The sequence below is a fragment of the Panthera onca genome, chromosome D1, assembly GCF_046562875.1.
Source record: "Panthera onca isolate mPanOnc1 chromosome D1, mPanOnc1 haplotype 2, whole genome shotgun sequence".
Taxonomy (NCBI): domain Eukaryota; kingdom Metazoa; phylum Chordata; class Mammalia; order Carnivora; family Felidae; genus Panthera; species Panthera onca.
Window position 1 is genome coordinate 13,703,130 of NC_138348.1, and position 72,089 is coordinate 13,775,218.

At 37.7% G+C, this 72,089-nt stretch overlaps 5 protein-coding genes and 1 pseudogene across 5 annotated transcripts in view; 5 read left to right on the plus strand and 1 right to left on the minus strand.

Moving 5' to 3' along the window:
- Positions 1-9,262: 9,262 nt before the first annotated feature.
- Positions 9,263-10,245, minus strand: LOC132675835 (olfactory receptor 5M5-like; annotated as a pseudogene).
- An 11,132-nt stretch (positions 10,246-21,377) lies between these two features.
- LOC144613118 (olfactory receptor 5M5-like) lies at positions 21,378-22,316 on the plus strand. The gene has a single exon (XM_078434062.2). It carries the CDS (start codon positions 21,378-21,380, stop codon positions 22,314-22,316), a length of 939 nt encoding a protein of 312 aa, XP_078290188.2.
- Positions 22,317-31,874: 9,558 nt separating this feature from the next.
- On the plus strand, positions 31,875-32,813 carry LOC144613117 (olfactory receptor 5M5-like). The gene has a single exon (XM_078434061.2). It carries the CDS (start codon positions 31,875-31,877, stop codon positions 32,811-32,813), a length of 939 nt encoding a protein of 312 aa, XP_078290187.2.
- Positions 32,814-45,345: 12,532 nt separating this feature from the next.
- LOC132662542 (olfactory receptor 5M11) lies at positions 45,346-46,290 on the plus strand. The gene has a single exon (XM_060607997.2). It carries the CDS (start codon positions 45,346-45,348, stop codon positions 46,288-46,290), a length of 945 nt encoding a protein of 314 aa, XP_060463980.1.
- Positions 46,291-59,504: 13,214 nt separating this feature from the next.
- LOC132662540 (olfactory receptor 5M5-like) lies at positions 59,505-60,460 on the plus strand. The gene is given in 2 exon segments (XM_060607995.2): positions 59,505-60,069; positions 60,072-60,460. Coding segments are annotated over 2 exon segments (954 nt in total).
- Positions 60,461-71,356: 10,896 nt separating this feature from the next.
- Positions 71,357-72,089, plus strand: part of LOC132662538 (olfactory receptor 5M8) — a 936-nt gene continuing 203 nt past the window's right edge. Inside the window, exon 1 of the mRNA XM_060607993.3 lies at positions 71,357-72,089. This exon is cut by the window's right edge and continues 203 nt beyond it. Coding sequence (XP_060463976.2) covers positions 71,357-72,089 — 733 coding nt within the window.

The window sequence follows — 72,089 nt, forward strand, 5'->3', positions numbered from 1 at the left end:
TTGGTTCGTAAAAGTGTCTGTGACTCATTATTTGGTGAATAAGGCTGTTACAGTATTTCCCAAAATTTCTATCTTGAAAAGTAATAGTAAAGAAGTTATATGAAGAGGTGCATAATTCAACACGTTAGCACATGAACCTACGTGTTATTAGTCAAGCTGATGGCTGCATATTGAAATGTAGGTTAAATTTTCTAAAAATTATCTTAAATGTCGGTGTTCTAATATTGCGTGCTCGGATATTAACTAAGATGGCAGTAGTAAATGCTTATGTGAAATCAATTCCTATATTTACAGTAATGTATTCAAATGCTTTTCCAGAACAATACTTAAATGACCTGCAGTTTTAGTAAGTTAGGCTCCATTCTTAGGTCTCAGTTGAATGAATAAGGCTGATTCTTTCAACAATGTTTGCCATATACAAATTAAAAAAATAAACTGATGTGAGGCAATGACATTTATTGGTGACATTTCCTACTCCAGTGGGCAACTTCTGTTTGTATTTTATTTTTATTTATTTATTTATTTTTAAATTTTTCTTTAATGTTTATTTATTTTTGAGACAGAGGGAGACAGAGCACGAGTGAGGGAGGAGCAGAATCTGAAACAGGCTCCAGGCTCTGAGCTGTGAACACAGAGCCTGATGCGGGGCTCGAACCCATGAACCGTGAGATCGTGACCTGAGCCGAAGTCGGCTGCTTAACCGACTAAGCCACCCAGGCGCCCCTTCTGTTTGTATTTTATTATATTTTTCTCAATGATTTGATATGCATACATATTCTTATAATTCCTGAGACACAATTGGAATCATTTGCCCTATACAAGTTTGAATCCTAAGTTTTCACTTGATAGTATAATGTTTGTATTTTCATAGAGACTAAATATTTTTAGTGAACACCACTTTTAAAGTATTATACAGAAAATTCGACCATACTTGAAATTAGGTACAAGAATATTGCATATGAATTGTAGAAAAGTAAATTGGAAAATACTAAAGGGTTTTTCAATTTTGGAACAAAATTCAAATTAAATTTTGAAAAAAAAAGCAAAACGTACTTATAATCTCTTATTACAATGAATTTGGTGCACCTTCTTTGCATACAGTTTGTCTTGCAAGCTTCTGTCATATTGTATCCTATTATTGCAAGGATTAACTCATATCTCCATGAACATGCTTGATTGTTTTTTTAGGATGGGGAATTGCTGCATTTAATGCTCTGAATATGGCTTTTGCTATTTTTTAAACTTTTTGTTAATTTTTTTCTGTGGGTAAATTTTTCTCTGGGAGTCATCAACTTAGTCATAAGCACTTATGACTAGTTATTATATTAATTATTAATTAATGTCTATTCATGTCTATTTATTAATTCATGTCTATTTATTCATGTCTGGACATGTCTATTCATGTCTAATTATTAATATTTGGGCATATCATTTAAGATTGTTTGTCTTCTTTGTTGTCTCAACTGCACTCTTAGGAAAGGAATATGTTTTAATTGGAACAGAAGAATAATTAAAACATACTTTTAAGTAATAAAAGACATACATCAGTTTGATGATTGCTGTTCATGTTATTTCTGATGATTCCTCATATGAAGAATATTCACATTTTTATGGGAAAATTTTTTTAAATTTTGTTTTGTGGCCTCTTGCCACCTAAAATTAAATAAGCAAGCATCTCTGTATGTTATTCATTTTTCCTGGCCATATTTTGTAGGAATATGTTGAATTTTTCTAAATAAAATTTTATTGCGCACTGTGATATTATATAACCTTTCCCTTCATATTTTAACCTGTTTCCTCTTTTTTTTTTTAATTAAGAAATTCCTTTGAGTTAAGATACCGTGTAATATTTGTTTCAGGTGTTGAATCTAGTGATCCTTCCCTTACATACAACTCCTAGTGCTCACCACAAGTACTCTCCTTAATACCCATGCTTCATTGAAACCATTCCCCACATACCTCCCCTCCCGTAACCCTCAGTTTGTTGTGCATAATTAATAACCTGTTTTCTGGTTTGCTTCTGTTTCTTCTTTTCCCCTATGTTTATCTGTTTATTTCTTAAGTTCCGCATATGAGTGAAATCATATGGTATTTGTCTTTAACTGACTTATCTGATTTTGCATAATACTCTCTAATCCCATCCATGTCAGTGCAAATGGCAAGATTTCATTCCTTTTTATGGCTGAGGAATATGCCATTATACACACATACACACACACACACACACACACACACACACACACACACACTAACTTCTTTATCTATTTATTAGTTGATGGACATTTGGGTTCTTTCCATAGTTTGGCTATGTTGGTAAGGCTGCCACAAACATTGGGGTGCATCTATCTTTCCAGATCAGTATTTGTATTCTTTGAATGACTACCTGGTAGCACAATTTCTGGATCATAGGGTAGTTCAGTTTTTAACTTTTTGAGGCTACTTCATCCTGGTTTCCAGAGTCCCTGCACCAGTTTGCATTCCCACCAACAGTGCAAGAGGGTTTCTCTTTCTCTGCATCCTCTCCAACATCTGTTGTTTCTTGGGGTGTTAATTTTAGCCATTCTGACAGGTGTGAGGTGGTATCTCGTTGTGGTTTTGGACTTGTATTTCTCTGATGATGAGTGATGTGGAGCATCTTATGTGTCTGTTAGCCATCTGGATGTCTTCTTTGGGCAAGTATTTATTCATGTCTTCTGCCTAGTTCTTAACTGGATTATTTGTTTTTGGGTACTGGGCTTTATAAGTTTTTATATATTTTGGATACTAACCCTTTATCAAATATGTCCTTTGCAAATATCTTCTCACATTCTGTAGGTTGCCTTTTAGTTTCATTGATTGTTTCCTTTGCTGTGCAGAAGCTTTTTAATTTGATGAAGTCCCAATAGTTCATTTTTCCTTCCGTTTCCTTTGCCTCAGGAGACATACCTAGTAACAAGTTGTGGTGGCCAAGGTTAAAGAAGTTGCTGCCTGTGTTCTTGCTAGGATTTTGATGGTTTCCTGTCTCACACTTAGGTCTTTCATCCATTTTGAATTTATTTTTGTGTATGGTGTAAGAAAGTGGTCCAGGTTCATTCTTTATGTTGCTGTCCAATTTTCCCAACATCATTTGTTGAAGAGACTGTCTTTTTTCCATTGGATACTCCTTCCTGCTTTGTTGAAGATTGTTGGCCAGTGTAGTTGTGGGTTCATTTCTGGTTTTTCTGTTCTATTCCATTGATCCATGTGTCTATTTTTCATCACTACAGTTTTGTAATATAACTTGAAGTCTAGGATTGTGATCCCTGCAGGTTTGCTTTTCTTTTTCAAGATTGTTTTGGCTATTGCGTATCTTTTGGGGTTTCACACAAATTTTAGGATCATTTGTTCTAGCTTTGTGCATAATGCTGGTTATGTTTTCACCGACATTGCATTCAATGTGTAGATTACCTTTGGTAGAATAGACATTTGAACAATATTGGTTATTTCAATCTATGAGCCTGGAATATTTTTTCCCATTTTTGTATCACCTCAGTTTCTTTCATCACTGTTTTATAGTTTTCAGAGTACAGACATTTTACCTCTTTGGTTAGGTTTATTCCTAGGTATCTAATTGTTTTGGGTGCAAATGTAAGTGGGACGGATTGATTTCTCTCTCTGCCGCTTCATTATTGGTGTATAGAAATGCAACAGATTTCTGTACATTTATTTTATGTCTTGCAACTTTACTGAATTCATGTATCAATTTTAGCAAATTTTTGCTGGAATCTTTTTAGATTTCTATATAGAGTATCATGTCAATCTTCAAAGAGTGAAAGTTTGACTTCTTCCTTGCTGATTTGTATGCTTTTATTTTTTTTTGTGGTCTGGTTGCTTAGACTAGAACTACCAGTAATATGCTAAATAACAGTGGTGAGGGGTGACATCCCTGTCTTGTTCCTGACCTTAGTGAAAAAGCTCTTATTTTTTTCCTATTGAGGATGATATCAACTGTGGGTTTTTCAAATATGGCCTTGATGATGTTGATGTATGCTCTCTCCATCCCTACTTTGTTGAGGGATTTTATCATGAATGCATGGTGTATTTTGTCAAATGCTTTTTCTGCATCTATTTATAGGATCATATGGTTCTTATCCTTTTTTTTTTATTAATGTGGTTTATCACACTGATTGATTTGTGAATGTTGAACCACCCTGCAGCTCAGGCATAAATCCCACTTGACTGTGGTGAATGATTCTTTTAATGTACTGTTGGATTTGATTTGCTTGTATCTTGAATATATATATATATATATATATATATATTTATGATATGCATCCATGTTCATCAGGGATACTGGCCTGTAGTTCTCCTTTTCCGTGGAGTTTTTGTCTGGTTTTGGAATTGGGATAATGCTGGCCTTCTGGAATGAGTTTGGAAGTTTTCCTTCCATTTTTATTTTTGGAATCGTTTGAGAAGAATAACATTTAACACTGCTTTAAATGTTTGGTAGAATTCCCCTCGGAGGCCATCTGGCACTGGACTTTTGTTTGTTGGGAGATTTTTGATTACTGATTCAATTTCTTTGCTTGTGATTTGTCTGTTCCAATTTGTATTTCTCCCTGTTTCAGTTTTAGTTGTTTGTAGTTTTCTAGGAATTTATCCATTTCTTCCAGATTGCCCAATTTGTCGGCATATAATTTTTCATAATATACTCTTATAATTGCTTGTATTTCTGTGGTGTTGGTTGTTGGTTGCTATTTCTCCTCTCTTATTCGTGATTTTATTTATTTGGGTCCTTTCTCTTTTCTTTTTTATAGGTCTGGCTAGGGGGTTTATCAATTTTATTAATTTTTTCAAAGAAAGCCCCTGGCTTCATTGATCTGTTCTATTGTTTTCTGTTTGTTTGTTAGTTTCTATATGTCATTTATTTCTGCTTTAAACTTTATTGAGCTTCTTATTCTGGCTGCAGGCTTTATTTGTTTTTATTTTTCTAGCTCCTTTAGGTGTAAGGCTAGGTTGTTTATTTGAGATGTTTTTGCTTCCTTGATAGGCCTGTAATGCTACACACTTCCCTCTTATGACAACTTTTGCTGCACCCCCGATTTTGGACTGTCATGTCTTTAGTTTTATTAGTTTCCATGTTTTTTTTTTTTAATGTTTTTTTTTTTTTAATTTCCTGGTTGACCCATTGATTCATTAGTAATATGTTGTCTAATCTCCATATATTCGTGGTCCTTCCAGATTTTTTCCTGTGGTTGACTTCAAGGTTCATGGTGTTGGGGTCAGAAAATGCACATGGTATGATCACAATCTTTTTGTCTTTGCTGAGGCCTGACCTATTTGTGACCTAATCTGTGATCTATGTTGGAGAATATCTCATGTGTACTTGAAAAGAATGTTTATTCTGGGGCACCTGGGTGGCTCAGTCATTTGAGCATCCAGCTTTGGCTCGGGTCACTATCTCACCACTGGTGAACTCAACCCCCGCGTCGGGCTCTGTGCTGACAGCTCAGAGCCTGGAGCCTGCTTCGGATTCTGTGTCTTCCTCTCTCTCTGCCCCTCTCCTGCTCCTGCTATCTCTTTCTCTAAATAAACAGTAAAAATGTTTTTAAAAAATTTAAAAAAAGAAAGAAAAGAATGTTTATTCTGCTGCTTTAGGATGAAATGTTCTTAATGTATCTGTTAAGTTCATCTGGCCCAGTGTGTCATTTAAAGCCATGGCTCCCTTGTTGATTTTTTTGCTTCATCTATCCACTGATGTAAGTGTGGTGTTAAAATCCCCCACTGTTATTGGTTTATTATTAATGAGTTCCGTTATGTTTGTTATTAATTGTTTTATATATTTGGGGGCATAAGTATCTACAAATGTTAGAACTTCTTGTTTGACAGTCCCCTTTATTATAATATTACAATAATATTATAATAATATTACAATAATATTATAATAATCTTATAATATAGAGCCCATCATCTCTTGTTACATTTTTGGTTTAAAATCTAGTTTGTCTGATACAAGTGTTGCTACTTTGGCTTTATTTGATGTCCATTTCCATGATAAATGTTTCTCCATCCCATCACTTTCAATCTGCAGATGTCTTTAGGTCTAAAACAAGTATCTTTTTGGCACATATAGATGTTAACCCATTTCATCATAATATTTTTAAGCAATCCTTTATTATCTCACAAATGTATGATGTTATCTTCATTGTATAATTAGATGAAATACTTCTGTTTATTTCTTATTTGTTCACATCATTTAAAATACATATAGATGTAAATACATCTAACAATAAGTTCTTACAATTAATATAAATATAAAACATGTTCCAATTGCTAGTAAAAATTCCATCTTCATTATTTTTCCTTATAAAAGTTTTTGTAGGAAATGCAAATCAGATGCTTCTAGTTATCCAAGATTTTTAACCTGGCATTTATGCATAAGATGGTTTCATTCATGAAGTACAGGAAAATATATACATAAAATTCAAATATGGCTATGCATACAAGACATATCTGCAGTAAATTATTTGAAGAATGAATAAACATGTCTTGGTATGAATAGGAGTGTTATGGCTTAGTCCTCACGCCTGACTGGGAGATGTATGGAATTATGGCATAGACAGTTCTGCTTAGGATGAAAGGAGATGAGTGAATTAAGACTTTTTTTTTTCCAGAAAGGCAGAGAGATGCTGGTGGCCTATAAATGATGAGCAAGAATGCGGTTTTATCTATAACCATTGTGCATTACTTAACACTTTTATATAAACATTTGAGTTTTGTAACATTGCCAGTGTCCATAATGCCACATATTTTTTTGCAGATATGTAAACACAGAATTTTATCCCTAGCTAAATTTCCCTTTTGCCAACAATTATTCCCCCCCAAAGAACCGACATGCCCACACCGAGCCCTCAGCTGTGAGTCATTCAATCACTGGAAACAAATTCTGTGTTGATTAGAATTATAATAAATCCTGAAAATTTCAACAATCAGAAAAATGTTTCTGAGCTTAATAGTAGTAGGAAAAGTTCGCGACAGAAAGTTAATCTGTTTGACTATAAAATATTTAAAATAAGCAGCACTCCAGGTGCCTCGGTGGCTCAGTTTGCTAAGCATATGACTCCTGGTTTCGGCTCAGGTCACGATTTCACAGCTTTTTGAGTTCGAGGGCCAGGTTTGCCTTTGTGCTGGCAGTGCAGCCTCCCTCTCTCTCCCTCTCTCTGCCCCTCTCCCACTCACATTATCTCTCCCTCTCTCTCAAAATAAATAAATAAATAAAGTTAAAAAATAAATAGGTAGCACTCAATAATTGGGCAAAGATTTTGCCACAAAGAGAATAAAGTGGTAAAAGTGTTAAGGTGTGATAAGTTCCTAGAAATCAGTTGAATCACTAACCCCAACACATAAATAAATGCTACAAGCTGTGAATGGAACTTTGATAAATCTAAACATGCTAAAAATGGATGAGTAGCAAGTTTGGTAATGAAAACATGAACTAAGATACTCATTTGTGGGGGCGTGCCTGGGTGGCTCAGTCAATTAAGCATCCAAATTTGGCTCAGGTCATGATCTCACAGTTCTTGGGTTCAAGCCCTGTTGGGCTCTGTGCTGAGAGCTTGGAGCCTGCAGCCTGCTTCAGATTCTCTGTCTCCCTCTCTCTCTTCGCCTCTCCCCTGCTTGTGCTCTCTGTCTCAAAAACAAAACAAAACAAAACAAAACAAAACAAAAACATTTAAAAAAGGATACTCTTGAATGTCAGTTAAGAGAGTTCTAAAGGGCTAGCACTTCCATATATTGTTAGTGTCAGGAAAAATAACAATTCACAGTGTTTCTGGAAATCAATTTAACGTTAGGTTTTCAGGAGTATTAAAGATGTTTGTCCACTTTTATTCAGCTATTCCAATTGTAAGAATGCGCTGAAGGCCTAAAAAGATATTTTGAGAGAATTTTCATAGTAATGTTTCAAAAGTCTATCAACCCAAAGAAAGTTCCACCAAATGAAGAATTCTTCTTGTGCTGTAACATCATCATCACAACAGCGAGAAGTACCGTGTCATGGAGATGAAGTAAAACAAATTTCGGTTCCAATAAACTGATGCACCAATGTTCTCTGTGATGATTTTATGTCTACTGTATTCACACATACACACAATGAAATGACACTCACAACGCTTTTGAGGAGAAAGGAAAACTTGAGCACCCATTTGGTGGTGGCGACGATACATGTCACTCCGTCCAAAAGGAAAGACAGAAAGAAGTAAGATTAAAACTGTAGAAACTTATCTTCATGTAATAACCGATCAGAAGCTGAAACTTACGTGGAGAAAGATTTTCCTAAAGAGAGAAAAATAAAAACTGCTGAAATGTTAAAAGGAAAAGATGTACTAAATGTGTCATATCAATGGTAAGCTATATTAATTCACTTAAGTAAAGCCCAAGTTCAAAAAGTATCAAGCAATCAGGAATATGGCTGTGCTACGAGTTAGTTGCAAAATACTAAACCTGAATTTCCAAGCTTAGAAGAGCTGCTATTTTAAAAATAGTTTATGGGTAGACAAGAACGGAAGAAAGGTAATATGCAGAGTCACAGAGCAAGTAATTGTCAATAAGGTAGGAACAGAATCATAAAAGCCTTTAATGGAGGCCATGAAATTTCTATATCCAGAATGGGTTTCGCCCATTCCTATAGATATCTGCTTTGATTAAGGAAAACTATTGAAACAAATGTGTTGGTTAATTAAGACGTCAACTATCAGATTCTTTGTGAAAATAATAAAGCACAGATGGTTTTCTACTCTGGATAAGTAGACATAAGAATGTACCAAAAAGGAACGTATTGAAACAAATATGCAGAATTAGAGTTTTCAGCCTTTTTAGAGAAGATAATCAGCTTTCATTAAAGGAAGTTATGTAGTATATCAAGTGAATGTAAATTATTTGCATATTCAGGAAACATACTGCAAAGCCCTGCACTTTGCTAATAAGAATAGCTCAGTGATGGTCAATATTGTGGACCTATGAGCTGAAAGGAAGGACTTCTCTGCAGACTGATCAAGGGGAAGGGAGTTCTTGAGTGAGACTAAACAGGGGACCCTGCTTAATTATAAGCTGCTGACTTCCGCTGTTGTGATTCCCACCTGTCATCATCTCCAAACAACTGTCCTTTTCACGGCTGCCATTAGGATTCTCACCTGGTCAGAAGCTGTGCATATATAATCAATGTTAGTGTTACTCCAGAGAATTGCACTCAGGTACAACCAACAGGGGTTGTTTTTTCATTGTTTTTGGCACGTTTTTGTTTTTTTCATTGGGAGACTGTCAAAATAGACCGTTTCTCCATTGTGCCAAAGTTCCTCCGAAACCCTGTTCTCAAAGCCAGCTTCACATCTTTGTTCCTCAGGCTGTAGATAAATAGATTCAGCATGAGACTCACAAAGATACAAACCGCTGCCACAATTTTCCCTTGTTCAACAGACTGCTCAGGGGCTGGTCTCAGATACATGCAGAATAGGGACCCAAAAAACATGGCGGCAGTGATCAGGTGGGAGCCACGGGTGGAGAAGGCTTTGCACTGGCCTTTGCTGGAAAGGATCTTCATGATGGTGGTGAAAATGAAAATGTAGGAGATAAGGATGATGAGTAGGATATAAGGATGGAACGGTGAGGTTAATCTCCACACACAAACAGAGCCGTCTGCTTTCTGTAAGTGTCTGATCCTGTCAGCATCAGGAGGGGTGGGGCAGCACATAGAAATGGTTGATGATGTTGTGTCCATAAAAGGATAAGCGAGAGGTTAATAGTACCTGCATTGTGCCCACCATAGTACCCAGAGGTAGGGGGCAGTGACAAGGCAAATGCAAAGGGGCCTGGACATTCTGCTGTTGTAGTGTAGGGGATGGCAGAGGGCCACGTACCTGTCAGAGGCCATGGTACCCAGCATGTGATACTCCATAAGGAGCAGAATCACAAAAACAAAACATTGGGCCAGACACCCCATGCAGGAAATGGTTTTCTTCTCTGATAGAAAATTACCAAGCATCTGAGGTGAGACGTTAGTAGAATACAAAATATCCACGCATGTAAATGGGTGAGGAAAAAGCACATGGTGTTTTGCAGCCGTGGAGTGAACCTGATTAATGCAATGAATCCGACGTTCTCTGTCAGAGAGCTGAGGCAAATCAGGAGAAACACCACAAAAAGGATGGGCTGCAGCCCTGGTTGGCTTGTGAGTCCTAGCAGGATGAACTCAGTTGCCTCAGTGCCATTTTGTTGGGGAAGTTTGTCCATCATCATATTCTCTGATAAGAGAATAATTTTTCAGATATAAATCCAGAAATAAACTGCATTCATTTCAAGACTAAACAAAGTAAATGGGCACTAAAACAAAGTCAGGTTTGGAAAGAGAGGTGTAAATAGGTTGTTATTTACCCCAGTGATAGAAGAGTTGCAGCAGGTGCCTTGAGGTGGTTGGTGGTGAAATGGACAATATATTTGAAGTCCATGCACCTGCCATGCTGACTGCTTTGCCACTCTCACCTCACAGCTAGCACATGCAGAATTCGACTTAGCTCATTGGTGTCCCTGATTAGGCTGTGGTATCACAACCACTGGTGCTCCAACATGGCTACTGCCATTGTCTGATCACGACATAAAGCTTCATCAGGAAATCAGGAGACGGGGTGATGCTCTGTAGACTGGTTGTATTGTTGTCAACAAGGGCCAAACTTCTGTAATTGGAGTAGAATATACTCTTGAGAGCCTGTTGTGTATGTATCGATGTTCAGTTTCTTCCTCATTTCTTCCTTATTCTCTTACAGCAACGTAGGTTTCTTGGTGTCTTTTCCATCTCAACTCCTTTCAAACCAGCCACTCAGAGTCTGGGTTGTTTCCTCACCTAATATCCCTTTTGATCTCATGGTCTCTTTTTATCTCATAATATCCCAATATCCATGATTACTTTATATTATATATGTCATGTTCATATTTCATTTTATCTCATGCCTTTGATTTCATACCTTATATCTAAACTATCAGGAAGTCTTATCTGCTATACCTTCCAAAGATTATGCATGGAATCTTAAAACAGCTTGTCAGCATTTTCTCTGCTGTCAGTTAGGTCTAAGATAAAATTCTCTCTCTAGTCCTTTTTCTTTTGCCACATTGTCCTTCTACTGTTTTTTTTTTTTTTTTTTAAACATCTTGAGCACAATCGTATCTCAGGACCTTTGCATATGCTCATCCCTCTGCCTTGAAATTTCTTCTACCAGGCCTTTGAGTCACTCATGGCATCACCTCATTTAGATCTCTCAAGTTAAGTTCTGCTCCAAATAGCTCTTTAATCATGGACCATGATCTATTTTTCCTCATTTACCACTTCTGAAATGATTATTTATTTACATAAATAATTATTACATAGTTTTTAATCTGTCCTCTATTAAAATGTTAGCCACAGGAGGGCAAGAACTTTATTTTTTGCCACATCCCTAGAACCTGGGCCAATACCTACATCGTTTGATACAATAACCATTAGTTGAACAAACGGATGAATCAATGAGGTAAGTTTGCCAACTCACATCTGCTGATTTTTCATGATGTGTAGATGTCTCACCTCTGTGATGTACCAGTGTAGACTGAGGTGCTACAAAAATTCTAGCTACCATATCTGATTAGTTTTTATAACACAAACTAGTGATAATGGCATCTGACCCAAAACCTTTTTAATTGATGATTAAAATTTGCAGGTTGGACTGTTAGAAAGAGTTGGAAGTTTACTCAGGACAGAAAACATAAATTGCCTTTAATTTTTAAAGCCAGGAGGATATTAAAAGCTTATACATTTTAAAGAATAACTCTATTGCTTATAACAATGATATTCACAAATATAACACTTCAATCAGTGATGATCAACTCTGGCTTCATGTTATATTCAGATGGGGAATATTTGAGAGCATTGATACTGGGATCACAGCTCAGCTCAGGTGAGGTATACACATTGGCATACTTTTTAATAAACTTTCCACATGATTTTAATGTACAGCTAGGGTTAAAGCACTGAGTGAGACAGTTGTTATGATCTGTTTAAACTAAATAAAAGAGGTTTTATCACATGTTTTTACCCTCTGCTAGTTTATACTTTCTCTTAGAGAAGATCCTGATGTATCACCACAAAGTTTCCCTAAGTATAGAACTTGCCATCATCATGCACACAAAAATTTTCCCCATTAGTTTGAAGAAGGAAACACCCCTTCCTCTGACTTTAGCTCTAGTAGTATTCTGTTGGTTTTTTAGAACCTTGAAAAGAGATTATCTTACCAAGAGTCTCCATGATCCCAACTCAAGTTTTCTTGCATTCATAAATAGAAGGAAAAAGAGGTAAGCCTTATTATTAATGATCACACCATTCTGTTATTTACTGCATAAGGTCCAGGGTTTTCTTTCTTGGATACACGTGGAGAAACACTTACTGTGGAAGTAAATTTGGTATAGTTATAATCCAAATTATAAGCTGAAGTGAAGGAGTAGAAGAGAACTCATGTGTTCATATTCTCACTTAAGTGTTCAGTGTTCAAAAAATGCAAGCACAGATTTTGTTGAATGGCATCTAAGACTTTTTCAGTCACACGTCACATAGCATAGCCCACAATGCCATGGGCCTCTGCCAGATGGGTGCATTCCACGTTGTTAAGAGACCCTTCTTCCTCTGTCATTCAGTGCTCTCATTCCAATAGAAAGATTAGTGAGAAAGTGAGAGGAATGAGAGTAATCCAAAAGAAGAGAATAACTAAATGTATAAAATCATTACAGTTCAAATAACAGATTTGCCAAAAAGAACCACAATTATGCTTAGCTTAGGTAGGAATTAAAGGTCTATGAACAATATGGGGACGGGGGACAAACAAACAAAAAAACCCTTCAATCCCTAATGAATCTTTTCTGATAACTTTGGTTAAATGGGATCCTTTAGCTCAAAAGTCAATAAAATCCATTGCAGTGTTGGAAAAGGACAGAAACACAGTAAAGAAGGAATTCCTGTATGACTCAGTTGGTAGAGCATGTGACTCTTGATCTCGGGGTCATGAGTTCCAGCCCCATGTTGGGCATAGAGTTCACTTAATAACATGTGTTATATATATATAACACAGTAAAGAAAAGTATATTCCCCTTGAACAAAACAATTTAAATCTGTTTTGATCATTCTGGTCGCAACAATGCCATCATATTTCAGTGCAAGCTTGAATTGAGTAAATCTATGAGAAGCTCCTTCAAATGAATAAGGGGAGGTGTTCACATTTATGTTTTTCTTTCTCACCCTTAACCTTACACTCATTTACCTAAATCCTTTAAAATATTTCTCTTAATAAAAAGTATAGGAAATCATTACACTTGTATGGAGTGAAAGTACATTTTCTTGTGCGAATGTCTAAGTCTCTAGTCTTGGAGGAGGAAAGGTTAAGAGGGAAGGGTGAGGTACGGACTTTTTGAATTCCAAGAACTGGCTGAAGCTCGGTGTGTAAGTCTATTCTAAATCTTAGCTGTATTATGAAATGGATCTGTAACCAATTTCGAGATGGTTGCAAGGCCTGTCCTCTTAACACATTACCAGTCACCTGCTGTCTTTGTCAGAAAGAGTTGGAGTCTGCCTGCCTATGGTTTTGTCTTAATGTGTCAATTTTTATAATCCCTGCTAGTTCCATTTTATGTTCAAAAGAGGAGATACTAAGATATCAAACAATATTAGGAGTTCTTGATTTTCAGACTTGCCTGTGGAGGGATAGTGATTTCCTAGCCTCCTGGAAGGTCCCCAAGGTAGGAGGATTCGTACTTGGATGACTAACTCTGGATGACTCCTCTCTGAAGCATTCATCAGGAAATCACCTAGGGGACATCATTAGGATTCCCTCTGGAGGTCTTTACAAAAGTCACTTCTCAGTGGATCAGATCCTCATTTATGGGTTAATCATTAAATGAATGCGGTATCTTTCATTAAATGCAAGAACACATGGTACCAATTTTGATACTGAGATTTCTCCTAGGGTAGGTAATAAGGTATTGCATCCTTTGTAACGAAAAGGTCTTTGTCGTGACTCTGCTCATCGTATCCTCAGCTGGAATAGTTGTTTCCCCTTGTGAATGCCACTGGTGGTTTTCCCTATCTCTCTTGTTGTACTTACTACTTTTGTAACCTTTCTATTTCTTTTACAAGATTGTCAGTGCTCTGAGGACAGAATGAATGTCAATTTCAGTTGACATCTCCGGAACAGATCCATACAATATTTTGGGTGCACAGTTGATGTTTAATGGAGAGGTACTGAATGAATACCTAAGCAGTGATGCTAGGAGGAGCGTTGTGACTTAGTGGTGTTCCATGTAAACAGCAGCTTGTCTCATTTTCACTAGGATCAACCTAAGATCATTTCTTCCTGTGAATTAAATGGCAAGTTTCAGGGAGTGAGTTTTTAGACTCTCAGATCTAATTGAAAGGTTAGTTTGAATGAAACTAGTTCAAGTAGACTTGTTGGCATGGACTGCTTATACAACGGTAGGTTTAGTTTATGATTCCTGCTCATACAATATTTCTTCTTTGAATTTTATTTACATTATAATTTGAAATCAGAGTAAATTCCTAGTACTTCTGAGCCAGGTTCATAATAATACCATTACAAATAAGAAAAAAATAATAGCATTTTATCTTTTATATGATTGAGCCAAATTTTCCTCATCTGAAGTCCATCTACCATTAGTGCTTGACATAAAAATGTAGATTATGACAGAGAGAAAGTAAAGAGCCCAAAGCCTGGTACTTTGGCATAGGCATACTAATGAGTGAATAAAAAAAAAAGAAAAAGATGATTTAAGGCCTTAGGAAATAACTCTGAGACTGGCTCTCCTTGCTGTGGGCTTTGACCTTGAATCAACTTGTCAGGCAGCCAAGGCAAAGTAGACTGTGGGCCCACCTAACGTAAATAGTGCTCCTTGGACTTGACTTAATGTTCCAACAGTTTCTTTGGTTTCCATGGGGGTATGGACTATCTCCAAATTTCTAAATTTCCTTCATCTCCTTGTAGGGGAATGTGAAAATATCACACAAAGGTGGGAACCTGAGATGTGTTGCATCAGCGAGGCTGAGTACTACACAGGAGCGTTCCCAGGTCATGTCTACAAGAGTCTAAGGGGCAGATTTAAGTTACAGGAGGGGCTATAGTCCCCTGAAGAGCCAAGGTACAGCTGGGTCAGTAGGGAAGATTAGCAGGCTGTGTCCAGCCAAGAGAAATTAAGGACTACAAGATGCACTTGTCCTGGTAGAGGACAGCAGAGCAACCATGTAGATCGGAAGCCAAAGAAGGCCAAAGAGAAGCACAAACATAACGGATGCAGATCAAACCCTCTTTTCACCAGTGATAAGAGGACTCATAAGTCACAAAACGGGGGAAATCATTAAAATATGAAGGACTTGGCCTTTCCCTAAAGAGAAAGAGCAACCAAAGAGTTACTAACATTTTGATGGCTCTAAGTCCAAAGTTGCTTTTTAAAAGAAAATCATACTTCACAAGTCTACATGCTATGGAATTATATCCTGACACAAGGATTCAGGTAACATGACAACTAAAGATAGATATTTTGTCATTAAATTTTCTTCTGAAAATATAAGAGAGAAACACGCAAAATATTTATTTACCAGTTGCCATGAACATGTGAAGAGTAAATAAAAGAACTTTACTCGTCAGGTGGGTCAAAAATCTTGCTAGGTGAAAAAAAATAAGCAACAACAAACCCTATATATACTCCTTGTCATTCTGAAAGTGCTTTTCTGCCTAATTGATCTGTTGAGATGGGTCAAACTTGAATATATTATAATTATCCCTTATACTTTATAACACAGTATTAAATCCATGCTACCATCAAATCCTTCATGAAATATGCTAGTAGAAAGAAATTATGTTTTCATGTTTAGTTAAGATATTGTTTTTCCTCCCTTAAGGTGATACATTGTATTTATTGTGGAAATTTGAATTGCTTACCAATCAACTGACCTATTGTTGAGACCTTGAATATGTTTTGACCGTCAACTTCCACATTATACACTCTGTATACATGCTTTGATCGTTGAAATTATCTCTGCATTTTCTTAAATTCATCTGGGCAGATATAATGAACTGGTTTTATAGCAGATTCACCATGAAAAACACACTGTATCTTGTTTTCCCCCATCCCTGCTTAATGTAATTGTCTCCAGAGGAAGAGGTAGACAATTACAGGGAATTATTAAAGCTACATTTTCACATTTACTTTACGTTATCTGCACCTACAACACATTTGAGACTCAGATAGTGTGGAAGATACTCTCATCTCTTGAGTATTTATGAGGAATACAAGTCACTAGTGTGCTAAGCATTTTAAAATAAATATCCATCTTCATTACCACAAACAGGCAAAGAACATTTGACATTTACAATATTTCTGTGATGCAGATATAATTTATTTCTTAAGCTGAAAGTCCTGACACTCAGAAAAATTGAATATTTTTTTCCTATGAACACAGAGCTAGGATTCAGGTAAAATATTATTTGCTTAGATATTTCTCTGAGAACATTTCAGCCCATACGGACTTGTTAAGGCTAATAATGAATGTTTATGGGTAATTATGCTTCAGACATTCTTGAAAATTATAAATACACACACACACACACACACACACACACACACACACACACACACACACAGGTTTCTTATGGAGAAGACTGAACTATGAGGAGCACCAAAAACCTTTATAGTTTCCAGGCAAAAGGATTGGGTCCAGTACTAGATTGATAGTGTTTAATGGGATCAAAAAGTGGTCAGAGCCATGACTTGCTTTTTTCTGTCGTGCACTTCCCATTCATAGCATTTGTCCAAATTTGAAATTTTTTATTAAAGAAATTAATTTTAATATTACATATTATTTTAAGAAAAAGCGTCTCCAAATAGTTTTAAAGCAACTTTGCAAACCTCTGTGAAGTTTCTTTGAATGCCTACGATTCCGATTGTTTTTCCCTTCTTTTTCTCCTCCTTCCCCTTCTTCTCAATTTAGGAAAGTTTGACTCAGGGTATTTCAAAGTCAAGGATATAATAATATTCAGAGGGAATGGGGATGAGAACATGTAATCATTGATAACAGAGGCTTCTGAATTGCATGAAGAGATGAAAGGGTGTGCCAATTATGGTAACAAGGGATGAGGCAGAAGTTTCTAAGTGACTCTGGGGGACAAGGTTTTAAAGGACATTTTGGATTCCATTCACTACATCCCCCACATGCTTATCAAGTAGGGTGAGTACAGATTAGTGGGATTATGGAAAAAGATTCTTGCTGTTGCCTGGCCAACAATATGAGACATCCAATTCTCTATGTGGTTCATGAATATGTCTCATCTCAGTCAGACATGCTGACTGGCCACGGCTCTGGAAAGGGAAGGAGAGCACCAGGGCTATGCCTATGTGTCTGGGGGACTTAAATTCAGAGGAAAGGAACAGAAAAGCAAGTCTAAGCCACATTTTCAAATCCAAGTCGATCTGCAATAATGTTAGTAATGATAATATCTGACTCATGTGCATAGTCCTCAGTTGAGTCATGATACACAAAGAGAGCCCGTTTAAGCGCCAGGCCAGAATCTTCTAAACCTAGCTATAGCCCAAATCTTTAACAAAATGAATAATCATTATTACTGCTATTACTTCCACTGCCACATTATTGAATAACTACTGTGTGCGGCTCTGACCTGGATTAGGGACATCGCATAAAACAACATTTCACTCAGATTGTTTGCCTGAAGGGAATTTAAAGAAAAGACACAGAATACAGGCAAAGTTATGGAAATTGATCAAAGAAGTTGAATCATCTGGAGGCTAACTTCAGAAAGGCGTGTCCACTCCTTGTTCTAAAGCGACCAGGCAATGACTACAACCACCAGACCTGAGGGGATCTAGAAGCAGGAAGCAAATCCCTACCAGTTTCTTTCCCAATACACAGCTCAGCAGGAGTTTAGCTTGGAAGGATGCAGCCACTCGAGCACCTTTGTTGTGAATCGGGGAGAGAAGGAGAAATAAATTGAGTTACTTTTCTCTTTCTCCCTCTTTTCCCTCCACTGGTTCCTCCCAGTGGCCAAACTCAGCTGACACTGGACACCAAAGGATCTCTACGGATGTGATCCATCAGGGTTCAACTCCAGAGGGACAAAGGAAGGTAGAGAAGAAAAGGCAGTGGGTCAGGGTGGGAGAGGGTGACAAAGGGAGAACCCCAGCACGTCTATATCATGTGTATATCCATAACATTCCCACAGTACATAATAGCTATGGAGTATTAATCCTAGTAACATGATAAAGCACAAGGCTCGGAATGAGTAAATAATGAGTCCAAGATCAACCTAAGTTGATTGATCTTCCAATGACATTCCAGACTCCAAAACTTTTTGTGTACACCAGGCACCATTCTACCTGACAGGTTGTAGACAAGAGAACCTATTATTCCCCCAGTCAAGAAATAGTAAGACATTCAAGCATAATTTAAAATAAATGAGGAATCCCCTTGCTTTATGATTCTCAAGAGATTTGATTCCCTGTTGATATTGGGGCATGGGCCAAAATCAGGTCCTCAATGAGCTTGGTTAGGATTTGCAAAAGCATAAGTTAGTGACTGCACATTATCTGAATGATTTGCTACTGGAGATAATTAAACCATAGGGATTTGGTGCCTGTATGACAATTCTGTTATAAACTCTTCAGGCTAGAAGAACCCAAACAGTTTATAAACCTATAACAGTTTATAACCTCCTATCTGTGCTGTCCTTGGGAAATCACTCTTCTTTCACAGGTAGGATTTGGCGTTGTCAAAATATATTTTGGAATGTAGAGATAAGTATTTTAGTCAACAAAAAATCAAGTTATGGGCTGAAACATATGCTGACGAGTTAGCAAAACTGTTGTTATCGAGTTAACGATTTTCTAAGAGTACAAATATTTATACGTGTACAACAAAGTAATAGTTACTAGACCGGAGAGAACATCCATTCCATATATAATGATTGATTGGTTCCATTTGGGAAAGCACTGTTCCAGGTGCCACTGAGGATCTAGCTAGAGATTAGATAAACTCTTGTCCCTGAAAGTCACACTTGAAGTTGAGTCTTATGTTAGACCAGACCTGGATTTTTCACCTCATACAACAGTAGCTACAACTTCTTAAGTGTTTTCTCCATGTGAGACATATTTTAAAAGCTTTGCACTAATTTAAATCCCTCATATGAGGGAGTTGCTCCTTGAACCTAATTTTACACATGAGGAAATTAGACACAGAAAGATGAGGAACTTGGTCGTGCCCCATGGCTAGGAATTGGGGGATGTGGCTTTCCTGCCAGGTGGTCTGCAGGCTCCTAGGATCTGTTCATTTTGATGACTTTCAAAATCTAACCCAGTATACTGTCTCTTACTTAATGAAGAAAATTAGGGAGTGGCATTAAATACTTTCTGGTTCCTTCCAAGTTGGAAATGCTACTGGTTATAATTACAAGCATCCTATTGTACAATGTTCTACACCCCTTCATAGGAAAACAGCCACTCCCAGGTTTATAATCCACATGAAAGTTAATCAAAATGCATTTCATGAAGATGCCTTCCTAAATCTTTTCCCACTTCAGACTGAATTATGACCACATATCAGGAGGCATCACCCTTCTTAAAATAAACATCAACCTTGTAGACTCTTTAGATGAATGGGTAGTGCCAGGAGAAATCTACATGACCAGAACTTCAGGGTGAGGGTGAATGTCAAGAGTACAGAGCCTCAGGTACCCCAGAGCCAGTTCTGTCTCCCTACAAATACTTCTTTCTGAGTTTTCTCTGTTATAACTATGTAGGGTGTTGTGATCTATTTCTTTAAAGAAAAGTTATCATCGTATAGTGTCAGTTAAATAATCAGACATGTTCAAGGTTACACTGCATCATTAACCCACAGAAACAAAGAGATATTAATTATTGATGCTTGATTTATATGTTAATAGATATTTATTAAAAACACCATCCCAGCATGAAAGAGTATTTGACTTTTATAATAACTTCTCTGACATTACAAACTTAGAAATGTACAAAATATTTATGATTACATTGATTTAAGTGACTTGTCTTGGATTTTAATACCATGGTCAATATGACCACAGCCCACATGTGCAGAGTGGGATAATGCAATGGGCAAGATTATTGGAAAGGCATTTACAAAGTGCCTTAGAAAATGATTTCTGCCCATTCTTGGATGCGTAGCTATTAGTAAAAGGCAGTATAACATGCTGTCATACCTGTGTGTGTTATTGAAGGAAGCTACTGGTTTTTACAAGATGGTATTTATGGTACATAAAAGTACCCTCCATAAATGCAGAAAGGGGAGATACACTTGAGGGTAACTTAAGTCTTGCATCATTTGTATGATTGCTATGATTATTATTCCACTAGGATCATTCACATGTATTGAAAACCCTAATCAGAATTTATGTTACATAATTTTTCTTATTTTATGTGAAAGTTAAAAGGAGGTAGAGTTACCATAAAATTATTATAAGGCATGGATATGTTAACTATTTTTTTTTCATTATTGTCTCCTCCTGGATACCAGGGGGACTTTTAATCCTATTGCTTTGTCTAATCTTTTACCCAATAAACATTTGATATCACTGATATATAGGTATGTGTATATTGTGTATATTTTATACATATATATATATATGGTTTGCATATTATACATGTATCTTTTTTTATATCAAAAACATGATTGACTTTATGCCTCATGAACCAAGTTTTGGCCCTGATTTTTGATAATGATACCCAAAGCAGAGGAGATCCTAGGCTGAGTCTTACATGTTCACTAAGGTTTGGTGATAGGGGACCACCTGAGTAGAGAAGACACCAAGGGAAAGGACATGAATTGCAGCATGAGGGAACAAACTGCTTGAAAAGATCTTGAGTTTGGGGAGGCAAGAGGACAAAAGCTAGTTTTATAGGGATATGCGTCATTCCCTCTAGCTGCAAAAACCACGTGATGATTTATATACCACATCAAACCACATTGCAGAAACAACTGACTGCAATGTCCCCAAATAGCAACGTTTAAGGAAATTGTAAGTGAACAAAAGTAATACATCTTGCAGAGAAGATTAAGTCTTTTCAACACAAAGAGACTTGAAGAAAAGCATTTAGAATATGACTGCCTTTATAAAAGGAGCTCTCTACTAATGTAGATGTTCAAACTGTCAACTGCGGGTTTACTAGGCTATTTCTTTAGGACACGTGAAACTTACAAGTTTGAGACTAGAACTATCAGATGACATGATGGGGGTAACAGATGCGTGACAAAGACATGCATTTCTATTTGCTTTCTTTCAGTCCCCATTTGAAGTCAAATGTTACAGACAAACTACACAGCAGTGACTGAGTTTATCCTCCTGGGACTGACAGATCGAGCCGAGTTGCAGCCTGTCCTTTTTGTGGTCTTCCTGGTCATCTACCTTATCACAGTAGTTGGCAACGTGAGCATGATTTTGTTAATCCGAAGTGACTCAAAACTTCACACGCCCATGTACTTCTTCCTCAGCCATCTGTCCTTTGTGGATCTCTGTTACGCTACCAGTGTCGCTCCACAGATGCTGGTTCATTTCTTATCCAAGAGAAAAGCCATTTCCTTCCTTGGTTGCCTTCTACAGTTCCACTTTTTCATTGCCCTGGTGATCACGGATTATTATATGCTGACGGTGATGGCTTACGACCGCTACATGGCGATCTGCAACCCCTTGCTGTACGGTAGCAAGATGTCCAGATGTGTCTGCCTCTCTCTTGTTGCTACGCCTTATATTTACGGTTTTGCAAATGGCCTGGCACAGACCATCCTGATGCTTCGCCTCTCCTTCTGTGGACCCAATGAAATCAACCACTTCTACTGTGCGGACCCACCTCTCATAGTCCTTGCCTGCTCGGATACGTACGTCAAAGAAACTGCCATGTTTGTGGTGGCAGGTTTCAATCTCACATGCTCTCTTGCCATCATTCTCATCTCCTACATTTTCATTTTCAAGACGATTCTGCGCATCCGTTCTGCAGAGGGGAGGCGCAAGGCCTTCTCCACCTGTGGGTCCCACTTGACGGCTGTCACCATCTTTTATGGGACGCTATTCTGCATGCACCTGCGACCCCCTTCCGAGGCATCTGTAGAACAGGGGAAAATTGTCGCAGTTTTTTATATCTTTGTGAGCCCTATGCTAAACCCTTTGATCTATAGCCTGCGGAACAAAGATGTTAAACAAGCAATCAGGAAAGTTGCCCAAAAGGTATTACTTTTTAAATAGACAATTTGGTCGCAGTTATGTAATATATCTTATTGTCTCACCAATAAATGAGCATTTAAGATTAACAAATCACTTTCTGTCATTGATTACTTTTTGACTTTTATTGTTCACATCTGGATCTTGAAAGTGTCAAATTATTTGCTAGTATTTATAGTTCCATCTGGTAAATTAAAAAAAACCAACAAACCCTAGAAATTCAAAGACAAAACCAGAAGGCATTATTATTGGTTTATACATTCAATAAATAACAGAAGTTTCCATGCATAATACTCATAGTGATACAAAGTTATAAAAAAGAGAAGTACCAAATTATGTTATATCAATGCCCATATGTTTGATTTTTATAGTGCTTATTAATTTCCAAACTAATAAGCAGAAACTTCCCAACTATAGTAGGTGAGAGGGTTTATTTTCTCTTTTGCTCTTTACAGTAATCATATAACAAAGAAGATCTTATGTATCTCTGAGTATTACTCTAAACAATATTTGGAATGACAATACTGGTCCCGTGGAATCCTTAGTCATAAGGCTTTGATGGAATGGCGTATTTTCCTTAGAAGGTTTTTTTTTTAAATCAATATCCACCCTCATCATAAAACTGGTTTTGTGGTTTCACTTGTATATCTTTTTTATCACAAACTATTTCCAACATACATCAAAAAATAGGAAATATTATAAAGACCACCTGTGCAAGTGACCTAATCATTAAGGCTTCATACGTGCCAGTTTTGGTTCAAATATTTCCCAAACTCAGCTATTCTCAAACCGAGCCCTCCCCGCCTGATTCCATTCCTCTCTCCATTTCCTGCACTAACATCTCATGTGAATTCAGTGTTTCTCATCCCTATGTAGAGTTCTAATATTTGCTGGTGTTCCTGTGTCCAGAAAATTATATAATATTATTTTGGCAGATTTAAAATTTGTTATAAATGAAGTCACGCTATCCTACCGCAAGTTATTCTGTTTTCACTGAATCTTGTTGGATTCATCCATGCTGATCCATGGAGCATGAACTGTCACTGGTAAAGTCCACGTCAGCATATAAATATACCACAGTCTATCTATCCATTCTCTTATTGATGGGGGAATACATTTTTCCTGTTCCTTGGTAATATGAAAATCTAGAAAACCATTTTGCTCTGAAATTCTGAATGTGGACGAGTTCAAGAGTTCCTCCATGTAAAGTTGCAAGAGGGTAATTTCTGGGTCATAAAAGAGTATCTTTACATTTAGTAGATATTGCCAAATTGCTCTGCTTAGTGCTGTCTGAAAAACAGTGTGTGAATTTGGTCTTTACTCCATATTCTTGTCAATTCCTATATACTGTCAGACTTTCAAAATGTTGTCCAATCTGATGGGTGTAAAATGGATTCTAATTTCTTGTTTAAGCCTTTGTGTTGTCATTACAAGTGAAGCAGAGTGTTTTTAAGTGCTTTGATACTAACGGAAAAGTTTTCTTTCAGTTGTATGTCTATATTCTTTGTTCATTTTTCAGCTGGGTTATTTTATCGTTATTTTGTACATTTGCAATAGCTCCTTATGTATTCAGTAGTAGATACTAGCCTTTTGATGATATATGCAATGCAAATACTTCAACCTGTTTGTAGCTTGTATTTCACTTTTGTGCATGAGATATTTGGTAGTATAGAACTATGTAACATAGTTCAAATGTTAATCTTCTCTTTATGGCTGTGCTTTGTATGTTTTGCCTAAACAATTCTTTCCTATTATAAAGATATTTTCATATTTTCTTTCAATTCTTTAAAGTTTTACTTTTGCATATTTAAGCCTTTATTATTCCTGGTATTACAAATGTTGCAATATAATTATTATTGTCATTTTATGAAAATAATTAATTTTTCCAACTTTTAAACACTCCATATGGCTCTTATTAAGATTTTAGTACAGGGGTGTCTGAATGGCTCAGTCACTTAAGTGTCCAAGTCTTTTTTAAATTTTTTTATTTCTTTAATGTTTTTTTATTTTTGAAGGAAAGAGACAGAGTATGAGCAGGGATGGGGAAGAGAGAGGGAGACACAGAATCCAAAGCAGGCTTCAGGCTCCAAGCTGTTGGCACAGAGCCTGACATGGGACTCAAACTCACAAACCATGAGATCATGACCTGAGCCAAAGTTGGGCACTTAACAACTGAGCCACTCAGGTGCCCCTTGTCCAACTCTTGGTTTTAGCTCAGGTCATGATCTCACGGCTTCATGTGATCCTGCTCCCCATCAGGCTCTGTGCTGTCAGCCCAGAGCCTGCTTGGGATTCTCTCTCTCCCTCTCTCCTTGCCCCTTCCCCCACTCATGTCTCTTTCTCAAAATAAATAAACAAACTTAAAAAATTTTAATTTGTTTTATTTTTTATTTAAAAAATTTTAACATTTATTCATTTTTCAGAGACATAGAGTGACAAAGCACAAGTGGGGGTGAGGCAGAGAGACAGGAAGACACTGAATCTGAAGCAGGGTCTAGGCTCTGAGCTGTCAGCACAGAGCTGGACACGGGGCTTGAACTCACAAACCGTGAGATCATGACCCGAGCCGAAGTCTGACGCTTAACCTGTTGAGCCACCCAGGTACTCCTAAACTTAAAAAAAATAATTACAAAAAGATTTTAGTAAAAATTCTGTCATGTATGAATTTTTCATATTTGTATCAGTTTGTTTCATGGTTCTCTCCTGTGGGACCAACCTGTCAAAGACTTTGTCAACGCAAACTATTTTTATAAAGATAGTTTTATCACCTCTCATCTGAAAGTTTGAACATTAAGGAATTTTCTTGAGGGATCTCTGACAGAAGATACCATTAAAATGTATAGAAATACTTTATTGTCTCCAGAGTTTGTGTTCACTATTTTCTCAGAAGGCACAGGATACCAACTTCATTGAGCCAATGCTGGTGGCTATGAGAAGAGCAAGAAAAAAGTTATTCATAGTTGATATTAGATCTGTGTCCACTCTTGTATTCTGGTACTTGCCATCATATATCTTCCTTACTATGTCTTAACATATGTTTCAATTTGTCATCAGTGATGCATGCCTTGGTCGTCTTTTCTTTCTTGCCCAAACTGGTCCAATTCCCAAGTCTGAATGCGCCGTATCCAGATTTAAGAGTTCACAGAGAAAATAGCAACAAAAGAGGGGTGTTATAATTTTTCCTCTTCAGTAATTATACGCGGTCCGTTTTGTGCTGGACAATATGCATGTCCATCCGTTTCATGGCACCCTACTTCTCATCATTGGCCTTTTCTCCCGCGACTACAAGTTTTGAAAGTCAATTTTGTTGAAATTCCTCTCAGAATAGATTGGTTGGGCAGAACACAGCTCTATGAAGTCCTGGCCAATCTAGTTATTGATTTATTTATTTTTAATATCTTCCATACCTTACAAATGTTTGATTGCTTCATATACAAAAACTGAGAGAGATGCTTGTGGTTTTATTTCCCTTTGCAATTTTTTCCTATTTTGTTAACTTTAAAAAAAATTATGTTTATTTATTTTTGAGAGAGACAGAGTGTGAACAGGGGAGGAGCAGAGACAGGGGGAGACACAGAATCTGAAGCAGGCTCCAGGCTCTGAGCTGTCAACACAGAGCCCAAGGCAGGGCTTGAACCCACAAGGGTGAGATCATGACCTGAGCCAAAGTCGGAAGCTTAACCAACTGAGCCACCCCAGCACCCCAGTTTTTTCCTATTTTATTATCTCATGTCCTGTAAAGAACGAGTATTATTCCTTTTATCATTTTTTAATTTTTTATCCCAACTCTGGTGATTAAAATCTAAAAGTGCTTTTGCCTGATATTCATAGACTACCAGCAGTATTTTTCTTGTTTTGGGTTGGTTGATGCCTATTGTATATATTTTTTTACCTTCTTTACTTTCAGGCCCTAAGTCCTTCAAATTGCCGAGTTTCATATTTCATTGTGAATACACATACTTAGATATATTTTATAACGATTTATTTTGCACTTAAAAAATGTTTTTCTCCATCTGTTTTTACCTTTATCCAACCATGAATTAAATTGTGTTTTCTAAGTAACTTTGATTCATGACTGTCTCATCCCCTGAGTGTCACCTCCAGAAGGCAAGGTCCATGTCTACTTTTGCTCATTATGTTAAAGCCAGCCTATTCCCCAGACCTTGAATATAGATGGTTCTCAATAAATTTGTATTGTGCTAACACACTATTGTTATGCCCATTGCATTATGGCTATTTGAGTGCCAGCTCTACTCTATGCTACTTACTAACATGATCTTCAGGAATTCTTAACAAATGGAAACCTGATTGGGAAACTTTACATATGCTTGCCTCATCCCTCCCACCAGGAAGCAGAAACTCTTTAAGGACCCAGATCTTTTGACTTTCGCTTATCCTCTCTACATCGACAGCACAATGGTAAATACAAGGCTTTCCCTGAATGGTTTTAACCCTGTGGATGGATGGATGGATGGATGAATGAATGCATGCCACGAATCTTTGGGAATGTCTAGCATGGTGTAAGCTTGTCACATTTCTTTGCTAAACTATACATAACATGATATCAAGGACTGTCAGTTGGCTTGTTTTAATCCCAGGCTCACAATTTATTCTTTGCATCTACCATGGAAACTTATTTAAGCTCTCTTTGCCTCGGTTTCCCGTCTGTAAAATGAAGCTAATAGTATTAATGACCCAAGACGTTGTGTGAGGAATAACTGAACTAACGTGTGTATAGCGGTAAGCCTAATACCTGGCACATAGTAAATATTCCATGCTTATCAGCTGTAATTAAATACCCCCGTTCTGATGTCTTTTCTGTGGTTTCTTAAACAAATTAGTCACTTACACCACTTCGTCTCCCTACAGTTTTCATTTTTGAGGGAGAAGGAAGTGTGCTTGATAAAACCGGAAGTTACCAGAGAGGGGAGAAGCAAGAGTTGTGTATTCATAGGATGAAGTACACATTGCACACTTCTGAAATTGTTCACCAAGTATCCATTGATAAACGATCATATCCCAGGGCCTGTGCTACCTGCCGGGATCTCAGTTCTTGCCTGTAGGGGTTTACGATGTACTCGTGGCAAAAGAGATATGGCAGGCAATTAAGCAGAGTGTGTTAGACAAAGAAGGGGGCAGATTGCTAAGAGCATGTTGAAGGGAGAGGTCAAACTCGGTTCTGCGGAGGCGGGGAAAGCATCTTTTGAGAAAACATTTGAGCCTTACCTACCGTCAGAGGCAATATAGCATTCACTCAATATATTTTATGAACTAAATCAAATTTTTAAATCATCAAAATAAAAAGTAGACATTGTTTGAAAAGGCATGAAAATGGTATTTGGCTCTGGGAGAGAGTGAGACTAAGAGAGCACAGTCAGGGATGACCCAGAGGCTTCTGGAATGCATGAAGAGATGAAAAGATGTACCAGTTATGGTAACAAAGGCTGAGGTAGAGGTTTCTAAGTGACTCTGGGGGACAAAGTTTTAAAGGACATTTTGGATTCCATTCACTACATCCCCCACATGCTTATCTAAGTAGGGTGAGTACAGATTAGTGGGATTATGGAAAGGATCATTGCCTCTGCCTGGCCAACAATACAAGGCATCCAATTCTCTATGTGGTTCATGAACATGTCTCATCTCAATCAGACGTGCTGACTGGCCATGGCTCTGGAAAGGGAAGGAGAGCACCAGGGCTATGCCTATGTGCCTGGGGGACTTCAATTCAGAGGAAAGGAACAGAAAAGCAAGTCTAAGCCACATTTTCAAATCCAAGTCGATCTGCAATAATGTTAGTAATGATAATATCTGACTCATGTGCATAGTCCTCAGTTGAGTCATATTACACAGAGGGTCCTTTTAAGCGCCAGGCCAGAATCTTCTAAACCTAGGTATAGCCCAAATCTTTAACAAAATGAATAATCATTATTACTGCTATTACTTCCACTGCCAAATTATTGAATAACTATTGTGTGCTGCTCTGACCTGGGTTAGGGACATGGCATAAAACAACATTTCACTCAGGATTGATTACCTGAAGAGAATTTAAAGAACGGACACAGAATACAGGCAAAGTTACAGAAATTGATCAAAGAAGTTGAAGAAATATCTGGAGTCTAGCTGCGGAAAGCAGTGTCCAGGCGATGTCTACAAACCTCAGACCCAAGGGGATCTAGAGGCAGGAAGCAAGTTCTGGCCGCTGTCTTTCCCAATACACAGCTCAGCAGGAGTTTAGCTTGGAAGGATGCAGCCACTCGAGCGCCTTTGTTGTGAATGGGGGAGAGAAGGAGAAATAAACTGAGTTACTTTTCTCTTTCTCCCTCTTTTCCCTCCACTGGCTCCTCCCAGTGGCCAAACTCAGCTGACACTGGACACCAAAGGAGCTCTACGGATGTGATCCATCAGGGTTCAACTCCAGAGGGACAAAGGAAGGTAGAGAAGAAAAGGCAGTGAGTCAGGGTGGGAGAGGGTGACAAAAGGAGAACCCCAGCACGTCTATATCATGTATATATCCATAACATTCCCACAGTACATAATAGCTATGGAGTATTAATCCAAGTAACATGATAAAGCACAAGGCTCGGAATGAGTAAATAATGAGTCCAAGATCAACCTAAGTTGATTGATCTTCCAATGACATTCCAGACTCCAAAACTTTCTGTGTGCACCAGGCACCATTCTACCTGACAGGTTGTAGACAAGAGAACCTATTATTCCCCCAGTCAAGAAATAGTAAGACATTCTCAAGCATAATTTAAAATAAATGAGGAATCCCCTTGCTTTATGATTCTCAAGAGATTTGATTCCCTGTTGATATTGGGGCATGGGCCAAAATCATGTCCTCAATGAGCTTAGTCAAGATTTGCAGAAGCATAAGTCACTGACTGTAGTCTGAATGATCTGCTGCTAAATTAATTAAACCACAGGGAATTGGTGCCTATGTGATAATTCTGTTATAAACTCTTCAGGTTCTTCTATCCATGCTGTCCTTGGGAAATCACTCCTCTTTCACAGGTAGGATTTGGTGTTGTTAAATACATATTTTGGAAAGTAGAAATAAATGTTTTAGTCAACAAAAAAATCAAATTACGGGTTGAAACATATTCTAATGAATTAGCACAATTGTTGATATTGATTCTAATGATTTTTAAGAGTACAAGTACTTATACAAGTACAATAGAGTAATAGTTATAATAGAAAGGAAACTAGAGAGAACATCCATTCCATATATGATTGATTGGCTCCATTTGGGAAAGCACTGTTCCAGGTGCCAATGAGGCTCTAGCTAGAGATTAGATAAACTCTTGTCCCCGAAAGTCACACTCTGATGTTGAGTCTTATGTTAGACTAGACCTGGATTTTTCACCCAAATACAACAGTAGCTACAACTTACTAAGTGTTTCCTACACATCAGGCATACTTGAAAAGTTTTATCTGAATTAAATATCTCATACAAGGGAGTTGTTTTCAGAACCAAATTATATGCATGAGGTATCTCTAATCTTTGTTGACTCTCATAACCACCCATGGATACTGTCTGTTGCTTCATGAAGAAAACTAACAGGATGGTAGTAAATATCATTTTGTTTCCTTCCAAGTTAATAATGCTACTCTATTATTTTATAATTATTAGCATCAGATCATGTAATAGTCTGTATCCCCTTCATGGAGAATTGGTCATGCTCAACTTTATAATCTATATTAATTTTTTAAGTGAATGAAAAATGCATTTGATGAAGATACTTTCTCTAAATCTTTTTCCACTTCAAACTGAACCACTGCCACATGTAAAGGAGACATAATCCTTGTTAAAGAAGATACCAACCTTCTACCTCTTTGGGTGGCTGCTTAGTGACAGCAAGCATCTACATGACAGAGTCTCAGAGTGAGGGTAAATGTCAAGTCTACAGAGCCCCCAGGTATCCCCATAACTACTTCTGTCCATCTACAAACACTTTTCTGAGAGTTTTTTGTTTGTTTCCTCAAATCATGTAGAAAATTGTGCTCTCTTCCTTTAAAGAAAAGTTATTGTCTCAAAGTACTCAATTAAATTATCTGAAATGATCAAGTTTGTATTGCCTCATTAACCCACAGTAACAAATAAATGGAGATTGTAATTATTTTGACTCTTGATTAATGTGTCAATAAATAGATATTAAGAATACCATCCCAACAAGAAACAGTACTTGTCTATTATGATAATTAATCTTAAGAACTTAGAAATACACAAGATAAATATGATTACATTCATTTAGGTGACTTGTGACATTCATTAAGTGACTTACATTTTATTACCCTGGTAAATAATTCCAGAGTCCAAAAGTGCAGCATGGGATAATGTAATGGACAAGGTGCTAGAGAAAGACATTTACAAATTGCCTTACAGAGTGATCCCTCGCCATCCCTGGCCTCATAGCTCTTAGAAAGAGGCAGTACAACATTGTCATACCTCAGTGTGTGTTTTTGAAAGGAAGTGTAGGTTTTCCACAATAATATTTATGGTACTTTTATCCTGCAGAAATATGGGGAGATGGACTTGAGGGTATCTTATGTCTCGTCTCAGTTGTAATATTACTATGATTATTCTGGTAAGATCATTTACATGTATTGAAAAACTTAAATAGAATTTATGTCACAGAATTTTTCTCAATTTTTGCGAGAGGTAAAAGGAGGTAGAGTTGCAATTGAATTACTATAATGCATGGATATGTTTGTTAATCTTTTTTTTTCATTATTATCACCTCCTCCCATATCAGGGAGTCTTTTAATATATTGTTTCCGTTAGTCTCTCACCCTATGAACACTTGATATCACTGATATATAGGTATCTGTATGTCTTATACATACATATATATATATGTATATATACATATGTATGTCTTATAAATAAATATATATACATACATATATATTATGTATCATACACATATCTTTTCTTATACCAAAAACAGGATTGACTTTTATGCCTCATGAACCACGTTTTGGTCCTGATTTTTGACAATGATACCCAAAGCAAAGGAGATCCTAGGCTGAGACTTACATGTTCACTAAGGTTTGGTGATAGGGGACCACCTGAGTAGAGAAGACACCAAGGGAAAGGACATGAATTGCAGCATGAGGGAACAAACTGCTTGAAAAGACCTTGAGTTTGGGGAGGCAAGAGGACAAAAGCTAGTTCTATAGGGATATGCGTCATTCCCTCTAGCTGCAAAAACCACGTGATGATTTATATACCACATCAAACCACATTGCAGAAACAACTGACTGCAATGTCCCCAAACAGCAACGTTTAAGGAAATTGTAAGTGAACAAAAGTAATACATCTTGCAGAGAAGATTAAGTCTTTTCAACACAAAGAGACTTGAAGAAAAGCATTTAGAATATGACTGCCTTTATAAAAGGAGCTCTCTACTAATGTAGATGTTCAAACTGTCAACTGCGGGCTTACTAGGCTATTTCTTTAGGACACGTGAAACTTACAAGTTTGAGACTAGAACTATCAGATGACATGATGGGGGTAACAGATGCGTGACAAAGACATGCATTTCTATTTGCTTTCTTTCAGTCCCCATTTGAAGTCAAATGTTACAGACAAACTACACAGCAGTGACTGAGTTTATCCTCCTGGGACTGACAGATCGAGCCGAGTTGCAGCCTGTCCTTTTTGTGGTCTTCCTGGTCATCTACCTTATCACAGTAGTTGGCAACGTGAGCATGATTTTGTTAATCCGAAGTGACTCAAAACTTCACACGCCCATGTACTTCTTCCTCAGCCATCTGTCCTTTGTGGATCTCTGTTACGCTACCAGTGTCGCTCCACAGATGCTGGTTCATTTCTTATCCAAGAGAAAAGCCATTTCCTTCCTTGGTTGCCTTCTACAGTTCCACTTTTTCATTGCCCTGGTGATCACGGATTATTATATGCTGACGGTGATGGCTTACGACCGCTACATGGCGATCTGCAACCCCTTGCTGTACGGTAGCAAGATGTCCAGATGTGTCTGCCTCTCTCTTGTTGCTACGCCTTATATTTACGGTTTTGCAAATGGCCTGGCACAGACCATCCTGATGCTTCGCCTCTCCTTCTGTGGACCCAATGAAATCAACCACTTCTACTGTGCGGACCCACCTCTCATAGTCCTTGCCTGCTCGGATACGTACGTCAAAGAAACTGCCATGTTTGTGGTGGCAGGTTTCAATCTCACATGCTCTCTTGCCATCATTCTCATCTCCTACATTTTCATTTTCAAGACGATTCTGCGCATCCGTTCTGCAGAGGGGAGGCGCAAGGCCTTCTCCACCTGTGGGTCCCACTTGACGGCTGTCACCATCTTTTATGGGACGCTATTCTGCATGTATCTGAGACCCCCTTCCGAGGCATCCGTAGAACAGGGGAAAATTGTCGCAGTTTTTTATATCTTTGCGAGCCCTATGCTAAACCCTTTGATCTATAGCCTGCGGAACAAAGATGTTAAACAAGCAATCAGGAAAGTTGTCCAAAAGAAATTACTTTTTAAATAGACGCTTTGGTCAGAGGTATGTAATATGTCTTATAATCTCACCAATTAATCAACATTTACATTTAGCAAATCACTTTCTGTCATTACATGTTCTTTGTCGTTCCTAATTTGAATATGGGACTTAGAAGACTATATTAAGATATTTGCTGGCATTTAAAGTGCCGTCTCAGGGAAGAAGGACAAATACTGCATAGCAACTGAAAGACAAGACCAGAAGGCATCGCTCTTGCTTTATAAATCAATAAAGAACAAAAGATTCTACCAATAAATTCATAATTGTACAAAGTCATAAAAGAAACCCAGAATTACCAAATGATACTATGTCAACGATCACATGTTCAATTTTTATAGTGCTTAAAAATTTTCAAACTGATTTCCGAAAACTTTTCAACCATAACAGGTATTTTTTTTTTTCTTTTTGCATTTCTATAGATCACATAGTAATAAAGATCTCTGGGTAATTCATATTACCCTAAGAAATAACTTTAGGGGTGCCTGGGTGGCTCAGTGGGTTAAGTGTCTGACTATTTTGGTCCAGGTCAGGATCTCCCTGTTCCTAAACTGGGGCCCTGTGTTGAGCTCTGGACTCACAGCAGGGAGCCAGCTTGGCATTCTCTGCTCCCTCTCTCTCTCCCTCTCCCTCTCCTCCATTCCCTCCCCTCTGTCTCTGTCAAAAATAAACAAACATTGAAAATAATTAAAAAATATTTATTAAACAAAAGAAATATCTTTAATTTTTTTTAACATTCATTTGTTATTGAGAGACAGAGAGAGACAGAGCATGAGCAGGGGAGGGGCCAAGAGACACAGAATCTGAAGCAGGCTCCAGGCTCTGAGCTGTCAGCACAGATCCTGACGCGGGGCTCGAACTCACAAACTTCAGATCATGACCTGAGCTGAAGTCGGATGCTCAATGGACGGAGCCACCCAGGCACCCCAAGAAAAGAAATACCTTTAGAGTGATAATACTAGGTCACTGTAATCCTCATTCATAAGGCTTTTGAGGGAATGGCATATTTTCCTTAGAAGGTTTTTATTTTTATTTTTTTAAATTAATATTCACTTATTTTTATTTTTTTAAATTAATATTCACCCTCATACCCTCATCATAAAAGCGGTTTGGTAGTTTCACTTGTATTTTTTTTTTATTATGAACTATTTCCAATGCATCGAAAATGGAAAATAATGTAAAGACCTCCTGTGCAAATGTATCTAATCATTATTACGGCTTCACACCTGCCAGTTTGGGTTCAGATTATTTCACATACTCAGCTATTCTCAAACTAAGCCCTCCCTGCCTGATTCCGTTTCTCTCGCCATTCCCTACACTCAACCCTGCTGTGAATTTAATGTTTCTTATCCCTACGTAGAGTTCTACACTTGCTGGTATTCTTGTGTCCATAGAATTATATAATATTTTTTTTAGCAGATTGAAAACTTGGCTATAAATGAAGTCGTGCTATCCTTCTGCAAGTTATTCTGTTTTCACTAAATCTTGTTGGATTCATCCATGCTGATTCATGGAGCATGAACTGTCACTGGTATAGTCCACGTCAGTATATAAATATACCACAGTCTCTCTATCCATTCTCTTATTGGTGGGGGAATACATTTTTCCTGTTCCTTGGTAATATGAAAATCTAGCAAAGCATTTCGCTCTGAAATTCTGAGTGTGGACCAGTTCAAGCGTTCCTCCATGTAAATTCCCAAGAGGGTAATTTCTGGGTCATAAAAGAGTATCTTTGCGTTTAGTAGATATTGACAAATTGCTCTACTTAGTGCTGTCCCCAAAACAGTGTGTGAGATTGGTCTTTACTCCATATTCTTGCCCATTCCTATATACTGTCAGACTTTCAAAATGTTTTCCAATCTGATGGGTGCAAAATGGATTCTAATTTCTTCTTTAATCTTCCGTGTTGTCATTACAAGTGAAATGACATGTTTTTACGTTCTTTGGTACTGATTGAAAAGCTGTCTTTTCTTCAGTTGTCTGTCTACATTTTTTGTTCGTTTTTCAGCTGGGTTATTTTAGCTTTATTTTTTACCCTCGCATTAGCTCCTTATGTATTCTGTACTAGATACCAACCTTTTCATGATATATGCAATGCAAATACTTCAGTCTGTTTGTAGCTTATGTTTCCCTTTTATGCATGATGTATTTGGTGGTATTTTAACATAGTTCACATGTTAATCTTCTCTTTATGGTGGGCTTTGTATGTTTTGTGTAAACAATTCTTTCCGATTATAAAGGTATTCTCTTATATTTTCTTTCAATGCTTTAGAGTTTTATTTTTGCATATTTAAACCTTTCTTTTCCCTAGCATTATAAATGTTGCAAAACAGACTTTAATTCTGATTGTGTAATGAAAATAATAAATTTTCTATCGTTTTTTCAATAGCCCGCCCATTTTTTTATGAGAATTCTATCGTGTATCACGTTTTCCTATTTGTATCAGTGTTTCGCTAGGTTCTCTTTTTAAGGACCAAGTTGTCCATTCCATCATCATTGCAAGCCGTTTTTAAAAAATAACCTTACCACCTCTAATCCGGAAGCTTGAAATGTTAGAGTTTGTTGAAGGATCTTTGGCAGAAGACTTTAGAATATACAGAAATATCTTATTCTCTCCAGAATGTCCATTATTTTCTCAGAAGGCACATGATACCAACTTCATTGAGCCAGATATGGTGGCTACAAGATGGAGAAAGACATAAGGTACTTATAGTCTATATTTGGTCCCGTGTCCACCCTCTTATTCTGACACTTGCCACTTCAGATCTTCCTTTCCTAGGTTTAACATAGTTTGCAGTTCGTCATGAGTTTTGCATGCCTCGATCATCTCTTGCGTCTTACCCAAACTGGGCCACTTTCCAAACTGGATGCTGCCATATCCAGATTTAAGAGTTCACAAGGAAAATAGCAACAGAAGTGAGGTGTTGTGTTACTTTCCTCTTCAGGCATTACAGGTGGTCCATTGCCTGCAGGATAATTTGTGTATCCATCCATTTCGTGGTACCTTACTGCTCATTTCTGGCATTTTCTCCTGAGACATACAAGGTTTGGAAATCAATGGTGTTGAAAATTACTCTCAAAGGAAATGGGAGCTGAGCAGAGCAGGGTCTTATGAGATCAAGGTCAATCCAGTTGGGTTTTTATTTTAAGATTTTCGGTATCCTACAAATGCTTTACTGTTTCAAATATAAAAACTGAGAGGGATGCTTGTGGATTCATCAATTTCTCTTTGTAATTTTTGCATATTTTATTAGCTCCTGTCAGCTAATGAATGAGGCTTATCCCTTTTAACATTTTGTACGTTCTCTCCCAACTTTGATGATTAAAACCTAAATGTGCATTTTGCCTGATATTCAGATACCTTCAGCAGTATTTTTTATTCTTTTCAGTTAGTTGATGCCTATTATGTTCGTTTCTACCCTGACTTTCAGGCCCTGAGTCCTTTCAATTACTGAATTTCATACTTTTATGAATATACATGCTGACGAATACTTTCTAACAGCTTATTTTGCACCTAGAAAGCATTTACTCTGTGTTTTCTCCCCTTTCTTACCACGAATTAAATTGTGTTCTCTAAACTTTTTTTTAAAGTTTTTTGTTCTACTTTTTATTTGATTAGAATACATTGTACTTTCTACTTTTAGTAAAGTTTTAAAAATTTGGATAGATATAATGATTGAACAAAGTCATTAGTCATACTTTTCTTGGAATAATAAAAGGATTATAGAATATTTTAACATGGATACTCCTGCTTCTATCTTATATGGTGTCATGAAGAATGATATATGATTGATAATAAATTATCACTTAATAATAAACTGTTTAAATATTACCTGTTATATATGACTACAATTATAATTATATTGAATATTTATCTAATTTATCTAATATTTATCTAATATTAATGTTCCTTTAAAATTAGCCATTTTTGTCAATGACTCACTGTTCTCTTTGTATCCCCTTTTTATCCTGGGTCTAGTTTTCTTCTACATGATTTATACCTTTAATTAGTCATCCTCAATGACCATTTGTGTGAGAGAAATTCTGTTTTTATTCGTCTGAAATTGCCTCGTTTTAACTTTAATTCTTTTTTTAAAAAAAAAATTTTTTTAACATTTTATTTATTTTTGAGACAGGGAGAGACAGAGCATGAACAGGGGAGGGTCAGAGAGAGGGAGACACAGAATCTGAAACAGGCTCCAGGCTCTGAGCTGTCAGCACAGAGCCCGACGCGGGGCTCGAACCCACAGACCGTGAGATCATGACCTGAGCCAAAGTCGGCCACTTAACCGACTGAGCCACCCAGGCACCCCTCGTTTTAACTTTAATTCTTGATGAATAACTCATTTGGGTATGGATCTAGATAGACTGGTATTTCCTTTCAGTACATAGAAAATTATTCTTTTTCAGGTCTGTCTTAGTGTGTTCCACAGAAGATTTTATTACCAGATCCTCTGTTATTTCTCTGTAGGTAAATTTTCTTCTTATGTCAAATTTGGTGTGTTTTAGTGTCAGTTTTTTTTTCTTTGCTGAGTAAGCCCTATCCTCTGGGTATATGCTCACATAGTATCACGAACCTTTAATGCATAGGACTTTTCACACCTCTAAGTTAATACTTGTATGATATTTGTGTGATTGATTCATGATTGTATCATAACCAGATTGTTGGCCCTAGAGGGCAAGGTCCATATCTATCTGCTTTTGCTCACTTATTTTAAAGCCAGTATTTTCCCAAGCCTACAACAGATGATTCTCAACAGATCTATATTGAATTAATAAACTATCATTATGCTTTATAATTATGCATTATAATTATGTCATTACAAATTCTACCACTTTTCATCATGATCTTCACAAATTCTTAGCAATTGAAAACCTCACTGCGCCTCTTTTCATGTGTCTGTTAGCCATCTGGATGTCTTCTTTGGAAAAGTGTTTATTCATGCCTTTTGCCCATTTCTTCACTGGATTATTTGTTTTTTGGGTGTTGAATTTGATAAGGTTTTTATAGGTTTTGGACACTAACCCTTTATCAGATACATCATTTGCAAATATCTTCTCCCATTTTGTAGGCTGCCTTTTAGTTATGTTGATTGTTTCCTTCACTGTGTAGAAGCTTTTTATGTTGATGAAGTCCCAAGAGTTCATGTTTGCTTTCGTTTTTCTTGCCTTCTGCAATGTATCTAGAAAGAAGTTGCACTGGCCAGTGTCAAAGAGGTTACTATCTGTATTCTTCTCTAGGATTTTGATGGTTTTTGGCTCCCATCTAGGTCTTTCATCCATTTTGAATATATTATTGTGTATGGTGTAAGACAGTGGTCCAGTTGAATTCTTCTGTATGTCACCACCCAGTTCTCCCAACACCATATGTTGAAGAGACTGTCTGTTTTCATCTTTGTCAAAGATGAGTTGACTATATAGTTTTGGGTCCATTTCTGGATTTTCTATTCTGTGCCATTGATCTTTGCGTTTGTTTTTGTACGGGTACCATACTGTTTTGATGACTACAGCTTTGGGAGATAGCTTGAAATCCAGAATCTTAATGCCTCCAGTTTTATTTTTCTTTTTCAGGATTTCTTTGGCTATTTGGGATCTTTTGTGGTTCCATACAAATTTTAGGATTGTTTTATCTATCTCTGCAATGAATGCTGGTGGCATTTGGATAGGGATTGCATTAAATATGTAGATTCCTTGGATAGTAGGGACATTTTAACAATGTTTGCTCTTTGAATCCATGAGCATGGAATGTTTTTCCATTTCTTCCTGTCCTCTTCAATATCTTTCATGAGTCTTCTATAATTTTAAGAGTATAGATTTTTTAACCTTTTTAGTTAGGTTTTTTCTTAGGTATCTTATTGTTTTTGGTGCAGTTGTAAATGGGGTCAATTCCTTGATTTCTTTCTGCTGCTTCGTTATTGGGATATAGAAATACAACAGATTTCTGCACATTGGTTTTATATCTTGTGACTTTGTTGAGTTCATGTATTAGTACTAGCAATTTTTTAGTGGAGTCTTTCGGGTTTTCTACATAAAGCAAATAGTCAAAGTTTGACTTCTTCCTTGATGATATGTATACCTTTATTTTTTGTTGTTGTTGTCTGATTGCTGAGGCTAAGGCTTCCAGTAATATATTAAGTAGTAATGGTGAGAGTGGGCATTCTTGTCTTTAAAAAAAAAGCCTCTCAGTTTTTCCCCTTTGAGGATGATATTAGCTGTGGGTCTTTCATATATGGCTTTTATGATGTTGAAGTATATTCCATCTATCCCTACTTTGTTGAGGGCTTTTTATCAAGAATGGATGTCATATTTTGTCAAATGCTTTTCCTGCATCTATTGAGAGGATCATATGGTTCTTATCTTTTTTTACATTACATTTTTTACATTAATGTATCACATTGATTGATTCATTGATTGATTTATGAATATTTAACCAGCCCTGCAGCCCAGGAATGAATCCCACTTGATCACGGGGAATAATTCTTTTAATGAACTGTTGAATTCAATTTGCAAGTCTCTTGTTGAGAATTTTTGGATCCATGGCCACCAGGGATATTGGCCTGTAATTCTCCTTTTTAGTGGCGTCTTTGTCTGGTTTTGGAATCAAGGTAATGCTGGATTCATAGAAACAGTTTGGAAGCTTTCCTTCCATTTCTATTTTATGAACAGTTTGAGAAGAATAGGTATTAACTCTGCTTTAAATGTCTGGCAGAATTCCCCTGCAAAGCCATCTGGCCCAGGACTCTTATTTGTTGGGAGATTTGTGATAACTGATACAATTTCTTTGCTGGTTATAGGTCTGTTCAAATTTCCTGTTTTTTCCTGTTTCAGTTTTGTTAGTGTGCGATTTTCTAAGAATTAGTCCATCTCTTCCAGATTGCCCTTTTCTTTGGCATATAATTTTTCATAGTATTTTTTTATAATTGTATTTCTGTGCGTTATTTGTGATGTCTCCTCTTTCATTGGAGATTTTTATCTATTTGGGTCCTTTCTCTTTTCTCTTTTATAAGTCTGGCTAGAAATTTATCAATATATTCAGCCATCCAAAAAAATAAAAAAAGCAGAGAGAGAGAGAGAAATCTTGCCATTTGCAATAATATGGATGGAGCTAGAATGTATAATGTTAAGAAAAATAAGTCAACTGGAGAAAGATAAATATCATATAATTTCATTCATATGTGGAGTTTAAGAAACAAGACAGATGAACAAATGGGATTTGGGAAAAGAGTACAAAGGGAAACAGACAACAATAGAGTCTTAATGACAGAGAACAAACTGAGGGTTGATGGAAGGAGGTGGGCAGAAGATGGGCTTAATGGATGATGGGTATTAAGGGGGCACTCGTGTGATGAGCACTGGGTGTTGTATGTAAGTGATGAATCACTGACTTCTACTTCTGAAGCCAATATGGCACTGCATATTAATTAAATAAAATATTTAAAGAGTACAAATTTGAAGAAAAAAGAAAACTGCACAGTGAAACTTTGCATATGCTTGCCTCATCCCTCCCACCACGGAGTAGAAACTCTTTAAGGACACAGATAGTTGGACTTTCTCTTATACTCTACATTGACAGTACAGTGGTAAGCACAAAATTTCCCCTAAATGTTTGTTAAGCCAGTGAGTGAATGAATGAAGGAATGAATGAATGCCGGTAAACCTGGAGAATGTTTAGCATGGTGTGAACGGGTCACATTTTGTTGTTAAAGTATTGACAACATGGTATTAAAGACTATTGAATGGCCTGATTGAATGCCAGGCTCACCAATTATTATTTGCATCTACCAGGGAAAGCTACGTAAGCTCTCCTTGCTTCAGTTTACCTTCTGTAAAATGAAGAAAATGGTGCTAGTGTTCTATGGACTTGTGTGAGGAACAGCTAAACTAAGGATTGAAAGGTGATTGCAGCACATAGTAAGTGTCCCATGCCTATCACCAGTATTTAATGACCCTCATTGTGATTTGTTTCCTTTGGGTCCTGAAATAAATTCACCACTTATTCCACCTTGGCTCCCCGCAGTTTTCATTTTTGAGGGAGAAGGAAGTATGCTCAATAAAAGCTCAAGTACCGGGGAAGGGATAACCAAGAGTTGCTGTGGATTCGCAAAACCAAAGAACACACGGCCCACTTCTTAAGTCATTCAGCAAGGATCTGTTGATCAGCGATCATATCCCAGGGCCTGTGGTAGCCGCAGAGATCACAGTTCCTGCTCATAAAGATGCAATGTAGTGTTGTCAAGAGAGATGTGGGCAGTAAATTAAACAGATTGTGTTAGACAAGGATGGGGGCAGGGCGCTAAGAGCACATGGAGGAGGGAGGTCAAACTCACTTCTGCGGAGGCGGAGAAAGCATCTTTTGAGAAGACATCCATTTGAGCCTTTCCTGCTGCCAGAAGCAACTTGGATCTGCTGGGAATGAGGAAGGTGTTAACTGGAGGGGAAGCTCAGGGAATATTTAAAGCCAGAGATGGACAGAAAGACAAAGTGTGACTGCAGGGTGAGGAACGGCAGCGACTTTCAGTTGAAAACAGAGTCCAATCTGGGGGTGCCTGGGTGGCTCAGTCGGTTAAGCGTCTGACTTCGGCGCAGGTCATGATCTCGAAGTCCGTGGGTTCGAGCCCTGCATCGGGCTCTGTGCTGATGGCTCAGAGCCTGGAGCCTGCTTCGGATTCTGTGTCTCCCTCTCTCTCTGACCTCCCCTGTTCATGCTCTGTCTCTTCCGGTCTCAAAAATAAATAAACGTTACAAAAATTTAAAAAAAAAGAAAAGAAAAGAAAACAGAGTCCACTCGGTATGTGATGATAGGCATTAAACTCTACCCTGCCACTTAGGTACTACCTGGTACTGGGGTGTTAGTCCATCCAAGCTCCTTTAGTAGAGCCTCTGTCTTTTCTTCTGAAAGTTCAGGATGGAGTCCTTTCCCTTTAGGGTTATTTTGAAGACATTAAATTACCTACTTGAAAGTTGTCCACACAGAGGAAGTCCTCACCAAGGAGTTTGCCCATGACCTGTGTGTGTCAAAATGCTGTTTATGACTGTCCTTCCCCAAGACTTCGATGTTCATCAGCGGGGACATTCTGAGCATTCTGGATTTAAGAGAGGAAACAGTTTCAGTGTGAAAGAAAAAAAAAATGGAAAATCAGACCGTTGTCAAAATTTGAAGATGAAACTTTTCGTGTGCCTTCCCCAGAGCTCGTAGGGCAAATAGGAATTCTGACATTAGGGAAAATAAGATTGAGTCATCTGATTAGCTTTCTGATCCCAGAGTGTCCCGATTAATCCCCACAGGCGTGATTCCCCATGTAACACACATCGCTGCTATTCTTAAATCCTTCTGAGACTTGCTTTAAGACCTGCCCCTACCTCCCACATCCTGGTATAAATGCAACAACATTTTACAGATTGGAAAGGCCTCAGTGAACTTCCTCAATCAGAGGTGAAAAAATAGTGCATTTCACAATCAGAAGTAAGTCTTCGTGTTTTTATGTTCTTTAGTTTTAGTCAGGAGGAAATTACTTACAGTGTCAAACTAAGGCACAACAGTTTGCTCCTTGTTTGCTTGAAATATGCCCATGCCATCCCTTCTGTTCTCAGGTCCTGAGTTTGAACCTCACTGAGTTTTCCTGACAAGAGGGTCATTGACATTTCCATTGATCTCCCTGGATAACATTTTACAGAGCTGTCACTGGTGCAAAAGAACAAAGAAAGGTAAAAGGTCTACTATCATAGAAAAATGCAAGGACATTTTCAGACATGGGGTGGAGCTTTCCCTAAGAGAAGAGTTCTTGTAGTTAGAGCGTGGCAATCTATAAGCCTTTTACATCTATCTATCTATCTATCTATCTATCTATCATCTATCTATTTTTTGTGGGGGAAGATTTTGAGTTTGTGTATTAACTCTGGTTGAGGATCCATAGTTTCAATAAATATTTCATGAGATTTATATTTTAAAAAGGAGGAAAAAAGAAGCTTAAGTTCCATTTTTTCAATGAATTCTCGCTAAGAGTTTTATTTCTTAACTTTACAAACTTTTTTTTTTCAGAAAAAATCTTTTGTCATTTATCTATAATTGAATGGGCTACAAAATTACTCTAGACAACTTGCCCATTGAGCTCTGTTACCCTCTAGCGCATTCTCACTAGGGCTGAATCCTTTCCTTGGTGTTTTGTTTTATTTTGTTTTTCTTTTTTTTTCCTTAGTCTTTTTTTTCTTCTTTTCACAGGAGTGAGGGTGATCTCCTTCTATATCTCCTGTCATCAGCTCTGTTAGTCTCTGTGTTCCAGGACCCACTCTGAACCCCCCATTAAGAATGTTCACCTTTTGCTCTGGCCTTATACAGGCAGCTGGGTCGTCTGTGACTTTCTTTCTGTAAGCACACGCTATGCTATTCATTATCTTTTTTTTTTTCTTCCCATTTATCAGAACTTCTGCTCTACTTTCCAGTGGGTATTTCTGGATCCCACACAAGTCACCATCTCACGAATCAAGACTCTTTCAGTTCCCACAGGTATTCATTAAGTGACATGTGACAAATGAGTTTTTCTACAAATGAAAGCCTTAAGTCCAAGTTCTATAGTGTCTGTAAATCTGTAAAGCCCACATTCTGATCTTTTACTTTCCATCTTTCTCTGTCCTGGGGACCACTATCTACATCCTTTCTGAGGGTTCCTGGGTGCAAACAGATGTGAAATCATCTAAGCCACCCTACTGATGTGTGTCATTTAAAGAAATACACTGTTTAGAGGGCAGTTTCCTGCTGGCCACTTCCTGAAGAGACACTGCCACTATCCACAAAGAAAGATCCCACACGGTGACTTTGCCTCTGTTCCTTGTCCTTCCTGGAACACCCTTCGTAAAGTAAGATTATTGCTTGTTCTCGTCCTCCTTCAGTTTGTTGCCAAAAAAGATCATCTTTTCAGACATGCTTCCCCGATGTTACTACTTAAAAGCTGAACACCTGCTTCACGAAACTCCATTTTTTTCCCTCCTTAACAATGCCATTTGAATCACCATTTACTTCCTTGCACTAATCTGTGTCTCCGTCTACTGTATGTGAAGGTCGGAAGGGCAGGGATTTTGAAGGTGGTTTTGTTCACTTTTGCATCGGCCGTGCCTCATCACATGATACTTATTTTATGAACATCTAGTTTGATATCCACAATGACTCTTGAGCGAGGTAGAACAGATATCATCACTCCCACTTACGAATGAGGAAATGAAGTAACCCACGGTTAAGGATCATTGCTCATTATCAGCAAGTGTTGTTAGTGTATTCAACAAATGTTAAGTACCTACTCTCTGGATAAAGGAGATAAAGCACAAAAAGACATTGCTGTTGTCTCTCTAAAACCTATACTAAAGTAAGTTTCAGTGACTCATTTTGAAATGAGACAAGAATTGGGCAGGATTCAAAACATTGAATATGAGAGGAAGGGCAAGAAAAAGAACATTTGAGAAAAAGGAAGATGAAACTAAGCACCGGTTATGATGTAAAGGAGAGCAAAAAACCCATAGAATTTGTCCTACTTCTGGATGGGTACAAGTTGTGATTAACAACTTAAATACTAACCATGCAAAACTTACTTCCTTATCAGCACATTATATATCTATATTGCTGTAGACTGTTCTCAAAATAATGAGTGAGAATTCATTTGATTAGATGATTCTTCACTCGTTGATTTGCTGTAAGTTTATTCGACCAAAGTGATTGTCCTTTTTAAAATTGTGAATCTGGGAACATCTGCATTATAATCTCCTGGTTACTTGTTACATATGAAGTTCCCCATATCCCACATGAAAGTATCTCACATAAACTTCCTATAACTTTTCTTAAGAAGCCTTCCCAACAATTGCTTTGTACACTAAAATTCAAAAAGCTCTTAATTCTCCTGAGGGCACGACATCATGACAAGCTCCATTGGGATACAGAGATGAGTAAAACATGTGTAATTAATCCATTTTTCATGCTTCCGCTATTCTTTTCTTTTCTTTCCTAAAATTGAATCTGTAAATGTGCAATTAGAAGTCACAGTTCGATAATGAGCTGGACTTTGTCCCTGTCCCGGAGGAAGGAATATATGAGGAGTGGAAAGTAGATAGAATGAGAAGAAAGGTGATAGAATGTGCTACAGAGTGAGTTAGAGGTATGTAGGGTGTGCTGGATGCATAAAACATACTGCACCTTATCGGATAAGTACAGTTTGAGAGGAAAAAATTTTGAAGGGGGAGAGGGGACGTGTAGCTCGGTTGTAAACATGGATAACGGAATAGGTATTATGTACAGTTATCTATAGGTATAGCTACAGGTGCGACTACAGTTATACAGAGAGAAATATAATAGTAATTCCGTACAAAGACAAATGAAATAATGGCTTAGCAGAAGCACAAAGTCTGTTTATGGTAACATTCGTTTTGAATGACACATGGAGATATTGAGGAAAATCATTTCAACAGTCAGAAGTAGGATTTGTGCCTTTCTGTCTGCTTGACTTCCATTGTTTCCAACGCAGGTCCAGACTCTCAGAAAATGTCCATCTCAAACGCCAGTGCAATAGCAGAATTCATTCTCCTGGGGCTCACAGACCGGCCTGAACTCCAACTTCTCCTCTTTGTGCTGTTTCTGGTTTTGTATCTTGTCACCCTCTCGGGCAACCTGGGCATGATGCTGTTGATCAGACTGGACTCTCGCCTCCACACACCCATGTACTTCTTCCTCACTAATTTGGCCTTTGTGGACTTGTGTTACACCTCAAATGCAACCCCGCAGATGTTGACTAATTTCTTATCGGAGAAGAAGACCATCACCTTTGTTGGCTGCTTTACGCAATGTTACATTTTCATTGCGCTTCTCCTCACTGAGTTTTACATGCTGGCGGCAATGGCCTATGACCGCTACGTGGCCATATGTAACCCTCTGCGCTATAGTATGAAAATGTCCAGGCGTATCTGCCTCTGTTTGGCCACACTGCCTTATGTCTATGGCTTCTCAGATGGGCTGTTCCAGGCCATCCTGACCTTCCGTTTGAACTTCTGTAGATCCAACGTCATCAACCACTTCTACTGTGCTGATCCACCGCTGATTAAGCTTTCTTGCTCTGATACGTATGTCAAAGAGCATGCCATGCTCATATCAGCTGGCTTCAATCTCTCCAACTCCCTCTGCATCATCCTGGTGTCCTATGCCTTCATTATTGGTGCCATCCTCCGGATCAAATCGGCAGAGGGCAGGCGCAAGGCATTCTCCACCTGTGGCTCCCACATGATGGCTGTGACCCTCTTTTATGGGACGCTCTTCTGCATGTATGTAAGACCACCAACAGATAAGACTGTAGAGGAATCCAAAATAATAGCTGTCTTCTACACTTTTGTAAGTCCGGTGCTTAATCCATTGATATACAGTCTGCGGAACAAGGATGTAAAGCAAGCCTTGAAAAATGTCCTCAGAGGAAATAGGTCGCTAAGATGGGACTGACCCTGATTTCCAATGAATCGTCACTAAAACTTGGGCTTAATATCTTTGTATTCTAATGATGTATTTTTATATTCTCTATGAATAAGTCTCAAATATCTCAGCTAAAAATTTTAAGTCTGGGGAAAAGATGAGCTTCACTTATAAATCTGCCGTCTTGCACCTCAACATGTGGTCCATACACCAGCAGCAACAGCATCACCTTGGACTTTGTTAGAAATGTAGGATCGCCACATTCTGCACCTTAGATGCACTATATCCAAGCTTGCGTTTTAATCAAATCATAGGTGATTTGTAAACACATTAAATTTGAGGAGCACTGTTCTAATTGAAAACTCCCACTTAGTATGGCATGGAACATTCCCGTGTTCTTATTGTTTACAATGATGACGAGATAAAGATGTTCTCAGTTCCACTCCTTACGTTTGTTCTATTCTTATTATTATCTATCTTTTGGGGCTAGGAGTGTTTGTGAAACACATCCTTCTGTCCTTCTTCTCTGAGTTACTAAGTAAACCCAAAAAGCATGGATCATGATAGTCTTCCCTTTCCTTGTGAATGTGCTCATATAATGGTCAGTATGGGAATGGAGAAGAGAGGAATAGGGTGATCTTTTTTTTTTCCCTAGCTCTGAGTTTGTGGATCCAGTCTATGACCTCTGAACTATAGGGACCTACTTTTTCCCTCTGATCTGCAAGCCTGAATCTACGTACCCAGGTCTAGGAAAAGAAAGAATGCTTTCAGTATCACTTGGATGTGAAAAGTTTAGAAATGCCAGGCAATGTCCTTTTTCTTCATTTCTAGTTTATAAGTGAAAATTTGGATTATTGATTTGAGTGTTGCTTTTTCTCATATAAACATTTATACCCTTTACCTAAACACCACTTTAGCCGAAAACTGCTAATTTTTGGTAATTTTTACATTCATTTTGCACTATTTTCTTTTTCTTTCCAGCACCTCTTCTTTAACCTTTGAGCTATTATAGAAGATAGTGCTTAATTATTGTCTATTTGAGAGTTTAAAAGATATTTCATTGTTACATATTTGTCATTAAGTTCTGTTGTCAGAGAACATATGCCTTATGATTTTAATCTTGGAAATTTACAAAGTTTAGTGTTTTATTTATAAAATGAGATAAATTTATAAATTTTATTTATAAAATGAGAGATAATTGACATATAACATTGTGTATGCTTACGGTGTACATTGTAATGATTTGATACATGTATATGTTATGAAATGATTATCACAAGACTGTTAACACATCTTTCATGTCGTATAAACACATTTTTTTTTTCCTGTGGTGGTCACGGTGAAACATTTAAGATCTACTCTCTTAGCATTTTCAAGTATACAGTACAGTATTGTTAACTACAGTCACCGTGTTGTACGTTAGATTCCCTTGAGGTTATTCATCTTATAACTGAAGGCTTGTAGCCTTTGACCAACATTTCCCCATTTCCCACATCCCCCCCACCTGACAACCAGCCCTGTACCCTCTGTTTATGTGAATCTGACTTTCTTAGATTCCACATAAAAGTTAGATCATACTGGGCACCCGGGTGGTTCAGTTAGTTGACCATTCAACTTTTAATTTCAGCTCAAGTCATGATCCCTCGGTCATGGGATTGAACCCTGTGTCAGGCTCCATGTTGAGTGCGGATCCTGCTTGATATTTTCTCTTTCTCTCCCTCTGCCCCTGGCTCCTGCTCTCTCTCTCTCTCTCTCTCTCTCTCTCTCTCAAAATAAACAAACACATTCAAAAAGAATTTAGATCATATGGTCTTAGTCTATCTTACTTATTTCACTTAGTATAGTGCCCTCATCCAATGTTACAAATGGCAATTTCCACTTTTTAAATGATGGAGTAATATTCCGTTGTATGTAAATACCACATCGTCTTAACCATTCATCTGCAAATGGACACTAACATTGTTTCCGTGTCTTGAATCTTGTGAGTTTTGCTGCAATGAACGTGAAGGTGCGCCGATCTCTTCAAGATTATGATTTCATTTCCACCGGCTGTACATATCCCCAGAAGGGGGCTAACTGGGTCATATGATAGTTTTATTTTTGATTTTTTGAAGAAGCTCCATAGTGTTTCCATATTGTCTATATAGATTTATGTTCCCATCAGCAACGCACATGGGTTCCTTTTTCTCCACATCCTCTACAGCACTTACTATCTCTTGTCTTTTTGATAATAGCCACCTAATAGCTGTGAAGTTGTATCGCACTGTGGTTTTCCTTTGCATTTCCATGATGTTTTGCGATAACCAGCTTTTCATTACCTATTGGCCATTTGTATGTCTCCTTTGGAAAAATTTCTATTCAGGCCATTCGCCCACTTCTAAACAGGCTTATTTGTTTTTGTATTAAGCTGTATTTTTTGTTATATATTTTGGATATTAATGTCTTCTCTGATATATTGTTTGCAAATATTCTCTCCCAACCCATAGGTTGTCTTTTCATTTTGTTGATAGTTGTTTTTTTTTTTTTTTGCTGTGCAGAAGCTTTAAGTTTGATGCAGTCTAATTTTTCTTTTCTTGCTTGTACTTTTGATTTCACATACAAAAAGCCATTGCCAAGACGAATACCAAGGAACATTTTTCCTATGGCAGGTTTTATGCTTAAGTTATTAATTTATTGCAAGTTAATTTTTTATGTGTGGTATAAAATAGAGCTCCAATTTAATTGTTCTGCATGTGGTCATCCTCTTCCCAGCACCACTCACCGAAGAAACTCTCCTTTCCACATGGAGTATTTTTTAACTCCCTTGTCAAATATTAGTTGACCGTATACGCACGGGTTTATTTCTTGGCTCTCAATTCTGTTTCTTTGGTCTATATGTCTGTTTTTGGTACCAATACCATCTTGTTTGTACTATTATAACTTTGTAAAATAATTTAAAATCAGGAAGTGTGATGCCTCTGGCTTTGTCCTTTCTCATGATTGCTTTGGCTATTTAAGGTCTTTTTGTTGTTGTTGTTGTTCCATATGAATTTTAGGATTATTTACCTTGTTACAGTGAAAAATGTCATTGGATTTTTTTTATTGGAATTGCATTAAATCTACAGATGGCTTTGGGTAGTATGCACATTTTAACAATTCTAACTCTCTTTCAATCCATAAACACTGGGTGGGTATCTTTTTGTTTATGTCTTCTTCAATTTCTTTCATCAAAGACTTTTTGTTTTTAGATTTGCACAGATTTCTTTTTACTTCATTTATTTACTTTGAGAGAGAGAGAGAAAGGGAGGAAGAACTGAGCATACAAGTGGGGTAAGTGGAGAGGGAGAGAGACAATTCTAAGCAGCTCTGCACAGTCAGCAAGGAGCCTGATGTGGGACTCGAACTCAGGAGCTGTGAGATCATGACACGAGCTGAAACCAAGAGCTCAATCTACTGATCTACTCAGGCACCCCAGTGGACAGATCTTTTCATGCTTTGGTTAAAATCATTCCTAAGTATTTTATTGATCTTGGTGCTATTGGATTTTTTTCTTTATTTCTTTCCCAAATAGTACATTATTAGTATGTGAAAATGCAACTTATTTTTTACTTGTTGATTTTGCATTCTGCATAAACTTACTGAATTTATTTATTAGCTCTAACAGTTATTTGGTAGTGTCTTTAGGTTTTCCTATGTAGAAGATCTATCGTCTGCAAATATAATTTTACTTATTTCTTTCAGATATTGGATACTTTTTTTTTTGCCTAATTGTTCTAGCTTGGACTTCCAGTATTTTGTTCACTGGGAGTGGTGATTGTGGACACCTATGTCTTGTTTTTAACCATAAAGGAAAGGTTTCACCTTTCCACCATTGAGTATGATGTTAGCTGTGGGCTTGTCATATATAGCCTTTATTATATTGATGTATGCTCTTTTTATACCCAATTTGTTGAGAGTTTTCATGATAGGACATTGAATTTTGTCAAATGTTTTTCTGCATCTATTGAGATGACCATATAATTTTAACCTTTTATTCTATTAATGGATGCATGTATTTTTTTTCACAAACAACTGATCCCTGTGGAGACAGTGAACTATAAGAGGTAATGGGTACAAATGTGTCCATTTTAAGTACAACTTGGGTGTTTTGACAAATGTGTATCCATAGGACTGTCACCACTATTGATTGACATATACGGGATTTCATCACTTCCCAAATTTCCTTTTTATCCCTTTTATGACAATTACTTTCCTGCATACCCCGCCTTTGCTAATCACAGATATGCCTTTTTCTTGCTATATTCATATAAATGGAATCAAACCATATATAGTCTTTTGTGTGTACATTCTCTGAGTTGCCAAAATATTTTGGAAAATCATCCAGTTGATGTATAGATCCATAATTTGATATATTTTCTGTTACTGAGCTTTACGTTTTAAAAATGTACCACTATTTATACATCTATGTGTTATCAGAACTTGGGTTGTTTCATTAAGTGTCGGACTGTCTTCAGTATCAGGCTTAATGAAAGTGTAATGTCCAGGGCAAAAGAAAATTCTTCTACCAACCTGTTATAAACTCACACAGAACAGATGTGATTACAATTAAAAATCATGACTTTTACCTTGAAAGACCTCTTTTTTATTTCTTCTTCCCTTGATCTAGTCACCATGGATATAAAGTCATCACATATAGGTTATCTTGCTAGACTTTTTTGGAGGTGGAAGTGAACATTTTCTGTATTACATTCCTATTCTACTTTGTAACTGACATTTGTGTGCCTTTCACACTATATTCAATCATAAGGCCAACAAATGAAATCAGGTTGTGAAGTTAGGATGATGGGTTAGAAGATAATAAGTTTAGACGTCTTCTAAAACCATAGAGCATTTGCCCTTTAATGGATGAAGCTGCTACTCAGGTCTTATCATTTGCTTCCATACTAGAATGCAAGCCATGTGAATTCAAATTATATTGATCTTTAGAAGAATTTCATGATCTTGCAAGTAGTGCAAAGTGTGTCAATTTGAAAACACCATGTCAACTAAAAGATATTTGTGGGTGAAATCCTACTCTATTTTTTTTCAATAAAGTCACTCAATATGTATTTATGACTAGCATGTTCTAGTCACTGTGCGGAGTGTTGTGTATATAGTGAATTAAAATTTTAGTTTCTTATTCTCTTGGAATTAATAGTCTGGAAGGGAAGATGAATCTTAAGGAAACAGTATTCATTGTACACATAGATCAAACAATTCTAAAATTAGTATGGAACCACAAAGGACCTGAAACTGCCAAGACAGTCCTGAAAAAAAAAAAATCAAAACTGGAGGCATCATGATCCTGGATTTCAAGCTATATCGTAAAGTTGTAGTCATCAAGACAATATGGTACTGGCAGAAAAACAGACACATAGATCAATGGAACAGAAAAGAGAACCCCGAAATAGACTCATAACTACATGGTCAACTCATCTTTGACAAAGCAGGAAAGAATAGCCAGTGGAAAAAAGACAGTCTCTTCAACAAAGGGTGTTGGGAAAACTGGATGGTGACATGCAGAAGAATGAAACTGGACCACTTTCTTACACCATACACAAAAATAAATTCGAAATGGATGAAAGACCTAAATGGGAGCCAGGAAACCATCAAAATCCTAGGGAATACAGGCAGCAACCTCTTTGACACTGGTCAGAGCAACTTCTTTCTAGATGCATCACAGAATGCAATGGAAACAAAAGCAAACATGAACTATTGGGACTTCATCAACATAAAAAGCTTCTGCGCAGTGAAGGAAACAATTGACAAAACTAAAAAGCAGCCTGCAAAATGGGAGGAGATATTTGCAAAAGACATATTTGATAAAGGGTTGTGGTACAACGCCTCCTTAAGGAATGTGGTGAAAATCTCAAGACAAGGGAAGGCAACCTGGCTATGTATAGGTACATGGCATTCTTCATGACTCTGTAACATAGACTGCCCATTCAGACCGTATGATACCATATACGGGAGACAAAGGAGCAAAAATTGTACAAAAGGCAACCCCTCGCTGTGCTCGGAGCTCAGCCTTTTGGGTCTTAGCCCACTAAGCTCATGCCAGCACGAATAAAAAAGCTGCTTCCTGGAAAGAAAAGCCTCTGTGTCCCGACTCTTTATATGTAACTGGCAGCTACAGGATTATTATCCAGAATCTATAAAAACATCATCAAATTTAACACCCAAAAAACAAATAACCCAGTTAAGAAATGAACTTAACATCTTGAATGAACTCTACACAACTCATTATGCTATCCTGCCCACATGATTTTACTCACTGGGTGTTATAATTTAATCACTTAATTCTGGATATGAAAGTCCTTTCAGCAAACATTCATTCAATAGCAATTGTATGGATAAAACACAATTTAGAACAGGAAAAATCATAAAAACATCAAAGACCATGAATTGAATCATTATTTTATGATGTTATTCATTGTTCTGTTTATCTGATGAGAATAAATTGTCGTCCATAATGCAAAAATTCCATGAGAATAAACTCCTAACCACTGAAAGGAATCAGCTCAAAATTATTACAAACTGATTCAGTCACAAGGGGGAAATCCCAAGACTCTAATTAGTATAAGTCTGCCTAAGTTACTATTTCCTGGGAGTTTTCTCTTTTAGTAATGTCATTGTTTTTTCAGTATATGTTGAAAAATATCTTAGGAATAGGAGCTTCAAATTACAATTTGGGTATAAATCACTCCTGGCACCTCATCATTTGGACCACTCGTGTCTCCGAAAGAATCTTTCCTGGGATCAGGTAAGAGTGACAATTCTGACTTCTACACTTGCAGTTTCTCTTCCTGTTTTATTTTTGGATCTTCACCATAGGAGTTAGGTGGCCACGAAAGGAGCTTTCAATGTTAGCTTAATTTCTTGGCCAGCTACAATGAGTTTGTATGTATTTTTATTTAGATTGGTCACTAGAAAATATCAAACTCTCGTGGGAATTAATGCGTTTACACTAATCAATTTACTTTGAAAATAACATTCTCTTCATCCATTCAATAGTTTAACACATATTGAATAACCATATGAGAGGGAGCACCTGATATTCTCATAATTTTTAAAAGAATAATATCTGTTGGGTCATCTAGGTGGCCCAGTTGGTTGAGCACCTGACTCTTGGTTTCGGCTCAGGTCATGACCTCATGGTTGGTGGATTTGAGCCCATGTCTGGTTCTGTGCTGATGGTGCTGAGCCTGCTTGGGATCCTCTGTCTCCCTTTCTCTCTGCCCCTCCATGCTCTCTCTCTCTCTCTCTTCCTCAAAAATAAATACACATTTAAAAAAAAGAATAGTATCTGTTGGAAGAACAGTTCCCCCTCCAAAAAAATCAAATAATTGAAAAGATAAAAAATTCAAGAAAGAATTATTATATTCATTCTGGCAAAAATAAAACTCTTATAGAACTCAATAAATCTCTTTTTCAATTATTTGGGAGAGAAATGTTTGGGGTAAATTTAATTAAACTGAGACACATGGCTAATAATGGGTATAGGATTTGTAACTACATAAATCCTGAATCAGAATGTTATAAATGATGGGCATTTTAGAACTTATGTAGCCAAAGTATGATATTGAATAGATGAGGACTCAAGTTCACAGAAAGAAAGTCGCTATATCAAGGTTAAATGATTGCTTCCTAAATTAAAAAAAATTAAAAAAATTAGTGTTTATATGTTTATTTATTTATTTATTTAAAAATTTTCATTTATTTTTGAGAGAGATCGAGAGACAGAGTGTGAACAGAGGAGGGGCTGACAGGGAGACACAGAATAGGATCCAGGCTCTGAGCTGTCAGCACACAGCTCAATGCGGGGCTCAAACTCACTAGCTGTGAGATCATGACCTGAGCTGAAGTTGGACACTTCACAGACTGAGCCACCCAGGTGCCCCAAAGATCGCTTTCTAAACGAAGATTCAAAAGGGGTTTTATGATACCATTGGCTGGTACAAAGCCATAATGTGTAACAAGATCTATAACAGGTTCATTCATTGTAACCAGGTAATGCACCCTGCTCTTAAATTTGTGAGACGATGTAATGGAAAACTAAGACGGGGAAGACACTGGAGTTTATTTGGCAGAGTAGACAAGGAAGGTGCTCCTTCTGGGAAATTAATATTCACACGAGATGCATGGCTCCACCAACTACATGACCTATTATTTACTTGTTTTGCCATTTCCTACCTTAAAGTACCATTCTTTTTCTAGCTATTCTTGCAGGCTTATCTACGTCTTTATGAACAGTTGAGCTTGCATGCTTATCGGATTACCGACTCTAAACTTCAATAACCCTTCCTCCTATTTTGTGTGTCCCTATCCTTCGCTTCAATATCTCCGAGTCTCCCACTCAATCCATCTTACAGGAGTATGAAATGGCAACCTAACACATGGAATAGTTAGCAAAAATGAAAGCAGGTCAGTGTTATCCTGTTACCTTGAACATGTGCCTTTAAACTGGACCCTGAAGAGGGCAAACTATTCCCCAAATGAACACTTCAGCCACCAGGGTGTGAGATATCAATGACACTTTTGGAAGTGAGCTACACACTTTGATTGACTGATTTTCAGTGGGAAAGTAAAATCTTGGAACTCCAAATTTTCGCCAAATATTTACCACGTGTACCGGTTTCCCATATGTGACACCTATTTTTTGCTCAATAATCCCTACTAAATTACAAAGTAATGTTTTGTTTTCTTGCGTTGTTACATAATAGGAAACAAATGTATATGCATATCAATATCCTTGTGAGTCAAGTTCATTTGCATGAAAAATCTATGTAGTCTCTGTTATCTTGTTTATCTATGATCATTCCAATCCAGAGAAAAGCAATTTGACATTATTGAACCAGTGAAACCTTATGCTGAGAATTTTATTTTTCTTATGTTTCTTGAAATAAGGGACATGGATAAAAAAACACAACTCATTGCTACTTTCACTGACTTATTATTACCCAGAAATTTCAAATTGGACACCAAAGCCAGAGGGAAATCTTTAGGAAGATATCCGGTTCCCCACCTCACTGAAATTTAATTATCTTTCTGTGTGGCATTTCTCATATGGAGAGAAAAATGTGCATGGCTATTATAAAACTAGTTCAGCAATCTCTCCAATAATTCAGTACGAATTACTTGGCATTCTATATTGATATAGAAGCTAGAAAATAAGAATAACGGAGGATAAATTTTGCTATTCCTTAAATAAATATCAAATAAGTGAGCAATCTTTCCAACTACAAGGAGTGCTGGGTACAGTAATTTAAATAGGGAGCTTTCAAGAGCAGTTCCCACAGCCATTAAACATGAGCCCAGAAGCGCAAGAAAACTCTACAAGCTTTTGCTTATAGAAATAAAAATAATATATTAAGTATTCCAAAATTATTCAGCTACTTATTTCCAGTGGAATAAAAGGCTTTACTTCTAATGCAGCAGGTTTGGTTTGGAATTATCATAGAGAGCTACCAAAAATATTTAACATTTACCAACAATATTTGTCATATGCCCATTTCAGATCTCAAATATCTTTTTTTTTTTAAAGATATTGGGAATCATATTTCCAAACACTTTTGGCCTTTAAAATTTGAATTGGGCAAGAAACTCAAATTAGATGGTTTTGTTTTATTTTATTTTTAAACATTTTTATGTTTATTTATCTTTGAGAGAAAGAGAGACAGAGTGTGGGCAGGTGAGGGGCAGAGAGAGATGGAGACAAAGAATCCGAAGCAGGCTTCAGGCTTTGAGCTGTCAGCACAGAGCCTGACACAGGGCTTGAACTCACAAATAGCGAGATCATGACCTGAGCTGAAGTCAGATGCTTAACTGCCTGAGCCACCCACATGCCCCTCAATTACATTGGTTTTAGAAACAGGGTCATGGATTGCAAGATAGGTCTGTAAAAAGACAGAGGAGAAGCAACTAGGGAAGCATGATTTTAAAAAGAATATGTAATAATTTCAACACAGATAAGTTAAAGTATGTGCAAATTATATGAGAATATTTACAATATGTGGAACCTATGTTATATCCACATACATGGTAATTTAGCACATACCTTAACTCAAATAGACACTTAATAAGCAACCATAATTATTTGCTTGATATGATATGTGCAAACAGGGGCTAGTGTTTAGGGTCCAGCTGTACAGATCATGTGCTTGGAAGCAGAAAAGACTTGTGTCCACCTCTGATTGGTAAACAGAGCTCTGATGTCATATTGCTTTCTATTTCCCTAGGAGTTCTTTGCTATTTTCTGCTTGCTTCCATTCCTTCCCATTCACAGGGGTCCTCTTCCAAGCTCTATATTTCCCCCAAACAATTTTTTTTGAGAGCATGTATCAGTGATAAATTCAAAAGTGCTTTAGTATACTACCAGTGGCCCTACTGAAAGAAGGTGATTTTCCAAGTAGCGCAGGATAGATCTTACGTTCCTGTGTTTGGTTTTGCTATTGAGATGCAAGGGTTCTAGCAATCTCTGGTGCTCGTGTGGAATTAGGGTTTCTAAGTCTAAGGAGAGTAGAGATGCTTCAGGCTCTTTGAACGACTGAGCTTAGGAAAAGCTGCATATTCTTGCCCACCTTATATAGCTTCACAACACATGCGGGCATATAGAAGGCTCTGAGACTTCCTGCAGCAGAGAAACCCATTTTCCCTTCTCTTTTTCAAAACACAGCATTCTTTGGGGTGCCTGGGTGGCTCAGTCGGTTAAGCATCCGACTTTAGCTCAAGTTATGATCTCGCGGTTCATGAGTTCGAGCCCTGCATCAGACTCTGTGCTGACAGCTCAGAGCCTGGAGCCTGCTTCGGATTCTGTTTCTCCCTCCCTCTCTGCTCCTCCCCATCTTGTACTGTCTCTCTCTCTCTCTCTCTCTCTCTTTCAAAAATAAATAAACATTTAAAAAAAACTCAGCAGTTTTCAAATTTAGTTTTACCATAGACCTATTTTGTTGCCTGATATCCGGTTGATCTGGTGCATACAGTTTTGAAAGTACTAATCTAAGAACTCTGATGACAGCATGTTGAAGGTTTATGTGTGCCCCATTCCCCCCCTTTCCTAATTGTACTCGCTCTGTATTAGTTGCAGGTTCTTCTAGAGGTAAAATAAAACAGAACAGCATCATTGCTTTGTAAAACTGATGTGGCTGTGTGCATGGAAAGAAGAACTATAATCAAAATGTAGTCTCTTCTTCTTAAATCTTAGATCATGCTTGCTGAACCTATTTAAAGGAGATAGTAGGAAACAGGCAAATTAAATTCCTATTTCTCTTTTATATTTTTATTGCTTTTATTAGTTGTCAAATGTAATATGATGAGCAACCAGGTGCTAGTATTTAGGGCATAGTTGTCCAAATCTAAAGATGAATGTCTTAATGCCATTGAAATGGGAGATTTACATGTACCGTTAAGGTGAATATTCTCCAAATAGACTCACCTTTTCTGGCAAGTGAGGAAAAAGCACTTTTGCTATTTACACATATCCTGATTCTCAAATTATTGTAGTTTGCTCTCAAAGACCACAGTTGTAGAATTAATCCATAGAAAATTTATCCCTGCGTCTACGTGGATTGTCTTTGATTTCTCTCGAAAGCCTCCTGTCTCTGTGTGTACTGTTTACACTGTCTGAAAGTCCTCCCTACCCTCCTCTTTCTAGAAAATTCTTAGTTATCCTGTAAGTCCCAGTTAAAGGGTACCATTCTTTGAGGCTATCCTGTCTTTCTGGACACAATTAATTAGTAACTTTGCTCAAATCTTTATTATTGAACTTATCACATATAATCTTAATTTTCTCTTCCTATGCCCCTTTTACAATGAAGATACCAACCAGCTCTCTCAAGACAAGCACTATTACCAGTCACCTTTGTCTCCTTAGGAAAGTGACTCACAGACATGCAGTGTCCAATGCTGTTTGTACTCAAAGATGATCTTATTATAATGACTAAATCATACAACATTCTGGAAACATCACTGAGTCGAAGTAGCTGACTTTTGAGGGTACTTGGTTCAATACCCGGGAACAGCTTACGTACAGCAAATATAGCTGGTGACATTGCCTTTTCAGTGAATTAGGCATACAGACTTCTTTTTCTATGCTCTGGTTAAAGACAGGCTTAACAATGAAATTATTCGCCAACACTGTGTATGGTAGGTTTCACATTAAATAATGAATCCTCATACCCGTTTACATTTGGAAGCTCTTAAGATCTTGGAACATAGGGCTTACGTTATTGTGTAGTAAAAATTCCACTGGCCTGAGTGGCTGCTGGCTTTTTAACCTGGGAGTCACTCTCTACTTCATTTCTGTTCATCCTTATACTTAGCCCACTTCACTCATCCTTATTATCTAACTGGCTCTAAGAGGTATTTGAGTTCTGGTCCCTTATCTTATTCAGTCTATCACGTACAATAACACGACAACATTGAGAATCCATGATGAAAATATATTCTCCCGACTCCCGGAAAAAGTTTCTCATTTTATTCTTTCATTATAATTGATATTATCTGAATTGATAATTTTATCCACAAGCACAATCCACTTTTTGACCACTTCTTTTTTTCCCCCAACCTAGGTCTCCCTTTCTCTAGTCATACAAATGCTTCTGAATGAAAATTACTTCATTAGTGATTGATGCAGGGCTTTGTTATTTTCACATTTGGGGTCATTATCTTTGGCCTATTCACATATGAATACCATAATTTCCTGTACTTTATTGATATCACAGTGAAACAGGATCTCTTTCCTTTAAATCACTGTAATTTGGGGTTTTCACCTACAACCCATAGGGAGTGTAATTCTCAAAAGTTGAACTTCCACATATGCATGCACTGTTGACTTGCAGAAGTGTTTCCAAACACATGTCACCATTGCATCTGGAACCATTCCCAGGCTCCATGGTGAAGCCTATGATTTTATAGAGAACGGGAAGTGACTGTTGGTGGTTCAGTCCATTTTTCGGTAGACTTTGGGTCATAAGGCCCCCATTCTGAAGCAAGCTGGTGTCGCATGAGCCATTCTCTTGGGGACCATCTGCACATTACACACCTAGCTTCTAGGGGCCACCACCTTCTTGAAAGTCTCGGCTCCTGCAATCTCAGATGCTGATCATAGTCCTGCGTGAGAGTGATTGAGAGTGTGAGACGGAGGAGAAGGGGAGAAAGAGAGAGAAGAAATATATGATGGACTTCTCATTCACTTCTTACTTTATTTTAATTCATCTACGTGAACAATGCTGGCAGCTAAGAAAATGGTCAGAGGGAATTCCACCTTAGTGACCGAATTTGTTCTCCTGGGATTAACAGATCGTCCAGAGCTTCAGCCCGTCCTCCTTGTGCTTTTCCTGGTGATCTACTTAATCACCGTGGGGGGGAACCTTGGGATGTTGGTATTGATCAGGATAGATTCACGCCTCCACACCCCCATGTACTTCTTTCTTGCCAGTTTGTCCGGCTTGGATTTGTGTTATTCCACGAATGTGACTCCCAAGATGTTGGCGAACCTCTTATCAGAGAAGAAAACCATTTCCTATGCTGCTTGTTTAACCCAGTGTTATTTTTTCATTGCCATGGTGGTTACTGAGTTATACATGCTAGCTGTAATGGCTTATGACAGGTACATGGCCATCTGTAACCCTTTGCTTTACAGCAGCAAGATGTCCAGAGGGGTCTGTATTCGCCTGATTGCTGGTCCCTATGTCTACGGCTTCCTTAGTGGCCTGATGGAAACCATGTGGACGTACCGCTTGACCTTCTGTGACTCCAATATTATTAATCACTTCTACTGCGCTGACCCCCCCCCATCCAGCTGTCTTGCTCTGACACTTTCATTAAAGAGACGTCCGTGTTTGTGGTAGCAGGATTTAACCTCTCCAACTCCCTCCTCATAATTGTCATCTCTTACATCTTCATTCTCACTGCCATCCTGAGGATGCATTCTGCTGAAGGCAGGCACAAAGCTTTTTCCACGTGTGGTTCCCATCTGGTGGCAGTGACTGTATTTTATGGGACACTCTTCTGCATGTATGTTAGACCTCCCACGGACAAGTCAGTGGAGCAGTCTAAAATTATTGCCGTTTTCTACACTTTTGTAAGCCCTATGTTGAACCCCATCATTTATAGCCTGAGGAACAAGAATGTGAAGCAAGCTTTTTGGAAATTGACGAGAAGAAATGTACTTTTGAAATAAAGTTACAATGTATCCTTCTTTATAAATTATAGAGGGGCGCCTGGGTGGCTCAGTCGGGTAAGCGTCCGACTTCGGCTCAGGTCATGATCTCACGGTCTGTGAGTTCGAGCCCGGCGTCGGGCTCTGTGCTGACCACTCAGAGCCTGAAGCCTGTTTCAGATTCTGTGTCTCCCTCTCTCTCTGACCCTCCCCCGTTCATTCTGTCTCTCTCTGTCTCAAAACAAAAATTATAGAAAAGATGTACTTATGAGAACTGGATCCAACTTTAACTGCATTTACAGTAAAGTCAACTTTTAATCTACAATGAAAATCTGCAATCTAATGACAAAGCATGAAAGACAGAGGTACAGGAGATTTACAGTTGTATAGGAGATGTGTGAGTGTGCATTGAGTGTGTAAAGGGTTGGAGGTTAGATATGTAGGTAGGGTGGATAATTTCTCTTATATACGTTTACACTTTTACATTTGTAGCATCATATGTTCCTTTCACACTGTAAAAATTATTCCTTCTTACAGTAAAACATTCAATCTCTACAGAAGAGTACAAAATAAAAGATTTTCCTCCCTTTTCCCCCCCACCATGATCTTCCATTGTCTCTTTTCAAAGTTATCACTATTACTGGTTTCTTACGTTTTTGGAAAATTTCTCTATATCTGCAAACCAACGTATGGCTATATATGTACATACACACATAGTTGACTATCATGAGCTAACTTTTAGTCGTTTTTAATACTATACTAATTGCTATGCAGGGGTTTAATTCCATTATCTAAAGGAATGTGATCAGAACTGCTGATTGAGACTTGCTGTCACCTCTCGGACAGAAAACTCATGATAACAGCTCCAGGACCATGCCTGATGTCCATTTATTCCTCCCCACTCTCAGTAAGACACTTTCCTCCTTCTGCCATAACAGTATACAAAATCTTCCAATTAACTTCTAGATATTAACTCCTGAAGCAGGCAATGAATATCTTTTACAGAAATACATAGCTTGCCTCAAAAGAAATTGTAACTTCGGTAGAGTTTATCAGTGATATCCCAGCCTGCTGGGATCTGGGGTTTTCGTACCTTCCTTCATTTTTGTCTATTAATTGATTTTTTTCAGGATGGGACAGATATTTTTCATTTGTATCATAGCTCAAATTTTATCCACAATTGTATTTTACCACAGTTAGTTATTATATACCTAACTTTATTATTAAATCTGCCAACCTGTTTGTCAATATTTTAATGCTAAAGAATGCAAAAGACAAGCTGATTTTTAAAGAGGTTAAGCTTTCAGGTGACTTTGCAGCTACAAAGCATAAGCAGAGCTGAGGAATGTTTACTGAGTACGTATAATAAGCCAAGTACCGCTCCGATACGAAGCAAGAACCCCCAAGGAGTTCTAGGATTGCATGGTTTTGTAGAATTCTGTAAAGAGAAAAATCAATGCAATTTGTTAAGTGCTACATAGTATAAGAAAACGGGGAGTGCTAATGCAGCAGAGAAAAAAAAGAATGTACTGTGAGTAAATCGAAGTTGGTCTTATGTAATTGCAGAAGATGGGGACTTGTTCATTCTTTGTGCACCTGCTCCAGCATACTTATAGCTCCTAGTACAATGTTATGTCAGAGCAGGCAGGATCTGAACAAAATAGGCATTAGAAAATATTCGTGATCACATATGTACATGTTACTTTCAATGAAAAAGGAAAAGCCACGGAACCGTAATCAGTCACTCCCTCAATGGACATGTTTTTCTCAGTCGTATTTCAAAGCTGCTTTTCCACCTGAGAGCTTATTTCTCCTCAATATTTTCTACAAAGTAACATTTTCATATTTACTAATTCTGTATTATCCCATTTAATTGTTTCAAATTTTCTATTACTAGATGTTCTTTAAGTATCTTTATCTTGAAATTCAAATTGTGGATGCTGGTAAAACACACATCTAAACAAATCGCTACTTTTGTAAATTTTAACATCTAGTTAATAGTGTGTTGGATTCTACTTAAACAGATACCTAGAGCGCTATTGTTGTTTAAGCAGACACACATATGCAATTATTTAAAACCAGCTCCTTTATTCCAATTTTCCGATTTCAGGGTCCTTGTCTCTATTTTTATAGCCTAGGTTGGCACTAAATGAAGATGCAATGGCTCCTAAATTCTCACTCTACATCTTTGCAAGTTAATTCTGAACTTTCTTTTAATTTATTGAACAGATTTAAGCAACACAGTGATGGAGGAACCTATGTGAAAATAGAGAATATTTACCACACTTCCTTAAGGAACAATAATTACAGGGTATTTTACACTTTGCTTCCTACCTATCTAAGAGATCACGAATCCAACTGGTACTGTGTTAAAGGAAGTCTGATCCATGTGTACTTAAAAAAAATAAACAAATGGTCCCGGGAAAGATATTGCTTTAAGTCTAACATTTTTCTTCACATATCATATATTTCCTGACATCTGAAGAAAGTTTAGATTTTCACACTCACACATACACACACACGAGGGAGAGAAGGAAATAACAATGCTCACCAAAGTTCAAGTACTGTTTTAATGTATGTTGTTTCACTTAATCTGCCCACTAATATTATGATTACAGAATTGCTATTCCCATGTTATTTATTTTTAAATTTCTAAGTGTTTATTTAGTTTTGAGAGAGAGAGAGACAGAGGGAGAGAAAGAGAGATGGAGTGTGAGTCGGGGAGGGGTAGAGAGAGAGGGAGACACAATCCAAAACAGGCTCCGAGCTTTCAGCACAGAGCCCGATGCGGAACCTTGAGATCATTACCTGAGTCAAAGTCGGACTTTTAACCGACTGAGCCACCCAGGCGCTGTTATCCCCATTTTAAAGATGAGTAGAGACCCACAGATTAATTGCTTACCGAAAATCACATAGCTGAGAAGCCCAAATGTGTCTGGCTTCCACATTTATCATTGCCTTTTCCTTCTATGACATACATTTTTAAAAAAAATTAAGTAATCTCTACACCCAATGTGGGCTTGAAATTACAACCCTGAGATCAAGAGTTGCATGCTCTACCGGTAAACTGAGCCAGCCTGGAACACTCCCACCCCTGCTTTTTTCTCAATACTTTTTTTTTTTTGAGAAGAGAGAGAGAGATTGAGAGAGAGAGAGAGAGGTTGCTTAGACAGGAGTTGGGAGGAAGGCAGAGGGAGAGAAAGAATCTTAAGCATGCTCCACACCCAGCATGGGGAACTATTCAGGGCTCAATCTCATGACCCTGGGATCATGACCTGAGCAGAACTCCAGTTGGATGCTGTCTTTTCTCACTACAGGTTTTTGAAGGGGAAAGTCATGTAAGAAGCAAAACTATCATTTTCTGTATCCCCAAAATATTGTTGATCAGGTAATTGACAGCTGAATGCACACTGAGTAATATAATCTACTATGAAAAGATATCCTATTTTATAAGGTATAGACAAATTCAATCTGTTCAATAAAGTGAGCTTTGTAGACAGACCCTGTTTCCATCGTTTATCAGCTAAATTAATAGTTAAGAACATAAACTTTGGAATCAGACTTAGTGAGCGAGTTACTTAGCCTCTCTGCCTCATTTTCTCATCTGTAAGATAAATACATATAGTATTTTCTCATAAAGAACCTCCGTAAAAAATGGATTAATATATTTGTTGTACACTTGAAACTAAGGTAACATTGTGTGTCAACTATACTCAGATAAAAACATTTTAAAAATACCTATAAAGTACTTAGTACAATGCATCATACATAATATTCACTCAATAAAAGTGAACTGATTTTTATTATTATTTTTTTTAATTTTTTTTAACGTTTATTTATTTTTGGGACAGAGAGAGACAGAGCATGAACGGGGGAGGGGCAGAGAGAGAGGGAGACACAAAATCCGAAGCAGGCTCCAGGCTCTGAGCCATCAGCCCAGAGCCGACGCGGGGCTGAAACTCACGGACCGCGAGGTCATGGCCTGAGCTGAAGTCGGACGCTTAACCGACTGAGCCACTCAGGAGCCCCTGATTTTTATTATTAACTATAAAGTTACTTTACCTATTCGAGACTTTGTTTCCTCTCATAACTTTCTGTATTTTTCTGTTATTACATTTATCATTCTTTATATATACTACCCTTATAGTTTTGGTTAATTAATTAATGTCTGTGTTCTCCATAATCTTGTAAATGCCACAAAGTCAGATATAAAATTTGAAAGCAGTTATTTTTCTAATGCTTAGCCTGGTACATAGTCTATGCTCCCTTAAGAGCCAAATAGGTAATAAACAGATGATAGATAGATAGATATTAGCGAATGTTTACAAATTGGAAATTACAACATTAGTTGTATAAGGTGATGGGAATTGGAACACATATGAGACGCACTGATGGAATCTTAATTGTGTATAATTTATTCACGCATAATTGGTCTATTTTTATTTTCTTAAACAGAATTTCTCTTGAAATGTTCAGGGTAAATCAGACGAGAAGGAAGAAATTTAGCTTCCTGAGGTTGACCAGTTGTCTAGTGCTGCCAACTGTTCTTTGTCTTGTCTACAGTTATTTGTATCTCTTTCTTGTGGAAAACTTGAGCCTAACTCTGTGGATCCCCTGCTCATACCATTTTTCACTGATCTGCCAATGCCACACATTTTGGTTAATTTTTTTTATTGAAAAAGTCTTGTCGTTGATCAATTTATTTGAACAGTGTCACCTTGGTCACATGATCACCTTGGTGTTAACTCAATGTTTTGTCCCTGATGCTGTCTGTGACAATCCCACCCATATGACCCGACCATTTGCTTTTCATGTAGTTACGATATTGGGTCCAAATTGTTCTACTGTTACATGGCGGCCATTGCCTGTATATTAGATTTCATACAGAGTTGTGTCACATCAGACTTGTTTTCTCAAGAGCTGGCCACATGGAACATTATCATCACATCCTGCCACTCTGTAGCTACTGTAACAGTAAAAATTAGATTTTACCATAAACCATATGGAGACTCCAGAACATGCTTAGGAGTATATGGGAGTGTCAAGTTTTCACTTTTACCAACAAATTTTCAATCTTTCCAGTCATTGTCAACCACATAAACCTCTCTGTTTTTGAATCTAATCCTACAAATGTAGCTGGGTAATGACACCTCCTCGAAAAAATGAGTAGCAAAATTAAAACAGTGTCTCTCTTATATGTTATGACTCTTCTTTTGAACCACCAAATAAGAAAGAGCAAGAGAAAGAATATATTTGAAAATATGATGAAATTACTACATAAATCTGTTATTCATAGCTTGAAAAATCACCAGACGAATAATTTGAAAGACTTATATTGATTATGTTATTATGTAATGTAAAAGCCATGTTTTCTTTAAAAAATTAAGAAAAAACATGCTTTTTTTTTTTGGTTTGCCTTTCTTGAGAGAAAGTGGTTCCTTATATGAATAACATAATTGGGGCGCCTGGGTGGCTCAGTCGGTTAAGCGTCCGACTTCAGCTCAGGTCATGATCTCACAGTTTGTGGGTTCAAGTCCTACATCAGGCTTTATGCTGACAGCTCAGAGCCTGGCGCCTGCTTCAGATTCTGTGTCTCCCTCTCTCTCTGCCCCTCCCCTGCTCTCACTCTGTGTCCTTGTCCCCTGTCTCTTTCTCTCTCTCTCTCTCTCTCTCTCTCAAAATAAATAAACATTAAAAATTTTTAAATACATACATACATACAGAATAAAAATTTTGTAGAGTAAGTGTCCCAATAATGTCCAACCAACAGTCAAGAATGGTAGCTAGGTAAGTGACTTACTCCAAATCTTTGGCTTTGAAGACTGATTCCTCTCTTTATAAGTCTTATCTGCCTCACAGCCTACAAGTATGTGTCCAGTGGCAATTTCATTGTTGAATTAATTTTCATGAATATTAAGGAACACTTAAGAAATAATGTGATGCTCTGATGAATGAGCTTAAGAACTCAGAACGCATGTAAAAGTATCCACTGAATTGGGGATTGTAATACATTTAAAATCTTTGCTTGTTCTGATGATCTTGAGTTGGGAGATCTATTATAATAAAATGATTTTTTTTTCCTAGAAGACTTGCTCTATTTAATGACCTTAATGACAGCCGGTTTCACAGAAGCAAGACTATGTTGAGGACAAGTTGTCTCTTGCTTAACTGACAGAGATATCTTTGTATGTTTGTGGCCACATGTTCATTTAACGGATTTTTAGAAAAGCTATTGTCTTTTCTAAGGCTCAGTTCCTTCAACTGTAAAATGGGTTTAATAATATTAACTCGAGGGACACCTGGGTGGCTCAGTTGGTTGAGCTTCTGACTTTGGGCTCAAGTCATGATCTCACAGTTTGTGAGTTCGAGCCCCATGTGGGGCTCTATGCTGACAGCTTAGAGCCTGCTTCAGATTCTGTGTCTCTCCCTCTCTCTGCCCCTCCCCTGCTTGCACTCTGTCTCTCTCTCAAAAATAAATAAACATGAAAAAAAATTTTTTAAATAATATTAACCTGAGATTTTTAAGTGAGTTTTTGACAAAATCTTATATGAAAAAAGGAGTTCAGTATGTCAAATTTAATGAAGGTTAGGTACTTTATTAATCAAATATATTAAAAACCCTTAACCACTAAGAAATTCAACAGCTGTACAAAGTACACCATGGCTTAGAAAAATAAGGAGTTGGAAACACTGTCAATCATGTGGATAATGTAGGGGTCTCCAGTTGCTTTCATTTCTTCTTGGCCTTTTCTAAACACAAAACAATAGAAAACAAGTAAAATAAAGGACTAAAATACTCCCCTTTTTAAAAAAAAGTTTTTATTTTTTTTTAACATTTATTTATTTTTGAGAGAGCACAAGCAGGGGTGGGACAGAGAGAGAGGGACACATAGACTCCGAAGGAGCTCCAAGCTCTGAGCTGTCAGCAAAAAGGCAAACGCGGGGCTTGAACCCATGAACCGTGAGACCATGACCTGAGCTGAAGTCGGACACTTAACCGACTTAACCGCCCAGTCACTCGTAAAATACTATCCCTTTTTATCAAGTCAATGTATGATCACTGCAATAATACTATATGGTAGAATTTGCTTGTGTCACATTGGTGGACTAGTGAAATAGAAATTCTTTAAGGGGGTGCGTGGGTGGCTCAGTTGGTAAAGCGTCCGACTTCGGCTCAGGTCATGATCTCGCGGTTTGTGAGTTCGAGTCCTGCATCAGGCTCTGTGCTGACAGCTCAGAGCCTGGAGCTTGCCTCAGATTCTGTGGCTTCCCCTCTCTCAGCCCCTCCCATGCTCATGCTCTGTCTGTCTATGTCTCTCAATAATAAATAAATGTGTTTTTTTTTAAAAGAAAGAAATTCTTTAGAATGCAGCTCTTTCTGCTGAGTGATGGAGGCAGTGAGGGGGATGGGCCCAGCAAGGCATGGCAAGCAGTCAGTAAGACCATTACTGACAGAGATGAAGAAGACACAAGAGAGAAGTTTAAGCCATCCCTAATTCCCATGTTAACAGTCCTTGAGCTGTGTCTTCAGGAAATTTTTAATTGACGGAATTGATTGCTTCATCTTGATTTAATACCATAGGGAAAAATAATCACCCTTATAAACACAAGCAACAGTTTCCTTCACTGATTTTTGAAGGCGCATTGGTTTTCCTACTTCCTTATAGGTAGGGCTGTCTATTTTGTGTGTTAGGAATGAACCAAGGTGTTACTATATATACGTGGAATCCAATTTCTTATTTGGTAGGAATCGATGTGTGGTTGGAAATGGGTACATGGCTACCTAGACAAAAATCAGAGCCAGTCATATGACCAACACCAATGCTCATAATCTGGGTATTTTTTATTCTTCTAAATATTAAACAAAGGGAAGGTAGATGCTAAGGATTTCTTGTGATAGTCTTATATGCCTCACACATGGTCAGATATTTACATACACTGTAAGTTTTAAACTCGCCAGAGAAAAATCCTGCAGCAACATTTTAAATGTGAGAAAACTGAGGCTTATGAAGGTCAAGATAGCTGTAATCACTGAGCTAATGGGCCAGCACAGTTGTACTTTTTCATATCGAATCTGCCAGTTGCAAAACCTGTGAGATGAACATAAGTATTAAGGATACTGGAAACATTTTAGCGCAAAATAATTTTTAAAGGTTTGCAAAGCATAAATATACCTTAGGTTATTTTTAAGGAAGGCAGAAGGAAAGAAAAGGGCATGAGCACATAGAAGGGTGCAACATGATGTTTCAGTGCTCTCTAGTAGGAGATAAGAAAAAGATCTTGAGACACCCCATCCATCTACTAAATAACCATTTTTGGACAGATGATGGTTCCTATTATACAGAAAGCTTTTTAGTTTTTCAAAACATCTTAGTTTGTTCACTAGGCGACAGTTGGTCTAGAGCTGAGCTAGAGGATAAGAGCCAGCAAAAGGTGAACTGCTCAGGATAATATGGAGTTCTTGAGGTCATTCCAGGAAAGAAGAGATAAAGCTGAGAAATACTAGTGGGTAAGAAAACAAAAACAAAAAACACAAACAAACAAACAAACAAACAAAAACAGAGATAGATTATGAAGCTGGGGATTAAGTGCTACAAAATAGCCCCTGGAAAAATCCTCTGTGGTTAGGGTAGAGGAGGAGAATTTAAAGAATAAATATGACTAATGGTTAAATTTTATTTTTAAACCATTTTTGTATTATCTTTCCCCTGCATTACAGAGAGTTGCAGTGTGTGTGTGTGTGTGTGTGTGTGTGTGTGTGTGTGAACATAGAATGGATGGAAAAAGGTTTACGGCATGTTGAAAAGGCCTCAAGAGGATTACGCTGCGATTATTTAAACACTGTCATCACAATTTTTAAGTCAAAACTTTGCCTTTGGGCATAATCTCCGAGGAGTCAATTAAATTCTAACTAATAATTATCACTACAGAGTTTTATCTGACATAGATAAAACTTTCTTCTTTTCAAGAGGAACCTTGTTGACTGAATGGGAAATAAAATCCAAGATTACATATATCTTTGTCTGGGGATCTATATCTCTCTTCTAGTTATAGCTTAATCACTAGATTTTTTTTTTAAGGTGGAAGGGAGAATTTTTTTAATGAATTAGGATCAAACTAGCAATGATTGAGATTCCATCTCCTGAGGGGTTTGTGTTTGTCACAGATTAAAAAAAAATTAGTGTTTATTTAATTTTGAGAGAGAGAGAGAACGAGCGAGCATGAGTGGGGGAGGGACAGAGAGAGAGGGAGACACAGAATCAGAAGCAGGCTCCAGGCTCTGAGCTGCCAGCACAGAGCCTGAGTGGGGCTCAAACCCACACACTGTGAGATCATGACCTGGGCCGAAGTCGGCCACTTAACTGACTGAGCCACCCAGGTGCCCCATGTGTTTGTCGCAGATTTTAACTGTTTGGCCCAAGAGTATTGATTCTAGATTGCCTGTATCTTGAAAACCTATAGGAAAGAAGCCATGGTAAAGGCAAATCTGAAGATCAGGATGAGTTCTACAGAGACTTACAGCCATCTTGGAAGTTTAGATTAGTTGGATAATGATTTCCCTTCCCGCAAGGGCGAAACCAAACAATAGTTAAGTTAGAAGTTTACTTCTGTTTCATATAAAGTTCTGAGCTGGTATGTCGGTTCAGCTCCGTCAACGATTTAGCCATTGTGACTTACTCACTTTTCCGCCAGCTCATCCATAGGATCCAAGGTAGCTGTTGCACTGTGTCCACAGGAGCTGCCAGAGGGAGGCAGAAAGGAGGGAGGGAAGGGCTAGCCTATGGTGTAAGGGGATGGCGAACAATTGCACACTTCTCTTTCATCACATTCTCTTGCCTACGATCTGCTCTTTGACCATAGAAAATGTAGTCTGAGAATAAACAACGAGAAGAGAAGTTTTGCGGTTGTTTTGCTTGTTTTGTCTTAGCACGGTTGCATAAAGATCAACTATGGCTCCTAGGAGTAACTGACATGGGTGTGGGGCGGGTACTGCTGCCGTCCAGGCTTTGTCAAATCCGTCTGTGGCTGGAGGGTCTCATTTTGCTCTCCCGTCTGTTTTCTCAAACGTAGAGGAACATACCGGACCAAGTCATTCTCTGGTCCAGTTCAGATCTGATGGACTGAAAAATTAGCCTCTGCAAACCTATCGGATTGCCTGTAAAAATGCTAAAAGACTTTTTGAAAGCTTTCCAGCGCGTTATGTCAGTAACCACACGTGGTAAAACATTTTATCATCACTCAGCTTTTCAAAGGTTTCTCTTTTCTTCCATCTTTCCCTCCAGCTAGAATCTAGTCATTCTAAAATGGGAAGTGTCGATTTCTTCTATCTTACAAAGAATGAATGAAGATGCATATTTAAATTTAGCCCTTAGTTCTCTTTTACAAAGAACCTAAGGAGTTGAGGCAGCATCGTCAGGAAAAATAATTGGTATCAGGAAAAGAACTGCTGCTACAAAGTTCTCACCCACTAATTATATTATTGGGTATATTCATTTAGATAAGTGGTAGATGCTTGTTTATTGGCATTGCTTAGCAAAATCTGGGATGAAAAAAATTGATGTGAAGTGAAGTAAAATATTGAAAACAGACAAAGTAGAAATGCAGATGGGTAAGAAATGTCTTGACAGAAACCAAAAAGGTAAATGGACAAAGAGAAATAAGAGGGATATTTACCAAAGAAAAAGACTTAAAGCCTAGTGACTGGGACCCCGAGGTTTAAGTGTGTTTGCTAACATTTAATTGGATACTGTTTCAATTAAACCACTATTTCTAGTGTCTCCTGGGGCCAAAAGTCATAGAAAGGGAGAGAAACAGCAGGTAAAAAAATCCAAAATGTCGTTCTAAGAAAATATTTTTTTTACCTTTAAAAAACGTTCTGTACTAATCCAAAGTTCTCATGTCCCGTTGAAGGAAATTATGAGAAGAAATTTCACCTCGGTGAATGAGTTCATTCTTCTTGGACTGACCAGTCACCTGGAATTACAGATTCTCCTCTTCCTGCTGTTTCTGGCCATTTACACGGCCACAGTCGCAGGGAATCTTGGCATGATTGTACTCATCCAGGTCAATGCCCGGCTGCACAAACCCATGTACTTTTTTCTGAGCCACTTATCCTTTGTGGATCTGTGTTTCTCTTCCAATGTGACTCCAAAGATGCTGGAGATTTTCTTGTTGGAGAAGAAAACTATTTCTTACCCTGCATGTCTGGTGCAGTGTTACTTTTTTATTGCCTTGGTCCACGTGGAGATCTACATCCTGGCTGTGATGGCCTTTGATCGGTACATGGCCATCTGCAACCCTCTGCTTTATGGCAGCAAGATGTCCAAGAGTGTGTGCACATCCCTCATCACCGGGCCTTATGTGTATGGAGCGCTCACTGGCCTCATGGAAACCATGTGGACTTACAACCTAGCCTTCTGTGGCCCCAATGAAATTAACCACTTCTACTGTGCTGACCCACCACTGATTAAGCTGGCTTGTTCTGACACTTCCAACAAAGAGCTGTCCATGTTTGTTGTGGCTGGATGTAACCTCTCCTTTTCTCTCCTCATCATCCTGATTTCCTACCTTTATATTTTTCCCGCTATCCTGAGGATTCGTGCCACAGAAGGCAGGCACAAAGCTTTTTCCACCTGTGGCTCCCATCTGA

Coding starts and splice junctions, on each gene's coding strand:
- LOC144613118 (XM_078434062.2), top strand. CDS start 21,378: ATGTTACAGACAAACTACACAGCAGTGACTGAGTTTATCCTCCTGGGA.
- LOC144613117 (XM_078434061.2), top strand. CDS start 31,875: ATGTTACAGACAAACTACACAGCAGTGACTGAGTTTATCCTCCTGGGA.
- LOC132662542 (XM_060607997.2), top strand. CDS start 45,346: ATGTCCATCTCAAACGCCAGTGCAATAGCAGAATTCATTCTCCTGGGG.